Source organism: Nuphar pumila, chromosome 1, assembly GCF_984573655.1.
Source record: "Nuphar pumila chromosome 1, dmNupPumi1.hap1.1, whole genome shotgun sequence".
Lineage (NCBI taxonomy): Eukaryota > Viridiplantae > Streptophyta > Magnoliopsida > Nymphaeales > Nymphaeaceae > Nuphar > Nuphar pumila.
In genome coordinates, this window is record NC_143249.1 from 14,383,605 (window position 1) to 14,455,693 (window position 72,089).

The following is a 72,089-nucleotide window of genomic DNA, read 5'->3' on the forward strand; positions in this document are numbered from 1 at the left end:
GTAAGCTGTTTGCAATTAAAAGTTTTTGTAACTCAAATGCTGCTGAGAAATGCTTGAATAATATAAATAGTACAAAACATGCAAATTTTCCAAAATTGACCAAAGATTTTTGTGCGACAAATCTCTCTCTCTCTCTCTCTCTCTCTCTCTCTCTCTCTAAATATATATATATATATATATATATATATATGATGAGCCAAGCTCATTTTAGGCCATTGATTTTTCAAGGCTCATAACAATCATGCCTACAGATCATAATCAGACAATTCCTATTAATCAAATTATGCAGAACAAATCTGTAAGGTTAATTTCATGAAAAAAAATGAAAGAGAAACTCATTTGGAGTTCACAGCGGCCTGACCAGATATTAACCCTATATATAGAAAAGCTCATATAACTAGAAAGGGGCTTGCTTTAATTTGCATCCAATTGTTGATGAAAACGTGATTGGTACTAAATGGACCATGACTAAACCTATCTGTATTGTTCATTCCGCTTGACAAATACATGAAATGGTGAGATCCCACCGGTTGATAATATCAAATTTACCGCACTGTCTAACAGAAAAAACCACAGGTGAAAATCTCATCTACTCAATCTGATCTCATAAACATGTTGATCATGATTCATGCATTAAGAAACAAGATCATAACAACAAGCTTCATTTGATCAGTTTACTGTATAGAAGCCTTCATTATGGTTCTTTATTAGGAAATATATTGTTGATCAAGTTGTTTTTAGCATATTTTTTCTTTATTGAGAAACTGTGCATGGTACATCGTGGATGTTGAATTTTAAAGTTCTTTGCCTACACATCACACTCATGCAATCCACAATATGCCATTCACTAAATAAACTATGTATATTATATCCATATGGCTTTATAAACAGAACATAAATAATTAAAAAACATAATTAAAAAATCAGTGGGGACTACTAAATAATACAATGTTAACAATAATAGCCAACTTTTCACAAATATGCACACGAAGAAAGATGTGCATATAAGGCAATAGTCAACTGGTTCATTCATTATAAAAAAATTCAAGTAGGATGTCGCCATTTTCGTGCCAAACTAGAGACATGATTTTGCAAGAATATCTGGGGACACTTGCGTAATAGTTTCCACCAAAATGCACAGTTTGTAAGCCGAATTGGTAGAAAGATAAGAAAGACCAACGCAATAGACAGCAATGTCACTTCTTGCTCAACTTTTTCTTCCAAGAGAAATTAGGAACTTCTTATCATGCATCTCCTGAACCTTGATGCACCATGTCATTTGGCATGACTTGGGGTCCCACTTAAACAATTCTCTCTCTCTCTCTCTCTCTCTCTCTCTCTCTATATATATATATATATATATATATAGAGAGAGAGAGAGTGCTCCCGGAACACGCACTTCCACCTAACAGAAGCTTTAGATTTTCAAATTCCTTGAACATTTTTTGTTGATCGGACCCTATATAAATATGATCTACAAGCATTATTTAGTAGAAAACAAGTTTTGGATTATGTGATTATAGCATGCACGTAGGTTTTTAAATGCCATTAAAAATCAACGGCTTACAATGTATCAAAATTTTATGACTTAAAAAATCCTATTTTTATGTCCAAAAACATGATCTGAAGCATGATTCCTATCAAATAAACTATATTGAATACATCTATTTCTGATTGAGAAGATGAAACCTACAACTATGATTTCTAGTATGTGGGCGTAGGTGCATAAACTATACTGAAGACAACTACAAGGTCTGATTGAGAAGATGCAACCTACAACTATGATTTATAGTATGTGGAAGCAGGTGCTCTCCGAGCACCATAACATTACTCATATATATATATATATATATATATTACACGCACCCTTTCTTTAATAATAGTAGCTTACAAAATCTGCCTAACTTATTAGCTATTTATGAAAATGCGATGTAACAATTTTCTTATATATGATTTATCTGCTCGTTTTTATAACTTATGTTTCAAAGATGTGCTAGGTCATACAATTATTGAATTGGTCTTTTTTTAGTCAAATAAAATTATTAAGATGCCCTTATTATTGGTTTTGTTTATCAAAAACAAATTAATCATAAGATGAGTTGCTTTACATGAAAAGGACAAAAGTATCATATTGTGTACTTCAAAGGGGTATTTGAAATGCATCCAGATAAAATAGGTGGTTGAATGTAATAATCTAAATGTTGGGTAGCTTTTCTTAAATAGCTGATAAATTAGAAGTTATGTGGCTTTTTGTAAATTACTCTTTTTTAATAAACAAGCTGGGTGGGTGATGCATTAAACATTAGGGTTAGGAGATAAGCAACATAGAGAAGTTTTGGTGCCATTTTCGTTATTTTTGTGGATGTTGTTAAAACCCCGTACACCAAATGAATCGGTTTTGTAGAAGTGATAAAATTAATATGAATCGAGTTGAGTCAGCTTGTTCTTCAATGACGCCATTCCAAATATTGTTTTTTCTTTAGTTTTTTGTAAACATTTTATATTAATTGATTCTATCTTTATAAATCTATTTGAGACAAATGTAGGTGGAACGATTCAGAGCAGAATCGGTCCAATTTGAACTGACTGTTGATTCGACCGATTTTTTAGAATGACCGAATCGGCCCTTGTTTTGTTTCATTAGGCGACCGATTCAATCTGAATCGACTGGACTCGGATCGATTTGGATAACATTGGTGTTCATAGTTGAAGTACACCTCCAATTGAAGTATATTTTAAGATGTAAGTCACTTCACTTGACGAGGGCAGCAAATATTTATTATGAGGGCTGTGTGCCCGTTTCATATATTATTATTATTATTATTATTATTATTATTATTATTATTATTATTATTATTATTATTATTATTGCATTTGAGTTGGAGTCTTGGGAATAGGGGTATGTCAACCGGTCGGTTTTATCGCAACCCGACCTGGACCAAACCCTGTAGGGTCGGGGTATGGTGACAAATAAGAAGACCCGATTAAGACTTGGGTTCAGAGCCGAGGGTCCGATCAATACATGGACCCGAGTATAGTTTGTGAAATTTTATACCAGACCCGAGTTTCGATTTAAATCCATAAATTTTCATTGTAAAAATGACAAAAAATATTATTTTATCGGGTATGATCAAGTCTGATTCATGTAGTTCTTATTGGGTCTGGTATGTTTTTTCTTATAATAGACCCGATTTGACTTTGGTCCGGATCCGATACCATAACCAAAAATCTGCTCCAAGTCTGGTTTCACCTGGGTCCGGAGCTAACCCTACAGGTTGACACCCCTACTTGGGGAGCAAAGGATGAGATTCTTCTTCAATGGGAGTGCATGAAGTGACGTGTGAATTGCGTGGGCAAAATTAGCTGAAAGAGATGGATGTTAGGGTGGGGCCCACAGAAGAAGGCCACGCTGTACCATGGTCTGGCTCGTCATCTCATCCACAAAGTCATACAAGGAAAGAACAGGTGCAATGCAATGTGGTTACACATTTTTGGTGTGCTGCTGTACCTGATCACCCACCTTCTTCTGTTGGGCCCACCATCTTCTGTTGGGGGTGGGCCCCAGAGCTGACAGGTCGTATTAGCGAAGATGGTGGGTGATCAGGTGCAGCAGCACACTAAAAGGGTGCAATCACATTTCAGTATTTTTCATATAAAAATAGTCACATAAAAAACTGTTTTTTTTTTCATATAAAAATCTGTTTACAGTTGGTATAACCGTATAAGCGCAACAAGTATCATGATATCCACTTAAAGTATTGCAAAAATTATCACATGATATTTTGTTATTGGCTCTGTCAGTAAAAAAAGAAAAGTTTGGTGATGTATGGAAAGTATTGTGATATTTTCATTTTAAAGAGAGTACCGTGATTTTATTTTGATATTCATGTTTTCGTTGACCATATCTTGAGGAAAATTATTTTTTCCATTTTTTTATGTACTTATTTTTCATTTGTTAGTTCGTTTTTACACACATATATAGAAAGAGAGAGTCTACGTTCTAATGAATAATGTTCTTTTGATGATGAGTAAGCCTCGCCAAGAACCGGGTCATGTATTTAATGGGCCTGCCCCTGTGAAGTAAAACCCGGGTTGGGTCAGGGTTGACCCGGACCATAACTGGGTTCAGGTTTTTGTCAGGTCACGAAATTAGAATCTCAAACCCGGAACCGCATAATTTTAAAAAACTATTTTTATTAATATATATATATATATATAATACTCGGGTCAGGTCAGTTGGGTATCCAGCAAAAATCATGACCCAAACCCAGGCTGCATATTGCTCGGTCAGGTTCGGGTTGGCACTTTCCATGCCCATACCCGGGAATTGAATTGGGTTCGAGTCATGCTGGGTACCGGATACAAACTGGACCGGTTGACAGCCTTAGATTTAGCTATATAGACGTGTTTAGCATGGCCTATCCACTATGTTAATTAACAAGTTCAATCATTGCCACTATATCATAAAATCCAAAATTTTAAAATGGTAAAGATTATCTGATTTCATGCAAATAGGTATGTTTTAAAAATGGTGTAGAAGAGCATGTAAGAATCAACTTTGTCTCTTGAAAATAGTAAACAGCACATGCCAAACCTCCTCAACGAGAATTTGGGTTTGGAGATCAAATCACCATCATAAGTAACCCTTTGGCTTCCATGGAAGCAAATCTTTCATTAAGTAGCTAGATTATGGGTAATATGTGTGTGTATTGTATGTTTGTACTCCATCACTGATCCTGCACACATTGGTAAGCTTCTGCTCCATGGAGTACACCCAGCTTCAATCTTGTGTACTGTCCTCATGTGTTTCAAACCATGGTTTATGTCATTTTTAGCATTTTGGGTGTCATAATCAAGTCATACTCTGGTTAGTTCTTAATATCATTGAAATTTGATGACAGTTCAAATCCCAATGAGTGTTAATGCTCTCAACTTAATTAGCTATAAAAAAATACAAAGAAAGCCAAAAATAGTTTAATGATCCATATGTCATTAAACTTAATTGGCCTAACATTTAATGTACGCATATCTCATCTGCCATGTGCAGCTTGATAGATCAGCTAGTCTATATATTCCCCCACCTTAATTTGCCTGTGGCAAGCCAAGTTGGTTGATTTTTTAAAAATCAGTAAAAAAAAGGAGTTTGAGTGGGATGTTAGTTATATGGTTTTATTTCTTTAGTTAAAGCATGAAAGTTACACATCTTTACCGACGGGGGTTCCACTTGTCTGGTAGGAACAGCTAGTACAAGTCACCTTGTGTTGGGACGTTGCAGGTTCAAAACCCAATGGTATAGTTTGTATAACTGGTAGGGTCTGCCTAACCCCAGCTTGCCTTTCAAAAGAAAAAAAAAAGTTAGACATCTTTATATACCTAAACTTTTAAATGTTAACGCATTTCTTTGCTTGTTTTTGGAGACTCCTTTTGCCTTTTCTGCATATTGGCATTATTAACGCATATAATAATATTGCGATGTGTTTGTTGTTGGTTTGATTAGTGGGGATGATGGCATTGGTCAGTAGTTGATAAGTTCATCATTATCTCATGCTAAAACATATTATTGATGTTGTGCCAGGATAATTTGATTACACGAGAGAGAAAGCCGAAAGAAGATCAACATTACCACTCATGTAGATCAACAAAATGTTGAACCCAGCTAGCAACATACAACAAAGCCAAGCTCAACCAGGATCCGCTGGATTAGAAGAAACCACTGACGAGTGAACGTTGTTCAGAGAGAGAGAGAGAGAGAGAGAGAGAGAGAGAGAGTTTTCAGCAAATCCTTTTTCTCTCTTGAGTGCCCATGGTGAGAAGCAACTTTTCTTGTGGATTATGATGTTTTGGCAACCTAACCATGTAGATGTGACTGAAAATCTGAGAGAAATTTTCTGAAAATAAAAAAGGGCAACTAGTGGCTGTGGTTGCTCAAAATGTTGAAGCCTACCTCAACCGGTTGTTAGAACTACCAAACAAACCCAACGTACAAGTACAACTAGTGCATTGAGAAAATTATGACGAGGGGTTTCCTGTCAGAAAGCTCAAGTTGGCAGCAAACTTTACGTCTGGATATCATTTGCCAAGTGACCAAGTTCTTGAACTCCAAGAAGCGTTATTTCTGCATACAAGTATGTGTTTGATTCTCATATAAAAATGACGAAGTTTTGCTGCACTGGTATACTTGGTCATGTTGGTTGCAGAATCACTAGAGTTTACAACGGTGGGTTCACGTATAATTGGCATCCATGGGGTATGACTTTGCTTTAAATGGTGACAAGAAATCAAAGAGATCGGATTCAGCTTGGCATCCATGCCAATTCCGTGTTAGAAACTAGGAATAGATCAAAGAAATAAACACGGAAAAAAGCTAAAGGAGAAACCTCCACACTAGAAAAACAAAGATTTTATGTGGTTCGATCGACAAGAATTGCCTACGATCGCACTGAGCTTTCTTCTTTATTTATTAATTGAGATGCCATACAAGAGCAAGATTGCCTGTAGTATACTAGTGTTGCTGAATATAACAAGTTTAGGATAAAATTACAAAACTACTCTAAAAAAATCAGAAAATTTAAAGACTTATATTGAAGCAGAAAACAGGATCCACACTCCTCCAGCAATTCGACCCATTCAAATGCTTACTCTCGGATCACCACCGTTGTGGTTACCCATGTGGTCAGCGGGGTCCTGTGTCAAGCTAAAGGTCCACGATCAAATCCCGCTGATGCATGGGTCGTGTCCTCAACCCAGAGAGTTACCTCGCATGGAGGCAGGCCTATTAAGTGACCGTGTTTTCAGTGAGGGTTTTCCTCCGTCAACAAAAAAAAAGAAAAAGCTTAATATCAGGCCATCATTTTAGCAGGCAGTGCAAACCTCGGCGTAGAAATCTACCAAACTACTATGATCTAAAATTAGCTAAATTATCTATGTAAGTAATAAATAACTGGAAAAATAGAAAACAACTGAACATCTTTTAATAACACTAATGATTGGAGGAGAAGGATTCATGTGGAAGACCCAGAATGATTTTCTTTTTTGGTTCATATCGCCGACCCCAATTGTTTAAAATTATAATGACCAATCTTTAACTTGACCCTCTAACTCCCAAGAAGGGACTCCAATCCTAATGAGCTTGAACTTTCTACTTGGATAAACCCTACTTAAGATAGTTTTCTGATTCCATTTAACTTTTAATTAAATATGGATCAATCGTTAGGATCTACTATCCAAATACAATCTAAGAAATCCAAAACAAAATGTAAAATTGGATCCAGATGGATCTTATAGATCCGGATAACATGAATCTCAAATCCTCACAGGAATTCAAAAACATTGTAAACAAATGATCAACATAAAGATGAGTGTGTTAGTGGGCATCACGCATACATGCTTCCGCACGGGAACCAAAGTAAAAGAACTTCGATGGAAACCCAACTTGAACTGTGTAAAGCTTTGGCATGTAAAAGTCTTAAGGTCATCATGTGCGCATGTATGGTAGGACCATAGCCTTTTACTCATGGGCTGAAATGCTACGAAACTGTACCAAATTAAGCATTTGTCAATGTGGTTGTCAACCAGCCAGAGCTGGCATCCAATCAAAGTGGGCCCGGTTCCAAGCTGGTACTTCGCTCGTACCAGATCCCGGATTTTGCCACCTATCCGATCCAAATCCTCCTTAGCATGACCAAAACCTAACCTAATTAATGAAGCAAATATCAGAATCTTTTGTTTTTAAAGTTTAAGTGTAAATGAAGAAATATGGATCAGTTTTAGAGACACCAAGCTTGTTTTAACCATACTAAGTAGGCTTTGGATCCTAACAAACCTGACCCGGTAAGCTTATTGAATCCATTTAGGGTTGGCAGTACTGGTTGGATAGATATAAGTACTAAATAGGAATGGTGGTGACCATCTAGTAGGTTGTCATCCACAACTTCGGATAAAATGAGCCGAAAGAAGCAAAACATGAAAGATGTGGCTGCAATTGACCCTTTTATGAGGAGGGCAGGGATTGATTGCTCCTTTAGACTTTGTTGGTTCGGTCTGCTTTTTTTCTCTAGTGATTGGAACACCAACTTCTCACTTTGTTTTTTGTTCCTTTGTGCCCCACTATTTTTTTGGTCTTTAGCCTAACCTCTCTCACTTTAGGGGTTAATCAGTGGATTAGGAAAGGTAATGAGATGTTATATTATATGTTTAAGACACATTATTGAAGCTTTTCAAGTACAAATCTTTGATAATCTGAAAGGATGCTCAAAGTGAGATTGGTGAATGGTGACGGTTCAGCACAAACATCCTAAAAAATGTTTTTGTTTTTATCAGCTGCATTCATTGTTAGGAGCATAAGGGAAGGGGGGCACTTTTCTACCTCTCCCCCCACACATGCGTAAGCACCACTTGTTTCCCTCCCCTCTCTTTTTGTGGAATAGGACCTTCAACCGCTTCCCACACACATGCCTAATCTCTCTCTCTCTCAACATTGTTGTGAGCTATGTCACAAATATCGCCTATATAATACCCAAAATTTTGTGATACTATCTATTTGCTTATTTTGAAAATGTCTCATCTTTTATCATGACTCGTGGAACTGCCAGCCAGCTTGTAGGTTGGGCATATCTTATATTTATTTTTACCAAATTAAAATCAACATACATTTACATTTATGCTATAATATCTCAAAATAGAAATAATATAAAAAAACTAAGGGGATACTTGAATGCCGAGGACTTGCTGCTCGAGTATGGATTTGGCTTGGGTCCTGCACCAAGTCCAACCCTTGAGCAAATGGGGGACCTCAGATTGGAGGATCTGAGATTTCCAAACTAATCACACCCTAAAACCAAGGATCTCAAGAACATAACCTAAAAAATATAACATTTAAAATTTTGGAAAAGAAAGGAGGTTTCAGGGGGGGAGTACCTGGATGGTCAGGTCGCACTATCATAACCAAAGGGTCTTGAGTTCAAATCCTATGGGGCCAGGTTGCTTATCAAAACGAGTGAGAGGCAGTCTGCCTATGGCTCTGCAGCCTTGCATTGGGGTGGAAACATTGTTTATATGTATTGTCAAAATATGATTTTTTAACCAATCTGGGCTCTGCTTGTCTGGTAGGAACAGCTAGTGCACGTCACCTTGTGTTGGGACGTTGCAGGTTCAAAACCCAATGGTATAGTTGTTTGTTTAACTGGGAGGGGTCTGCGTAACCGGTACCCCAGCTTGCCCTTCAAAAAAAAAATGATTTTCTAAAAAAAGTAGTGCTGCTAAAATACAGTGTTGCCAAAATGTGCTAGTGGGGATAGAGCTGCCACAATTATCCTCCTGTCAATGGCAGTGAAAAATGGTGTTGGAATTGCCAACTTCATTCCAATGTAGTATTTTGGCACCGCCATTGTTCCCAAACAATAAAGGGCATTGGGAAACTGCAATGCACTGCTTCCAAACAATAGAGGTGTTGAAAAAACTCTGCTTCAATTCAAAGCTCTCAAACTGAGCCTTAATGTAATGATGTTTTGCATGAGTTTTTAGGCTATGTTTGAGAGCCTTGCAATGGGATGGAAACATGGTTTCCGTGTATTGCTAAAATATTGTTTTGCCGATATGCGATGTTGAGAGATGGAGTTGCCAAAAACATCCTCTCGTGAAGGTGTTGAAATGTGGTGTTGGGGGCTGCCAACACCAGTCCCAACACATTGTTTCAGCAACGCTAGCTACTACTCCCAAACAGCAAGAAGAGTATGGGAACATTGCGTAAACCACAACACAATGGCCGTCACTAAAACGGCGCATCTTTAGAGAGAGAGAGAGAGAGAGAGCTGAAAAGGGTGTGTTAGTTTTCTCGGTAACCTTTACATATGGGCGCATAAGCAAACGTCATTTTTAATACAACAATATGTTGGGGCAAAGAGAGATTTATAATTCTATTAGGTATTCTCAAAATTCTTTTCATTTTTTTATAAAACTTACAAAGAGAAGAAGTTGGTCATAAACACCTCCGCGTCTTATTTTATATGGATGCAGGATATTCTGTGAAAAAAGACAGTTCTTCTGGTACTTTTTATATTATGTATATTTTCATTCACGTTTCTGCATATCTTACTATATATTTTTATATTTTATATATGCACATATTTTTTCTATATTTTCTTAAAAAACCAAAAGTTTCAAAATATTTTGACATTTTCCCTCCATTGAGATTTTCCCAAGAATGAGATTTGTAACATTGATTATGCACAAACGTCTCTCTCTCTCTCTCTCTCTCTCTCTCTCTCTCTCTCTCTCTCTCTCTCTCTCTCTCTCTCTTCCTTCTGATCTAATCTTGACCCCAACCTCGTCAAGTTGGGTCAAGATTAGAGTCGGTCCAACTGAAATGGTGGTACAACCTCTACTTCCAAAAGTTTGTGTATAAGAACCTGTCTTTACCAATCCTGGCAGGAATTAACTGGGCTGAACCATGTTGGGTCCAAACTTAGCTGCAGACAAAACACTGTATGGAAATGCGTTATACACAAATAATCGGATCTATACTTTTTCAGCTTCCAAATTCGACATGCACACTAGGGCTGGGCATCAGGCCGGGCCGGTTGCCAGCCACCAGACTTAACTTTATTTATAGACAATCACATCTTACAATAGAAATGTAGGGTGCCGTTTATCAGCATGCTGCAAAACAGTTATGGACAAAGCCACTCATCTCTACATCAGGCTTGAAAACCCGCAGGCAGACCTGCATGATCACCAGTAGAACCAGAAACATCGCCTCATAACATCACGGCGTTGAATTTGGAGATCGGAAGACCCACATCATGGCACATGCAAGAGGCCTGAAGTGGCTTGAACTTAGTTTTTATCTTGCATTGAGCTCCTAACTCACAACGATCGAACTCCAAAAACTGGCAGTGAGCTTAGTTTTTATCTTGCATCAAAATCTTCAAACCCAAAAAACAGTTATTGGATAGTGTAAACGTATTGTTAGGTCGTTGACAGAGTAAAATGGAATAGCAAAGGTCAACAAGCACCAGTCACTAGGATACATGAGCCATGCAAACCTTACATAAATCTTGATGAAAAAGTACTCAAAATGCAGAGATCAAGCCAAATTTAGTAGCAGCGGTTAGGATGGCAGGATGGCTTCCCAAGTAGGGTGGCAAGGTAGCTCAGACTGCAAAGAGATTTTCATTGGATTCAAATAAAAGCTCAGGGAATGCTGTATCAACTAAAATCACAGTTTTTTTTTAATAGGCAAGCTGGGGGATAAACCCATGGGATTCAAACCTGAGACCCTTTTTTTTTCAAGGCAAGCTGGGGTTAGGCAGACCCCTACTAATTCATTAATCAAAAAAATCTCTATTACAATGATCTTCCTGAAAGGAAGCTAATCCATAGAATAGAAGTCATAAAAGTGCAACCAAACCATCCCCCAGCCGAAGTCACAGTTAACTGCATTTTCAACAGCTCAACACCCGACTTCAGCAAAGAAATCTAATGGCTGCATGACACAGAAGGCAAAAGACTAAAGACATGCGAAGGCATTCAAGAATCTTTAATGGGTAAAGAATAGCCAGAACATGTGCTATTGATCAAAAGAACAAAACATACAGCCTAAGCAGAATTTCATAAAAACCTCACAACAATCTCATTTTTTCCTAAGGTCAATGCCAGCTTCCTTAGCCACAGCATCTAAGCCTTTCTTCTCAATGGTCTTCAATGCTTTGGTGGATAACCTCAACTTCAAATACCTCTTCCCTGCTTCCCACCAAACTTTCTTATACTGTAGATTTACAAACTGCAATTTCTTTGTCTTATGATTCGAGAAGGATACTTTATTGGCACGGTTTGCCTTTTTGCCTGTAAATGGACACACACGACCTGAAAGAAAGAAGTAAACAAGTTAATTAAACTTAGTTTTCAGACATTGCAAGGGATCAAAGTGATGAAATACATCACTGCCTCAACTGCTATGGAAATCAAAATGGCATTGTCCATACTTCACTTACTATAGTTAAATTATATTCAGTTCGAACCAATCTTGACCGTTCAGGTGAAATTGGCTTGAAAAAGGGTGAGGGATCAACGATCACATGTTTATGGCATTCAAGGAAAAAATCAGTCTTCTCCACACCTTTGACTTCTTAAATCAATGGAGATGCTTGGAATCTGTGTCACAAGGACATGGACACAATTTCTTTGAAAACTAAAACATGTGGATGCAGATTCTTTATTATTTAGTTGATTAAAAATATATTCTGATATTTGAATATACAATAATATATATATTATTGAAATTATTAAAAACTATAAACCAATATTTTGAACATGTCATAGCATGTTACATGACATGTCCACATGTCGTGTCAAGTCCCCTAGACATAAGACTCTAGATGGTGTGTCCATGTGACATAGCTTGTAACCATGAAGAATTTTCAGTGAAACTGTTTTGAACATAAGCTTCCATCAAATAATGCAAATCCAATCTTGTGGTGCACATAATCATGACATGAGCCAAAGTAAGCAATATCCAGAAATGGATAACTCAGCAATCTGACTTTGAACCATCACAAGCCAAGCAAATTAGCAATTTAAGGCAGATAAGTAATTAGTCTCTCTTTGTTGGTAGCCTTTCGAGAGGCTAAAACAGAAAGGGAGACAATTTCATCAAGTGCTTTGTTGCAACCTTATTCAACACTACCATAGGGAGCGGAGACAATGGCATCTGAAGTTATAAGAAACAACATCAACATGAAACATGCATACAGAAATAAAATGTAGCTTGATGTGGGAATCAATGATCTAAAAGTCTTCCAAAAACATTTTACGCATGCATGCAAGCATAGAAACATACTTAGGGCTCGTTTGTTTTATACAACTTACATGGGAAAGTGCTGAGCTGGCAATCCTTTTCTTTTCCTTTCCCACCATGAATGAAACAAACATCAAATCATCATTGTGGGAAAGTGCCATGCTAGCATAAGTGGACTCCAGTTTTTCCCACCACCTAGCACTTTTTATGTGTAAATCCTTTCATACCTTCCCCTATGAAAGCTTTCTGATGGGAAGGCTGAGCTGGCAGGATTTTTCAGAAATCTGTGCTCCTTCCCATCCAAGGCCTTGTCCTTTCATGGGAATGAAACAAATGGACACTTATATATCGTTATGCCTATATATAAAGCTCTGATTGAACAAGTAATGTCTCTTTGACAATATAGTCTACATGAGAAGATGTGAGTGTTTTGAACTTGAGATTTCTACTTAAATATAAGTTGACCAATTTAAAACTCAGGATCAGTAAGTAATACGAATAAACTTGTGCCAACAACAGAATATCAATCAAGAGTCACAGTGATCTTGGAATATGATTTTATTAATTAAAATAACGACCGAAAGGTGAAAACACTGCCATATACATGAAAAAAAAAACATGTCCAAAGAACCCGTAGACTTCTTTGGACATCACAAGAATATATAAAAACAGAAGTATGAGTAGCTATGATGCAATCTAGTTATACAACATAATATGAAGTGGTATAATTCACATCCCTTCATGCACATGATATGCAAATAGAAGCACAAATAAATGAGGAAAACAAGAAACAAATTTCAAGAATCTATAAAAAATCCAACACACTTCTCCAGAATGTAAATACATGAAAAGCAAGATAAATGCCCCTAAAGAATCCTAGTATACAAATGGAGATCCATTAATATGCTTGGTCATCTCATATTTTGCATCCTTGTTCTAGCTGCATCCATATTGTTCTCAACTCTTAAGAAAAACACTAGGGCATCTTCTTCAATCCCTCAACTTTCCACTCCATGTACAATGACTATAACAGTTAATTAACTTTTCAAAACCAACATTATTAGACAGGCTCATTCCAACTGTCATAAAGCCAAGACCTACCATGATATTGGAAGAACTACTCGATTTTTCATCACAAAAAAGATTGCATGAAATAAGCCAAAGCATAGTCCAAATCCAGCATATCTAAGAAAATCAAAGACTGCATCAATCTGGCCAATCAGATTGATTTATCTATAATTCTGGCCAATCAGACGCAGGCAATTGCATGTAACCAGGATCTAGAACCAGAAATGTAAGCCCATCTAGGAGATCTATAAATAAGGGTCATCCCCTTTGACAAGACCTCATCTACACTTTGGATATCTAGGCTATTGATGAATTTATTTAAAATCCATTCAGTATTATCAAGGACTAATTTAGGCTCTAGGACCAAACCCATTCTCATGACCAATAGACTTAAAGATCGTACATACCAATGAAATGGAAAAATTAAGCCTTTAGGAAAAAAAAAGTTTAAGCTTCCAACAAATCAAAAAATATGGGCTTCCTGTTCTAAGCAAAATATCAAAACATGCACTAGCTGTCTCAAAGATGACATTGCTTCATAAATGATGGATTCTATTAAATTTGACACAAGTTAAAAAAAAGTACAAAATAAGAAGAATAAATATTTGGAAGGAGATAATGATAGGGAAAATGTAATATGGGATGGAATGCACATAGATGTACCTCACTTAAACAAGATGTTATCAAAATAACGGGTGATCTTTGTTAGTTTGATCAGAGTTGTTAGTCGAGGAAGTGTGAGCGGGAAGCGATACGGGAAGGGGAAGCGGGAAGCGAGGCACTTTCAAAATTTTAGGAAGCGAGAAGTGTGGGACAACTCAGAAGCAAACCAGAAATCATCTCGGAAGTGACCTAGGAAGCGAGGGAGAAGCGAAAAAAGAGAAAAATAAATAAAAATACAAAAAAAAAATGAGGGAAGCGAGCTTCCCCAAAATGGGAAGCGTGTTTCCCAATTTTTTTTGCGCTTCCCAGCACTTTTCAGAAGCACGAAGTTTTGCACTTCTGAAATGCGCTTTGGGGAAGCGCACTTCCCCGCTCCATATGACGGTTCCGGTAACTCTGAGTTTGATACAAGTTAAAAAGGGTAGAAGTAGCACAAAGACTTAGATGGAGGCAATGAGAGATGATATGAATGGATGTAGTATGAGATTTTAACCTTAGCCTTACATGGAAATGACCAAAGAAATAATTCCCACAAGGCCAACATTACATCGGAAGAGGATTGATTGATAATGGTGGTAATAAATATTATATCCTTGACAATTTCTTTGAATGTTAAAACTTGTATTCCTAGACCCTACTAATTATATCCTTCATTACGTTGAACCACACCACAAGTTCAATATCAACACATTTTGAAGGTTTGGCCATAATTGCTGTTAAAATGATTTTTGGGAAATTTTCAAATACACAAGAGATCTAAAATTAAGACTCTATGTTGTGTAGCTACACTTTCTCCTGGTATAACCTTACAATCGATGCAACAACCCCTATCTCTCTTTCTAAGTAGAAAAAAATCTATCTGACTCGTATTAACCCCACTTTTAAATGTTACTAGGTGAGACTCCCTCTTCCTAAACCAAGTGTTTGCTAAGATCATATCATAGGACAAACCAAAATCTAAAATCCTTTCTCCACTTTCGTTTTTTTCTCCTATACCATAGCCTCCATGGATACTCTCAAATCCATCCCTACTAATGCCTACATGCCCATTAAAGTCACCGCCGATGAAAAGCCTTTCTCCATAAGATATCCCTTGTACTACTCCATCTAAATCTTCCCAAAATTGACGCTTAATGGAATCATCTAAACCTACTTGAGGTGCATAAACACTAATAATATTAATAATATTCGTACCTAATACTAATTTAATAAGTAAAATCCTATCACCCTTCCTACGGACCTCAACTACATTATCTATAAACTCACTATACCAAATCTTATATCCCCAAGGTTCTATCACTTTTGCTTTCTCACCTACCCATTTGGTCTCTTGTAGACATAAAATATCAATCTTTCTCCTACACATAACATCTACTAACTCTACCAACTTACCAGTTAAAGATCCTATGTTCCAAGTGGCTAACCTAATTTTATGGTCTTGGACTAACTTCTTTACCCCCACCCGTCCAACAAAGTGAGGGAACCCTTGCCTATTTGACACCACATCCGGGCGCCGGTGTGACGCGTCGCTTCCGAGCGACGACCTAGCAACCCTTGCCCATTTATCACTGCCTCCGGGCCTATAGAGTACAACGCGTCGCTCAGTAGGGAACGCCCCAACGAAATTCTCATATTGGTTCATATTCATAGGGTATGACAAAGTTTTTATGCTGGCTGTCACAGGCCTACCGCAACCCTCTTCCTTTATCCGGGCTTGGGACCGGCAGTGTATAACTAAACAGTTATACAAAGGGATAGACATATGATAGATCCTAGAATTAAGTGGTGGGCACTGAAAGAAGCTAAACAAGGAATGTTTGTAGAGCGAGTAGTTAAGGAAGTTGATTGGTGTCTTGAGGAAGATTCAGAATCTATGTGGAATAAGATAGCGGGTGGCATGAGAAAGGTGGCTAAGGAGGTATTGGGTGAGTCTAAAGACGGTACACCGCTAGGTAAGGATACATCGTGGTGGAACGAGGATGTCAAATTAGCTATTAAGGTTAAAAGAGAGTGTTATAGAAATCTAAGTAAAAATCGTGATAATGAGTATTTGGAGAAGTATATGATAGCAAAGAAGGAAGCTAAAAAAGTAGTTCGGAACGCGAGGGATAAGGTATATAAGGAGGTTTATGACAAGTTGGATACCAAAGAGGGTGAGAAGGATATTTATAGGCTTGCAAAGATGAGAGATAAGAAATTGAGGGATCCGGGTATGGTTAGATGTATCAAAGATGAAACGCAAAGGGTTTTAGTCAAAGATGAGGAGATTAAGGAGAGATGGAAAGATTATTTTGATAAGCTATTTAATGAAAGTCATGCTCAGGATTTTGGAGACTTTTCAATTCCTTTTCATGAGATGAATCATGACTTCATGCGCAAGATTCAAAAGAAAGAAATTGCAGAGGCTTTGAAGAAAATGAAATCAAGAAGGGCAGTTGGCCCAGATGGTATACCTATCGAGGCTTGGAAATGCTTGGGAGAGAAAGGTTTAGAATGGTTGACAAATCTTTTTAACAAGATTTGGCGGTCAAATAAGATGCCTAATGAGTGGAGGAAGAGTACTTTGGTGCCTCTATATAAGAATAAGGGTGATATACAAGATTGCACAAACTATCGTGGTATAAAACTCATGAGTCATACTATGAAACTTTGGGAGAGGGTGATTGAGTCTAGGTTGAGGAAGTTTGTCATGATATCGGAGAATCAATTTGGTTTTATGCCTGGAAGATCAACTATGGAAGCTATACATCTTCTTAGACAACTTATTGAGAGAAATAGAGAGAGGAACAAAGATTTGCATATGGTTTTTATTGATTTGGAGAAGGCATACGATAGAGTACCGAGGGACGTTCTCTGGTGGACAATGATGAAGAAATGTGTTTCTCTCAAGTACATTAGTATAATTAAGGATATGTACGAAGGAGTAGTAACCAATGTCCGCACTTGTAAAGAGGTGACAACCAATTTTCCTATAACGGTTGGGTTACATCAAGGATCTGCTTTAAGCCATTTCCTATTTGCTATAGTGATGGATGAGCTTACGAGATCAATTCAAGAAAATGTGTCGTGGTGTATGTTGTTTGCTGATGATATTGTTTTGATTGATGAGTCTAGAGCTGGGGTTAATGCTAAGTTAGAATTATGGAGACAGACATTGGAAGCAAGAGGTTTTAAGTTGAGTAAGAGTAAGACAGAATACATGGAATGTCGATTTAGTAAGCAACGAAGTAGTGATGGGAGTGTAGAGAAGCTTGGTGAGCACGAAATACCGGTGGATGATTCTTTCAAATATTTGGGATCTATCATTCAAAAGTATGGAGAAATTGATGGAGATGTAAATCATAGGATAAAGGTTGGGTGGATGAAATGGAAGAGTGCAACTGGAGTGTTGTGCGATCGTAGAATGCCATTGCGGTTGAAGGGAAAGTTTTATAGGACGACTATTAGGCCCGCTTTACTATATAGTACGGAATGTTGGGCTGCCAAGAGACATCATATTAAAAAAATGAGTGTAGCTGAGATGTGTATGCTGAGATGGATGTGTGAAAATACAATAAAAGATAAGATTCGGAACGAGGAGATACGTAAGAAGGTAGGCGTTGCACCCATTGAAAATAAGATGAGAGAGAATCGTTTACGGTGGTTTGGACATATTCGACGAAGGCCTAATGATGCTCCAGTTAGAAGGATGGAGAAATGAGAAAATATATTAGTTAAAAGAGGTCGGGGTAGGCCTAGGAAGACATGGATGGAGGTGATAAGAAAGGATATGAATGCTTTGAACCTCACCGAGGACATGGCATTGGATAGAAATGAATGGAGGAGAAGGATTCATGTGGAAGACCCATAATGATTTTCTTTGTTGGTTCATATCGCCGACCCCAATTGTTTTGGGATGAAGGCGAAGTTGTTGTTTTAAATACACAAGAGACCTTTTGGTCTAATTCATATGCATACCAAACTTTTGGAGCTTTTCATTTTGACACCAAAGGTTTATTATTGTTATGCAAATGACCCCCACACATTAACTGCTGTCATTTTGTCCTTGGGTTAGTAATAACACATATTCTAAATTTACGATTACACCCTTGTAGCAATGCAACCCTACATGGAGTTGTTTTTCTAAATGCTTAGCTTAACTTACTTTTTTACCCTTAATATTAGGATTCAAGGACATCAAATGTATTCAAAGTCAGATTGACCATGGATGCACTAATTCTTAGTTTTTTGTTGCATCCATAAGTCATGTAGACCATGGTTTTGATAGATGGATCTATCACCACTCACCATGCTGACATTCAGATGCTGGTAGATTCCTTCAATTCCTGAGGGTAGGATTGCAAATGGGTCAGATATTTAGTTGATTCCAGCCAGAGTTACTGGAAGCTTCATAGATTGGTGAGAAGCGTGGTTCTCGAAAACTCGCTTCAGAAGGGCAATACTCCTCGCTTCTTGCTTCTAAAACTTGATGGGAATCTACTCTCCCACGCTTCTTCTATGCTTCCCAAATTCTTCTTCAATAGTTGGCAAATCCAGCAATCCGACTCTAGAATCGTCTGAGTCGGATTGGATCGCCCAATAGTTGGGCCACCGATCCAGCCCAAACCTGTTTTAGCCAGGTTCAGGTGTGAATCGGCTAGGAATTGCCTGACTCAACTTACTCGGGCTGAGTCAGTCCTGAATCCTCCAATTCAGGACTGAGACACGACTCGATAAATCAGTATCGATTCATCGAGTCATCGCAAATTTTGAACCTGTTCGTTTCAATACGAATTGGTTCATCGCTTTAAAAGTAAGTTTTTTCGAGTGTTCTCTCGCACCTCTTCTCGTTCTCTCTTGCCCCCTACAACTCCAACCCTAGGGCAACCACCGACAGCCACCGTCCGTCGCACTGTCGCGACTTTGGCAGCTAGGTGCTCTCTCTCTCTCTCTGAGAGGCGGGCAACGAGCCTCTCAGAGCCTCGCCTCTGACAGACGAGCATCGAGCCTCTCAGAGGCTCACCTTTGAGAGGTGAGTCAATGCTCTCTCTCTTTCTCTCTCTCTCTCTCTCTCTCTCTCTCTCTGAGAGGAGAGCGGATGCCAACCCGTCTGTATTATTTAAAAAAACAATAAAAAAATTAGGTACTAACCCATCTGAGTTACCGAGTCGGCCCACTGACCCACAAGTCGAGGGTCAGGTGATCCGAGCCCGAGTCACGGGTTTGCCAACTATGGTTTCTTTTCTGCTTCGCTACATGTTTCCTATGGGCTTCTCTCACGCTTCTTTTCATGTTTCCCATGTGCTTCCTTTCACGCTTCTCACTCACTTCCCATGTACTTCCTCTAAATTGGTAACCATCATTTTTAAATTTTGAAAAGAATTCAATTCTTACACTACAAAATAATGAAATTTAAGGATAAACATTTTTATTTTAGTTTTTATTTTCTTTCCGTTCGATTATTATTCACTTCTCATTTGATCCCATATCACTTCCTTTTTTTATTCCTACACTTTTAAATTGATTTCTTGCTTCCCGTTTTTTCTTCCTAATCTAGTAACCTTGATTCCAACACAACCAAAGAGAATTTGGGTAGATATGGACTAAAAAAAAGGTTTCAGTCTATAAATGGATCAGACTTGGAATGTGCTTTCACAATCAGTTGAATCCATATCAGAATCGGATAACAAATAGGGTTAGAACTGGATTGCATCCAATTCCAACGCAACACATTTTGTATATATTTGTATGAAAACCTATATAGTTGACCCATTTTTGTGAATTCAACGTCACAGTCGATAAGATCACATTCAGATTTTGAACTTTTCCATGTGGCCTATACTCCATATATGACCTAATGGGGGTTGGATTTGAATCTAAACCAAGGTTACCAAAAGCGTATATAGGAGTGGGGAAGCGCACTTCCCAAAAACATGCTTCAGAAGCGCGAAACGTGGCACTTCCGAAATGCGTGGGGAAACACCGATTTTAATTGGGAAGTGTGCTTCCCTGTTAACAGGAAACACACTTCGTAATAAAGGAAAACTTGCTTCCCAAAATAAGGAAGCAAGTTTCCTTTTTTTAAGGGTTTGGACAGTTTTACCCCCTTATTAAACTTTTTTTACCCAAAAAGGAAGAAATTGTGTTTCTTAAGAGGGAAAAATGGTCATTTTCAAAAAAATTGTGAAAAAATCCCAAATCGCATAGGATTTGTGTTTCATTCGCAAATCACATCTCTCTCTCTCTCTCGACAATCTCCACCAACTTCTGGGCCTCCGACAATGGCTGTCCTCAGGTACTCTCTCTCTCTCTCTCTCTCTCTCTCTCTCTCTCTCTCTCTCTCTCTCTCTCTCTCTCTCTCTCTCTGCCTCTCACTCTCTCTCCATCTCTCACCCTCCCTGTCTAACAAACTCTCGGTCTCTCACTTTGATAGCATTTTTTTATTTTGATAGCATCTAAGTCATTATGTGCTTCCCGCTTCCTAAAATTTTAGAAGTACCTCGCTTCCCACTCCCGCTTCCTCGACTGGAAACTCTGATCTAAACCCATTTGGAGGTTTCTAAGCTCAACTATTTATGGTTTAAAGATCTTCCATGCGAACTGCAGCACAATCTAAGTGAATATCAGCCAATGGAGAATGTTGCACAAAGTTGTTTTGAGAAAGTCAAGGAAGACGCAGGTTGGAGGGGAATTTTTATTTGAAAAGATTTATCTTAAAATTACATGGAATGATTTTTCATTTTAACAGATAAGCAACAAGAGTTTTTGACCGTAACCCATCTGGGGGTCATTTGCTTAACCTAAGAAAAAACCTTGGTGGGGAATTGAAAACTCTCAAAAGTTTGGTATGCATATGACTTAGACTTAAAGGTTTGGTGGGTATTTGAAAAATTCCCATGATTTTTCCTTTAGACCCAAAAGCAGATTGCCAATATTACAAAGTGATTCTTTACAAGAAATCTAACTTCTTGGTACTGAAACCATGGACAGAGGCCTACATTTATGCTATTGCTTTCAAGAATCTCTGACCTGGAACAATGTTATTGGGATGCAATGTTTTCGGAAAATGTTCCTATTGAAAATGCAGTAATGTTCTATACATCTTTTCTTGTGTTTCTAATAACACTTCATTTCAAACTGTCTACCAACATCAATTAACATTGCCATAGTATTTTAACTGTCATGGATTTGACATGTTTTGATATCAACTAACACCCACTTTTTAAAACAACAAAACTATGTTAATTTCCATACAAAAGATGGACTTAAAAAATGACGGAAATAGTTATCCAGTGATTTTTCCATCTCATGTGGAAATGCAAGCACGTTCTAATCACTATATTAGCTATTCCATTGGTCAATGTTATTTACTGGTCATGTATTGTCACTCTTAACTAGTTTAATAAGCAACAAGCACCATAATTCTTCCCTTTGTGTCAAAACAATCACTCACTGCAACTCATTTTCTATGTGAAACTTCCAATTTGCCAAAACACCAATATCTATAGACACTCTGACACCAAGACAAAGAATCATGTAGACTTCCTGGGACTTCTAAGGTTATCTTTATCCCTTGGGAGACAATAAAGGAAAAAGAACCTCATAAGACACTTCATCTTGACCATATAACCTAACATACTATAATAAAAAAGGCATGAAGACCCCAGGAAATGCAATAGATGTAAAATCAATTTAATTCCAAAATACTACAAACCATCTTAAGATATATGAAAGGTCAGAAGGATTCCTAAATACTCCAGTCCCAACAAGGTTTTGGATGCATGCCTTGGGATGCTAGCTACTAGAAAAGTTTAACCAAAATATAAAAGTACCACATGTAAAATCTTGGAGCCACCTTATCCCAAGAAATGGAAATCACAATTCACATGGAAATCATACTGCCAGCGAATCATGATTCTTGTCAAGCAGAAGGTAGAGGATCATGATCACCTAAGTAATCAAGTTACAAGGATCCAAAAAGGAAAAATCCTCATTTTTAAATTGTTGAAAAGAAAGTAAAATGCCATTTTAGAATAGCTACATTTTCACAGGTAATTAACTTAAGAAACACCTCCATGTTTTCTTCTCATTGTGTGATGCATATACCATCATATATTCACATGGATGAAATTATATCTTTTCTACAAAAAGTTCATTTAGAAATATTATTACTATTAGTTATCATATATCATGGTGACAATGGAGCAGAAAAAAGTACTTGCATATTCCGAAAAGGAGAGTAATTATTTATATTATTGCATATGCTTTGTATTAGGTAATTAAGATTTTGGCCAGCTAATATTGGAAATAATGGTTTTGTTAGAAATAAGAGAGTCTTTTTGTTACCTTTTGAATTCTTAAATACTGTTAGTTGCTAACCAAAAGATCCTTGAAAGCTTTCAGAAGCAGTTCATAATCATTACCCCAAAAAGGATAATGGTAACCCCCATCTACCCTATAGTAAAAGGAATGTATCTTCTACCAAGATCGAATGTGTAACTTGCTATCCTGTTGGCTAACAGGCCCCAACTCACCCTCTGGAAAGATTAGTTAATTTTCATCGATATGAGGGTGGAATCCTTGTTGTATATTGGGAGCACGTTGGCCTCCTTGCTCCCTCATGTTGCAATCGTCTTCCTGCTGAGCTCCACTTTCTTCTCTGCTCACAAACAAAATGCAGGACTAGTGCCAATGGTTTATCATGATCTATGGAAGAAAGGACTCATCAAGCCAGGATCACTGAACAGTCTATTCCACAGTTATCGGAAGCGCGCTTCCGAAGCAGGAAGCGCGCTTCCGAAGCAGGAAGCGCCAAAAGGGGTAAGCGTGGAGGAAACTCGCTTCCCATTTGTGGGAAATGCACCTTCCACTCGCTTCTCACTAGCACGCTTCCACAATCGCTTCCAAAACGAATCCTGCTTCCTGCTTTACACTACTTTTTAACACTCACTTGCCTGCTTCCGCTTCACCCATCGCTTCCCGTATCCATTTCGCTACCTGGTAACTATGGTCTATTCTTTATAGTTTCCCGGGTTCCGTTGGTATTGTGGGCCTAACACTATCAACCTGATCATATTGTTTCTAATATTGTCTTTCAGTTCCGCTCCAATTCTTTAGCAACTCAAACATAGCTCGACAATATCAGGGAAGTAACTGTTGGATCAACTTTCATGTCACACAGTTTCACAATCGTCATCATGATATAAAACACGAAATAAATCAAGAAATATAACAGTGTAAATAACATGATTAACAAACGACCGAAACAGTAACAGGGAGCAAGCATGGCATTTTCCGCATCAGACCAAAATCCAGACGACAGCATAAGATTAAACAGATGCATAGAACATAAAGAAAACAACAGGAACATGTTTAGTTTATGTAATAGGCTAAGGCGTACGAAAGTACTCCCCTTAGAGAAGATTCGCCCCCACATACTGTGCAAATCAGGGTCCGGCGTTCTTCCCCCAGGATACAATAGCCACGACGAACCGAACGGTGCACTCCGGCGGATCGTCCTTCGAAAACAGCCTCTTCGAACCAAAGTTGCAGAACCACTCTTTCGGAAAAACTCACAGGAAAGAGAGAGAGAGTAACAGGGGAGATGAGAAATCGCAGAACTCTCCTTCAGAAAATCGCCTGTCTCAGCCTCTCCGTAACCCCACCCCTGACCACGCTTTTATAACCCACGAACGGTTATGAAACGTGGAAGGAGCCCGTTACGGAATCCGAGGGGACGTGATCCGTTATCCATTCTCATAACCCGTTACCGAATCCAAAGAAACTTTGGGTAAAAAGATACTTGTCTTGATTGGATATGGCCCTAAAGGGCCGACCCGACCCGACCCGGCTCGGCACGGCACGGCGGGCGGGCGCGCGCGTGTGTGTGGTGGTCATCCCACTCCCTTGTTCTCAGGAACAAGTGTATGAGTTCACTAATTGCTTATAAAGCTCTCAGAAAACTCATGCAAAAGCAATATGGGACTATTCCACCTCATCAAGACCTCTATCTTAAACACCTCATTCCTTCTTTGAATTTCTCTCCATCCTTTCTTACACCTAACAGTAACTTGGTCATGGTTCTTTAATGCCGAAGTGTAACCAAAGCATGCTTCTGACATCTTAATACAAATGCAACTTCTCTTTTTCCCTTTCTCTTGCCTTCAATGTAACAATGATAACATTGACATGGTAATGTTGGCTAACAGTATTTATTTAAATAGCAACTAATAGCAAGGTGATATTCACCATGAATCGAGCCAGTTTCCATTTGATGGTATGATAACAGAAGAAACAGAATTTAATTGAGCACCTGTTTGATAATCCAGACGTAAGAGAAAAACTACGGAAAAGGTGGCCTATCCTGAAAATTCTCGCTAGAAGAGAATAAGAGAGAATGAATAAATCTACAGTACCGTGGAAGCATACATACCTTGAACTCCAACTTCAATCACTCAAGTGCAAGGACTAAATTACGGATTTTTTTAAAAAGGCACCTAAAATTTGGGCATTAATAGAAAAAACGCACCTAAAGGACCCTTAAAATCGAAAACAATCAACCACAAATCGAACTAAAAATAATGAGATTCAGCGGTAGAAACCAGCAATCCTCTAAAAGCTAAAGGGATGCTTGAAAACTCTCTCTCTCTCTCCCTCATCTATTCAGCAAAATGGGACTAGTTGGAAAATTGCATTATACCCCATAACATAATATCCCAACATATCCTCCGTCACACCCAACAAATAAAGAACTGAACAAGACAATCGCAACAGAACCATACGATTCACAAAGAGCACAAACCGAATAATAACTGGAAAATTTCTGCTCCCAAGCCTCCAACCATCTCATAAGCTTCATCGAATTAACCCACTAGTTGTTATTTGGACTTTGTATGCACCCTAAATAATCCAAATAACCGATCTAAGTTGGGAAAATTCGTCCCATTTTCTGGATAGATGGCCGAATCCGAACACCCTAACAAATCCAAAACCAATTGCAAAATCTCCGAACAAAACCAAAGAGCGACATTATAAAAAAAAGGACGGAACGGACAAACAGAATTCCACAGTAGTTTAAAGAAAATAATAGCCATGAGAGAGAGAGAGACGAACAACATACGGGCAATGATTGGCAGGCGAGGAGGAGCGGCGGAGAGAGCGGAATTGGCGGAACCATGATGAGTGGGTGCAGCAGAAATCTTGATGCCTCTGAACTGGGAGCTCAGAGATGCCAAATCCGAGCGTTTTGTGGTTGCCGAAAGAGAGACAGAGCATAAGAATGAAGAGGAAGAGGAAGGCCTGGAGTTGGTGGTGGGGAAGAAGAGGGAGGAAGGTGAGAACAATGCGGACGCTGCAGCCATGGCTTAAAGGATAGCGTTTTTGGCGCTTCAGTTGCCCCGCTTTTACCGTTCCATTTTATTCTTAAGATGTTGCGTCCTTATCTCAGCCGTTGATCTTTTCCAATCAATGGTACATTTTCGATGATTGGTTCTCTTTTCACCTGAGGATGTTGAATCTGGGCCGTCCGCTTTTTTCGTTCCATGGTTCTGGTGGAAATTGTTCTCCCCACACACACACACACACACCTCTTTCTTTTGGATAATTGTTCACCGAATTGATTGCTAAAAACTCTAGGCCCCCTTGTTCAGAGGATCAGAACCTTGGATGCCGTTCATCATCAAAATGAACGACATCCATGAATCCATCAAATAAAAGTTGTTCCAAACAAATGATAACCGTCCAATTTCCAGCATGATGCCGCCGTTCACAAAGGTGGGACTAACCCCAGCTTGCCTTTCAAAAATTCCCATCCAAGGAACCTTGGACATGATCCTTTCTCATCCACTAGTGATCCTCATAGTTACCATGATATAAGTCTTTGGTATGGATGCACATACAAGCGGGCATGCATACCTATCAATGAATTGAAACGATACTTTTAAGCGAATCTAATCTTACAGATATGATCCACAGGGTCTCTGTTTGGTAGGGATTGACTTTTGAATCACCAGAATATATAATATATGCAAGGCTGCCAAGAAATGAAGGGAAAGCCAGAGAGAAACGATCGATCGAAGAAGCAAAATAAATAAATAATAGATTTAATCAATGTTTAAAAACTCGGTGAGTCAACTTGGTGACTCGGTTTGACTCAGCCATTTTCCTGGTCAAAGTTTTGAATGACCAGGTTTTCCACAATACTCAGCCGTGTCAGCTGAGTTTTCACGTGTTGGCTCAAAGCTGAGTTATGCATATGCACATTATTTATGTAATTACATATGTATCTATTTAATTCAATACATTTAAAAGTTAACATGACACGAGTCAGGCGGCACTGCCGAGTCAAGTCTCGAGTCACTGGATTTTTAAAACATTGTATTTAAATATGAAGAATATAAAAAGCAAGAGAGAAGCTAGTGAAAAGCTATAAGAATCAAGTGAGAAGCCATTTGGTTAGCTTACACATTTCAAATAATTTAGGAAGCATGCTTTCCACACACATGACACACCTCCCCCTTGGCCCTTCTTCCCACGATGCTTCCTGTTTAAGCAGGCATCCTCGAAGGGCACTTGCCCCTTAAGAGGGCGCTGTCAATAACTATGGTGAATACACTCAACTTTGGCCTCACATTAAATCTCCCGAGATTTTTCCGTTTTTTAAACTTTTGTCACTATGGTTGCACCAACCAAATGAAAAGAAATTTTCAATTATATAATTCATGTTTAGAAACAATTTTAACATCGATATACACCTTATCTTTCCTTGGATATAGGTGCCAATTTTAGTCAAATACTCATCCAACCAAAAAAGAAAATACATTTAACTTTGAAATAATTTAGTATGGAGCTTTCAATATCAAATCCATAAAGATTTTGAAATCGACACACTGGAAATTGCTTTATTTTTTTGTGGTCTGGAAATGTAAACGGGTCATCCATCCAACCTCTGTGGGGTATAAAACCGTAATGACCAAGATATGCTCGGGTGTAAATACCCATGGAGTGCTACAGTATTGGATATGATCCATTTAGATTGGATCCATGAAGGAGAACAGCTCTTACCATATCCAAATCTGTAGCTCTATAGAATAATTCCTTTTGTTTACACGTATCAATGGCGACATTTGCCACATTTCAAATGTATAAAGTGCGTGTACAGGTGGAGATGAAGGTGCTAATAGCATGTCTTTAATACCCATAAATCTATTGTATTTTAGTTTTGGTGAAAATAAGCTAAAGTTTAAAAATACAATTATAAGGGGATTAAAATGTTGTAAAAGAAAGGAAATAGTTGCCACCAAGGAGAACCTTTGCTACGTTGAACTGCCATCTATGCAATGCTAAGACTACGAGTAAAAGGGAGGTGATTTAAGAGAAGATAACCACCCAATGAACTATGTGAACTTTGCACCATCCGTATCCATCTCAATTTGTGTTTAGCACGCAAATTCCTTATCCAAGCTTGGAGGGGCAACTCAATAATCCTCTCTTTTGCAGTGTATGTCAATGAGACAGATTACATCCACACCCAAAATCTATTGCAATAGATACCGAACGACAAACAGCTGTCCCACCATGCCAGGATGAAGAAAATGGAGGACTAAAATTAGCAAAACTTTATTGCAAAAATACAAAAACTCCACATGATTAATATGCTGTTCTGCTAGTTACAAAGAATTTCAAGCTCTAAAGGTCAGAATTCATCATGTAGAACATGCAGAACATGTAGTACATGTAAATACAACACAGTTTTAGAATGCTCTTTAATGCTTGACAGAACAAAGAAACAAAAATTTCACATCTTCCTGAGAATTGTATCTAAAAAAAGTCCACCATCAAATTTTCTGGGTGGATACCTGGTAAGGAAATCTCAAATGAATCCTATCAACGATTTCGCGTCCTCCATTGCTCATAGTCAGGGTCATCTGTTGGCAATTGATATCTGCACACCGGACAAGTATTTCGAATACTTAGCCATGGTAAAATGCAATCACTATGATAACAATGAGAGCAGGGGAGTCGCTTCACCAACTCCTCCTTCGAAATATCATCCTTACAAACAGCACAAAGATTTCCTGAACCATCTAAATCTTCCCCTGTTAAAAGGACAGAGGGCAAACTGTCCACGAAAGATTTCGAGGCCGGCAGAATTAGCCTTGGTAAATCATCATTGTTGGCGAACTGCCCAAGCAAAATTTCATATTCTGCAGTGTCCACAAAATCCTCATTATCAACAGTATGAAGCTCTGCTTCATGTTCTGCATTATCAGAATTTCTTGCTTCCAAATCATTTACAGGAAGAAGAACGGCCCAGAGATTCTCCATGTTCTCCTCAGCATCATCGACATGTTCTGCACCGATTTCCGAGTGAACTTCAATATTTACAACCTCAACACCATTGGATTCAGGCAACTCCCATACGTCAGGCACGATCCTGCTTACTGCAATATCATCAACCATACTTTCTTCATATATGGAATTAGCCTGGCTAGAAACCTCCCTCAAATCAATGTCGCTATCGACTTCTTCCCATTCTAAGTCTTCTTCGTTCGAGTCCCCTTGATCTCCCAAATGGAGACAATCCCAACACAGAGGAACACCCAAATCATTAATCGAGGCATCTGATTCAGCATCTAAATCAGAATCCGAACCAAGAACTCGAGAACCATTCTCTTGAGGATCTACAAACTCCTCTTCGTCCGAGTCAGTTTCCAATCCCACGCCCCCAAGACATTCAATTCCCACATGAAAAGTGTCATTCCCGCAGGAATAACCATCAACAACAACCAAATCCGGAGTATCAGCGCCAAAAATAGACACCGAGGCTCCAACCGAACCTGATACAACGCTGAGCATCACGGAAGAATCCCCAGATTCAACCACAGAACAGCTGGAAACAGGACTCTGCGTCGATGCCGCCAATACGACTGGACTATGAACACCCAATTCTTCTTCCACCACGGACTCGCCGTCAATAGAAGGATCAAGATGACGATCAGGATCACCAAGAACATCTCTCCCATCATCTTTTTGATAATCACGTTCCGGGAAGCGACTCCATTCCTCGCCACCATCAAGCCCTAATCTCATTCCCAATCTAAACCCTAACCCCAGCCCAAGATAATCGGTACCCAATTCGTCTTCTCCCTCACAAACCCCAAAATCGACGCCTGATCGGCTTTGGACGGAAGAATTCGTCGGAGAATCAAATTGGGTACTCAAGAAATGATCGAAGAGATCCAGAACGAGATCTACCTGGTTGACATACCGCTGGATCGAGCCCTCCTCCGGCCGCTTCGGGTCCTCCGAGCGATCTAGGGTTAGGGTTTTCTCGAGTCCGCCGAGGAGGACATGGCGGAAAACGGAAGAATCCGGCTCCCCAACTTCGGAGGAATGGATCTCGAGATCGTATCCGTTGAATGATAAAGGAAGGGAGATATCTACGGAAACTTCTTCATCCTCTTCGTCGTCTAAAAGATGGTGGAGGTAAAGGAGCTCTGCAAAATCCGCCATGGCGGACGGATGAGAGAGAGAGAGAGAGAGAGAGAGAGAGAGAGAGAGAGAGAGAGATTTAAAAACCCGATGGGGGAGAGGTTGTTTATCTATAAAGAAAAATTTTAACAAACACGCTTAACTTTTATTTTATTTACTAACACACGCCTAAATTTTAAATTATTACAAATACGTGTTTAACATTTGAAAATTGCTATGTTAACTAATCTTGTATTTGTAAGGTGTAACATTTCAAAAGTTAAGCAGTGTTTGTAAATAATTCAAAAGCTAGGCATGTTTTTATAATTTTTATTCTGTGGCGCTGCATGCCTAGGCAGGTGGCTACATTCACAATGTGAACACTAAAAAGTTAGAGGTAATTTTCCAATACCTACACCAAATTATTTGCCAAAAGTAAATATGTTCGTCTAGGGGTGTCAACGGGTCGGGTTTGGTTACGACCCAGGTTATCAAAAGTAAATATGTTCGTCTAGAGGTGTCAACGGGTCGGGTTTGGTTCGGACCCAGGTAAAACCAGACTTGGATCAAATTTTTGAGTATGATATCCAGTCTGGAACTGGGTCTAATCAGGTCTACTATAAGAGAAACCATACTCGAACCCGATAAGAACTACATGAACCAGACCCGGACCATACCCAGTAAAATAATAATTTTTATCATTTTTACATTGAAAATTTGTGGGTCTTAAATGGAACTCCTGTCGATCCAGGGTCTGGTAAAAAAGTCACAAACTATATTCAGGTCCATGTATTAATCGGACCTTCAAGTTTGTCTTCTTATTTGTCACCCTACCCGGACCTTATAGGATTTGGTCCAGGTAGGGTATGGGTAAACCCAACCCGTTGACACCTCTACGTTCGTCATAGTTTTTAGCGCTTTTGACTTTGCCCTCAAACTTTTGTTAAAACAACTGAAACTTATAAACATTTGTTAAAATAAAAAACACTAATAAAAGGAAAAAAATGCTCACAATACTTTTAATTTGTAAACTGTACAAAAGTTTAATGTAGAAAGATGTTTATGAGCATTGCAATGTATAAAAATGCGTATTAAAGAGCTATATAAACCATGATTTTGATATAAAAAGGCAAAAAAAGTTGAAAAAAAAAAGAAATTAATGGAAGAATCAGAGAAAATGAGAAAGAAACAAAGACGTTTAAGGCAATACCAGTCAGAAATGGATAAAGAGGGAGGAGAAAATGAAAGAAATAGAAGAATACAGAATAATGTTTAAACAAAGAAATAAGCAAAAGAGAGAGAGAGAGAGAAATTTTTTTAAATTTAAGCATTAGATAAGAGAGAGTTTACCAAATATCACTACGTGAAGATAAGCAACCATGATGGGAGGCCCATGAGAAAGTGAAATTAGGATATCTTTTAGTTATCAAAACTATTATAGTCATATTGAAAGGTACTTAAAGTAAACTCTAAATTTTGGTAAATTTTATTTTTTTTGATAGGCCAGCAGGGGTGGGGTTAGGCAGACCCCACCAGTTGTAGTACAATCACACTATTGGGATTTGAACTTGCAACGTCCCAACACAAGGTGGCGTGCACAAACTGCTACTGCCAACAAGCGGAGGTTGGTGGTGTAATTGTTTTAATTACATGAAAAATAGCCATTTTTTTCTTAATTTTGAGGTAACCAAACCAGTTAAAAGACTATGAAAAGATACCAATTATTTAGTTTTATTATAAAGTCTGTCCAAGACATGCAACATACTAATTAAGATTTCATATTTTCGAATTTCTAAAATTTGAAACACGTATTGCCCTCATTCTTTAATATTTAATTTATGCCGTTTTTTTGGAGGGCGGTTTGGCTAGTATATATTAAAACTATAAAATTTGTATGTGTTCTCACATCTAGGGCGCGTAAACCAGCAGAACAAACCAAACACGACATGTTTGGGCTTGGTTCGTTTGCCGGTTGACTAAGCTCGTGACTCGGCTCATGATTGTGTTTAAGCCGGCTCAAGCTAGCTTGTGTAAAATAATCCATGATAATTATTACATAATATATATATATATATATATATATATATATATATATATATATATATATATATATATATATATATATATATATATATATATATATACAACAACAACTACGCCTTCATCCCAAAACAATTGGGGTCAGCGATATGAACCAAAAAAGAAATTCATTTTGGGTCTTCCACATGAATCCTTTTCCTCCAACAACAACGACCTCTTTTAACTAATATATTTTCTCATTTCTTCAACCTTCTAACTGGAGCATCATTAGACCTTCGCCGAATATGTCCAAACCATCGTAAACGATTCTCTCGCATCTTATTTTCAATGGGTGCAACACCTACCTTCTTACGTATCTCCTCGTTCCAAATCTTATCTTTTATTATATTTCCACACATTCATCTAAGCATTCGCATCTCAGCTACACTCATTTTTTGAATATGATGTCTCTTGGCAGCCCAACATTCCGTACCATATAGTAAAGCGGGTCTAATAGTCGTCCTATAAAATTTTTCGTTCAACCGCAATGGCATTCTACGATCGCACAACACTCCAGTTGCACTTTTCCATTTCATCCACCTAACTTTTATCCTATGATTTACATCTCCATCAATTTCTTCATACTTTTGAACGATGGATCCCAAATATTTGAAATAATCATTCATCGGTATTTCTTGCTCACCAAGCTTCACTACACTCCCATCACTACTTCGTTGCTTACTAAACCGACTTAAAAGCTCTAGCTTCCAATGTTTGTCTCCATAATTCTAACTTAGCATTAACCCCAGCTCTAGACTCATCAATCAAAACAATATCATCAGCAAACAACATACCCTACGGTACATTTTTTACATACACCACCATAACGCACAGTTTATATATATATATATATATATATATATATATATATATATATATATATATATATATATATATTATGCATTCTTCTTTTTATTTATTATATTAAAAATATAAATTACGCATTTTATCTATATGAGCTCACCTGAGCCTCGACTGGATTAAGCTGGACAAGCTGCTCGTGGCTTGACTCACCAGTTATACCAACCAATCACGAACAAGTTCGTGTGAGAAGCTGTAGCGAGCCGAGTCACGAGCTGCTCAGTTCGTTCATCATCCCTACTCTTATCATACAAATTACTTATTTTCATCTTCGCTCGTGTTTGTGTCTGTATTCATGAGCTAATAAGTCTGCATGTAAATTACCCAATGTTGTCGCTATCGATATCAATTGGCCTGAATCGATCGTATAAAAAAGCCTTAACTTTGGCATACCAAAAATAAATTTTTAGAATTAATTAATTTTTGGTTATTACAATGCTGAAGTCCTGACTTCGGCCATACTAAAAATCAAGTCACTTTTCATGCGAGAAGCTCATTTTCTCCTATATAAAATCGTAATTCTCATTGATAGGGGTATATTTTCAACTAAAGGTGAGAGTAGATCAAGTGATCTGCCAAATTACTTTGGAAAAGTGATTTGATATCTTCACTGTGCGTTATGGTGATCATCAACTTTTTGGTGGTCCCTCAGCCTGAACAAGTACCGTATGATTGAAGCAATGAACGATGAGGATGTCAGATCACTTTCTTAAAGTGATTTGACAGATCATTTGATCTATCTCACTAAAGGCTTAAAGATACATTTAAATATAGACACAAGTTTTATTCATCTTTTTCTTTTATCACTTTTTTAATTGCTTCTTCGTATCCACGCTTCACGCATTAAGCGTTCTTTGAAGGTTTGTTTTTCGCTTCATGCTCCATGCATAGTTTTGATTTCTCACTTCTTACTTTGGCAATTATGGTTTCCTCACAACGTGTGTAGGGATGCACAACAAACCAAGCTTGTTCGGGCTCTACCTGTTTAAGCTCGGCTTGAGCTCATTAGCTAAATAAAATGAGCTGAACTTGAAGAAAAGTTTAGGCTCGGTACGCATAAACAAGCTGAGCTTAATTAACAGGTAATCCAGTTTGGTTAGGCTCGATAAACCCGATTAGGCTCAGTTCACATAATTATATAAAAATAAATAAATTTTATATATGTATATTAATTTTTTATACTTGAATAGAAAAAAAAGGTGTTACTTTAGTGGGTGAGTCTTTGATTTCTTTAGAATGTGTCTTGGGTTCAAATACCACTACTTAAGTTTCTTTCAAAAAAACATTTGACACATTTAAAAAAAAACTTAAATTTTTTATAAATGTGTTCGGCAAAAGCATAGCTTTGCTTGAGCTCAGGCATAGGCTGAAGCCGGGCCAGGCTCAGCTCAAACCCGGCTAATGTGCATCCCTAAACATGTGTTATACAAAAAGCAAATCACTGGATAAAGAGAAGCAGAAATGAGAGAAGATATACGATTTATGTGCTTCAGCACTCAAGTCTATGTTCACGAACAAAGGAATAGCAAACAAATCCACTAGCGAATGAATATGATGGCGAGATATGAAACTCTCTAACTAGGGGTGGCAAAATCTGATCCGACCCGCTAACCGGCTTCATAGCCGGGTTAGGGTTTGGCTTAAACGGGTTTGTGTCGTAAACGGGTCGACCCGCCTAACCCATTTATTAAACGGGTTGTGTTCATGTTAGGGGTATGCTAACCCGCCAACCCATTTGACCCGTTTAATAAACGAGTTAGGCGGGCGGGTTAACCCGTTTACACGAACCCGTCTACCACCCATTTACATGAACCCGCAACCCGTTTGACAGGCGGGCGGGTCAACCAATTTTTTTTTGTGTTTCTAATTGTGTTATTCGGGTTAGACAGGTTATTCAGGTTACTCGGGTCGGTTATCGTGTCTATGTTATCGGGTCGACCCGTTTAATAAACGGGTTACCGTGTCATGTAATCATGTCATGTTGACCCGACCCATTTATTAAACAATTTAACCGTGTTGTGTCGGGTTACCCGTTTAATAAATGGGTCGTGTTCGTGTTTGTCACATCTGACCCGTTTAATAAATGGGTAGTGTCCGTGTTGAGGTATTCTGACTCGCCAACCCGACCCAAACCCGCCGACCTGACCCGAAAACTCTCATGCCCAACAAAGGAGTCAGTTATCTACATGAAGAAAGGCATAAAAACCCTAGCGGGTAAAAAAAAAAAAAAGGAAAAATTATAAAACTATACAAGTTCATACCGTCGGGCTCCGCTCCCACACCCGGAAGAGGTCTGTGGGGATGAGGGATCCAGTTGAAAAATCTCATTACACGGTCACCAAATATTTTTGAATTGGGTCATGAATCGAGCGACTAGATCTAAAAGAGGGTTGTTTTGGGTCATTCACTAGGGTTTTAGATCAAAAGATATTGACAATCACCATCAAGTTTTGTACCGGGTGCCAAATCCCCCAAAATTATTTTGAATATAGGATTTGGCATCATGAGCAGTGGATATTGAACATGTTACGAGAACCGGCAAGCGAGGCTGATAGCTATTTCCGTAGAGGGGATAAGCATCGGTTCTCGCTCTGACTGCTCGATCTGTGTCTTTGGATGCATAGGACGCACGTTCGAATAACAATGGCACCCCAACCGGGTCATGCTCCAACCTAGGCATGGGCCAGAGAGGGAGAGCGAGAGAGATTTGGATATGCGCCATTTGGCCACACGCTTGCCCACCAGCATGTTGCTGGCTTGAGCTGCAGGGGCAAGTGGACCAGGTGGTCCCTCAGCAAGAGAGAGGCTACTCTGCCCCCTTTGCTATCCACCATGCATATTGCCGTTGTTTTTTCAAGTGGTTTGGGTGAGCTTTGCCTAACTTGAGCAAAACAAAGAGCTGGGATTCTTGCTGGTGGATGTGAGCCGGTGAAAATGGCAGCGCCTTCCCAGCTTCATCAACTCCCCACAAACTACCATCACAACTGGAGAAGGTTGGTCAGAAGTTTGAAGACGCCAAACACCATCCACTACGGTATTCACTCACCTCCTCCTGTTTCTCAAAGAGATTTTTGGCACCAAAACGTTTAAGCTCTCTGTGCATATTTTCTCACTGCTTTGATAGCAGAAATTTATTGTTTTTTTTTTTTAATTGTGGGTAGCATTTCCGTGAACTCAAAAAGGGTAATGCAATGTTAAGAATGACCCTCCAACAACAGAGCAAATAAGATTTAGTCTTCTTCCCCAACAACTGGGCAAATGCCCCCTGGTGGCTAAAATCGATATAGATGTGCTTGACATCCTTCAGAGAAATTTTACGTGTTTGGACTTGGTACAGTATATCATGAACGTGCCTGTAAAGGGAAAGCTCTAGAGCTATATGACCAATTAGTCATTAAGAGCTCTGATTATTACTTTTGCTTCCTTCTAGCGGAGATCATTGGCAATAGTGTCTTTGGTACTCCACACAAAATTATTACTTGATTATGAGATATGATGATGCCTTGGAATGTATTATTATTAGGTTCGATACAAAACTATATTCTGGTATTGTGGTATACTCACGTCACCCGGAGATCCTGATACAGGTACCCTGCTGTATGTTTTTTTTCGACGAAAGACGCTGGGGGAAGGCCCCCTACCTTTATTTCTGAATATTCACAAGATTAGACAAGAGGGATTATACAGGGGATACAATAAAAAATGAGAAAACGAAAGGAATTTACATACGCACTTTACACTCAGCCCATGTATCCCACTGTCCCACTGGTTTGTCTCTCCAAAATTTCTCATCATTCTTTACAGACGCTGCTGTATGTTTTGTACTGAATTCACCAATGGCAGTGCTCGTGTACACTTAACATAGCTTCCGTAACAGGAATCACATTTTCTTGACATCTTCTGCATTTGATCAAGGTGGTTACTCTAGCAAAATTGCCTGCTCGTTGGGATCGAATGAGATAGCTGGATGGATAGGTTGCACTCTCATAACTGAGGGTCTTGGGTTCGAATGCCATGGGGGTTACCCCTTAGCTTGCCTGTCAAAAACGAAGAAAGAGTCTGCTCGTTTATCAGAGTTCCAATGAATGATTCTAATGAAGCTAAAAAGGCATTGGCAGTTTTAACTTGCCAACTATGTTCAACATATTGTCTTTCTTGTTGGTGAGAAGGAAGATCCAAATCTTTTGCGTTGAATAAGTCCTCGATCATGTGGACTTATTGGATGAATAATTCCACAAAGCTGAAAAAGCATTGGTAGCAGGCTAGCATCAAAACACCAACAATATCTTCATCAAGCTGTGGAAAACAATGCTATGCTTCTCTATTGGCCCAAAAGGAGGGCGATTTCTGTCATCCCAGAGCATTTTTAACGAATTCACTGATTCACATTTTCACATTTCATTTTTCTGTGAATTGTGTTGATCTCAAATGTTTAAGTTTGACTTGTTCAGGGATCGCTTCTGAAGTTTCTATTCAGTACACAGGTGATCTCTTTAGGACACCTGTCATGTGCAGAGGAGCTTTGAGAAAAGGTTCTCGTTTGCAGTTTCTTGCAACGGTGAAGTCTGTGGATGCTGGAGAGGACTCTGAAGCATATGATAGATGCACAAGTAGAAATGAAACAGTTGAATCAGATATTGAGCTGGTGTGTGTGGGTACTATACAATGTTTCTTTCTGTTTAGAAGCAGATATTATTTTGAGAGTGATCTCCTTTGAAATGCATTATGAGAAGCTTTCGATTAATTTGGTTGCTGATTGATGCCCAATTTTGTCAACCCTAAGCATGGACTTTCACAGTCTAAACTCTGTTTATAGCTAAGAAAATGTCTGTCAAGAATTGCCAAATGTTGGTGCATTGTACAAGTTGATATGCTCATTTTGGCAACATTCTGGTGATTTTGTTGATTCTAGTTATTGATGGCATGCACTGCTAGAGAGTTGGTTTATGATTGATACAAGAATCAGTCTCATGGTATGAATCCCATTTACTCCTATAAGTGGAATGGGTGATGGGTGAATTCACATGAGAGAAAGAGGCCTGGAACTTTAAGAGAACTGGACAGTCTTTTAATGCATGAACTCCTCCCTGTGCGGTAACAGATGCTAGAGTTTGCACCTCTTCCAAGGGAAGACGAGCCACTCCTGAGCTTACAAGAAATCATCTAACATGCTGCCTATTGCAAAGTTTTCCACATGAGAGGACTAACCCTGAGTTGGTCCCAGGTCCGGTTTGGAACCCTGCTCAACTGAAGGGTCATAGATCCAGGCCTAGCCAAAGGCCATAAAGGCCTAAAAAAGAGCTGTCTACCGCACCCATGAACTTTAAAGTTCAAGCATGGCCATGGCCTAACTTGTGCACATTTTCATGCTCTAGAGTCACTTTTTGTGATGTATATATCTTTTTTTTCCTTTTGTGCATTAAGCTTAGTTCGAAGTCATCATCATATCTTGTCATGTGGGGGGGGGGGGCGAGGGGGGTCATAACTTTGATATTTTAGTTCATCTCTTTCTATTTATTTTCTTTCTTATAGTATGGTTTAAGATATGTTCAGTTCATGAGCTCACCAAATAATTGATTTTAGTTTAATAGATGTTGGAAAATATCTAGTATTTCACTTATTACTTCCAGCTGGAGGCTGCCAAATATGACTGCGAAGGCACCACTTACAAATAATTCAGCTGATGTTTCTTGTCTTCTGATCTTATTTCATGGACCCTTGAAGCCAAACTAGTATTTAAATAATTGAAACATAAAAATCAAACAGCAAAATGTTGCTCATATTGTAACTTTTCTACCTAAAATGGTTACCCTCTTCAGATGCTTTCAGTATTGGCTTCCTCTCACCTTGATTTTGTTTGTCTGAATCACAAACATAAAACTATAATTCTGGAGACCTCTATTGAATCTAGATTTCTCAATTCTTTTGTACTAATGGTTAACTTGCCAAACACATATTTTTAGAAAATAAAAATAGGTGTGTGCTAAGAGCCACTTCATAATGTTTTTTAATATTTCTAAATTCTATCATGCTTTTGTAATTATTTTTATTTTTTTATATTTTGTCTTTTCTATATGTTATCTATTTTATAATTCTGTTGTCAATACAGTAATGGAGATTTCTTTTGAGCAATAAAATCTTGCATTCATGTGTCCCTGTTAAAGTCATTAGTCACTGTTATAACCTCATCCATGTGAACAGTTACGAGAAATGCAGATTTCTTAGTTTCACATATGGTGACTTTATTTGTAATCCTGATATCCTTTTAAGTTCTCTTTTTGGTAAACGGTGTTAAAAGATGATAATTTCCTTATATATATATATTTTATATAAAACAGAGAAAAGCATGAGCTTTTCTGTCAATTCAGTTTCTGTATTGTAAGGTACTTTTATTGGGAACTCAATTCATGGATGTCTGTGAGAAATGCATAGATTTCTATTTATTGTTCAATTGAATTATTTTTCTAAAAAGTTTCTTCAATAAATATTTTTATTTCATCTATGTTTTATTTCCAAGTTGGCTGTATCAAAGTAACCATATAAAACTTCTTTCCACTGAAGCATTCTAGTCTGCGGCTTGTAGGTTTTCATGACTGAGCTTACATGTTGCCATTCTCAGGCTTTCAAGCAGAGTTCTCAGGCCAATTCTGCAAGTCCTGAAGGAAATCATCCACCAGTTAAGGGAATTAATTCTAACGGGATTCTGAACCCTGATCCACAGTAAGCAATTCATGTGTCATATCCTTTTTGCGTGTGATGAGTGGATGTTTCCATTGTCACAAATGATATCTTGAACTTGTCGCCATAAGTTCATCAAATGATAATTTATGAATAACGTGATATATTCTATATACTGCCAAAATTTAATCTTTTCCCAGCATACAGGACTTCCACTCCTATCCAAATGTCGTGCCATATTGTCCTGATTTTGTCAGGATATCTACATATGGCAACATATTTCAACATTTTTATAGTTTTGTATTTCTATTTTTCTTACATTCTTACATATTTATACACTGACATTTTGCCAATAGTTTACCAAGTCAAACCCATTTTAAAATTTCCTAAGACTTCCCCTTTGTTAAGAAACACCCGAGAACGAGATTTGTGAGATCAGTCGTTGCCTAACGAATGATTCTGCATGGTTCACATATGATGTGTCCTGTGAAGCTTATTGCCTTGTTCATCTAATATTGCAGTTATAACCCAGATATGAGGGGAGATGGTTCTGATCTGTTATCGGCTACAGGAGCACCAAAAATAACACTTTTGCATGATACAGGAGTTTCCAGGTATGGAGTAGCATCTCATGATCTTGAATCCTCCTTTGCTTCCCAAATTGGAAATAGGAAGAGAATCACAGGAAAAAATTATCTTCTAAAGCAGTCAGCTTCACATGGACCTTGTGATAGAGATGATAGATGATCCAGGGAATCACAAAGGAGTACACCCATGCGAGAGCAAGATTTCAGTCAACATGGCCTGCTGGACGCTGGAACCATGGCAGCTGTCAGATCTAAGAGGCTTCTTGAAAGAAAATATAAGAATGAGAGAAGAAAAGTGAATTCCAATAAACCTTATGAAGTTTCTAGTTCTGTCCAAGAAGAAAAGTCCATGTGGCTAGTCAATGAAAGTAAGCCTAAGTTGCAAGTAAAAGCTGGACGGCTGTCTGCAACTGAAGAGGCAGAACTTTCCTCTTCAGTTAAGGTATGTGTTTGTTCTGATGATCAGTTGCTTACTTGAAATATTGTTATGGAAAAATTTATACCAAAGTGAATCTAGGAAGTGCCAGAGGAGATAGGATAGTATTAATTGATCTGTTTCCTAGTAATGTATATCCATTGTGTTCTATACGTTTTAGAGATTCTCTATCATCTTTGCTCTTTCCTTTCCTGTCGAGATCATATAATTATGGTTGTAAAAAGTGCAGAATTACATATTGGGCTGAGAGGAAGGAGGAGGCGTTTGTTATAACAAACACTTCCCAAAATGCACCAAGGGTTTAACTTCGTATGGGTACGCCCCATTAAGTAACCTGCATCCCCACGAAGGTTTCCATGCCATCAAAAAAAAAAATGTTTGTTTCCTTTGGAGACTTCAAACAGTTTTGTTGCCATCGACAAAGTGTTCTACTTGCTAGTTAAAAGGGTAGCCTTTTATGATAGGCGTATATTTACTAGCGATGAAACATTACTGTTTTCATATACATTTCATGGTTGCAGGACATGATTAGAATAGAGGAAGCAAGAGATGCCATGAGAAAAGTGTTTGGACGAGATCCAACAATGGGCGAGTTATCTGAGGCTGTAGGATCTGATTTTAGGACTGTGCAATCATGGTTAAAGAGAGGACGGTATAGTAGAAATGCACTGCTAAGCACTTCCATGGGACTTGTCAAATCTATTGCATCGGAACAGCAAGGTAGAGGTATTGCCATCGAGGATCTTATTCAGGTTTGCCATTTCGCACTAGTCTGATACTCACTATGCCTATTCTTTAAAAATTTTCCAGTGCTATTGCTCTGTGGAAAATGCATCCTTGCCAGTTAACGCTTTTTAAGCAATAATGTTTCAATTTTATTGTGCACTTTGGAAAGTGGCTAGGTAACTGGTTGTTCTACAATATCCTTTTTCCATATAAAAAACTTGACCAAATGTCTTTTTCAATATTAGGCTGGTGTTGTTTCTCTGTTGCGGGGAATTAAAAAGTTTGACCATTCACGAGGATATAGATTCTCAACATATTCATATTGGTGGATTAGGGATGGCGTAACTAAAGCAATTGTCAGATACTCGAGGCTGATTCGTCTGCCTGTATGAGATTCTTTTTACTTTTAAACATACATTTTTTATTGTTTCTTCTTTACTTTGGGAATAGAAACAGTGCAAGAGGGCTTTCTCAAAGGTAGGTTTGAATTTGAGCAACTATTAAACTGATCTCTGTTATGTTTTACAGAGGCATGTATATAGCCTGATTGGTCGGGTCCAAAAAGCAAGAAAGCTATTATCTGAAAATACTGGAAGGTCCCCGAAACCTGATGAAGTTGCTGGATCAGTGGGACTGACTGTTGAGAAACTGCCAATGGTTCTACAGGCTTCTAATGACCCTACTTCACTAGATCAGCCATTTCGCCGTGGTTCCTACACCACATACATGGTTTGATAACATGAACCTTTCTTTCACTGATAAATGAATAATCTTCTGCTCTTTTAATGCCTTTATAATCACCCTAACTTCTTCTGTGCTATTCAATACGGAAGCAAAATAATAGATTTATGTTGATGTCAATGGCTTAACTGTGTACTTGTTTTTTGGGTATGCAGCATTTGATCGTTGATCAAGAAGCTGAAAGTGCCACGGAAGTTATCATGAGGGAGCTCCTACGTGAGGAGATAACTAAACTGATACAAACTGTTAGTCCTAGAGAGGCTGAGGTGTTGAGGTACAGATATGGGTTTGAAAACGGCAGAACAATGACATTGGATGAGATTGGGAATATCTTTAAAGTCTCCAAACAGAGGATTGGACAGATTGAATCTAGGGCTCTTGGTAAACTTAGGCAGCATGACAGACTTGACAATTTGAAACATTTTCTTTGAGGACCATGTTTGAAATGAAAACTTTATAGTATGTGAAGTCACCTATTTGTTAAGGTTGGCTCTTTGAATTTGCTAGCTGGTTTCAATATTTTTGTGGGAGTTCTAATGATGTTATGGCTAAATCTTGGAAATGACAGGGAACCACTGATCGGAGTGTCACCTTTCATGGTGATTACCTTCTTTAGAAGTGGGAAGTGGAGACATGTTCCCTTAAAAGTTGCTACTGTTGCAGATATCAGTTCATATGAAACTCATTAGACCAAAAGAAGAGCAAATAATGGGCTAAAGAGGTAACTTGCCCAAAATCACTCAAAGGTGGTATGGGGGCTCATTGGGTTCCTTCCGATGGTGGGAGTGAGGGGCGGAGAGGTTTCAAAAAGTTTAGAAATTAGATATAGGGAAAATTCTATTTAGGTGCCAATCTTTTGCCTGTAATTCCAAAAAGAGTCCTCATTATTCTGAATTTCCTGATATGGGGACACAGTTTTCTTGAAAACTGCCAAAGTGAGACCTCAGTTTAGTTAACCTCCTATTACAATTCTTTGTGTTTTCTATATTGCCCTTCAGGGTTGAAAAATGCTTATTTGCCCTCACAAAAAAAGAGAGTTAGGTAATTTATTCATTTTAAGGCATTAATATTCACTTAATTTAACCGGGATTTAACCTGTATTAGTGGTCAACGTCCAGCGTAGGTCTCTGCTTGAAGTCTACAGAAAAACAAAAACCCATATTAGGAAAATCCAGGAATCTGAGGCACTTTGACTAGATTTTATGGTTTTCTTGTTTGGCACAAGCCTTATCCTTGCCTTTCCATCTCGTTCTAGGAGAGCAGATTTAGTAACTTGAGCATGAAATTTTAGTCAGGCATGAGGCTTTTGAAATATGTAATTGGATCCATTACAGTCAGATTCAGCCATGTTCTGTTCGTGTTCGTGTATTTGGAACTCATTCTTGGTGGGTGTTTTGGGCCCATGAGTTCCACTCGAGTCTTGCAAATATTCAATGAGTTCATCTGTTTTTTTTTCCTCCCATTAAAGCTTAATAAGGCCACCTCATTGTATATTACTTGGTTAATGATTTTACAATAAATTCTTCAAAAACAATCCGGTAGAAGGCTTAGCTTTCCAGCATATGTGCACGACAAGATCAGTTTTGACAAAAAAAAAGACAACCATATGAGGTCTACATTACTGTTTTGTAGGTGTCTTCAATTTTGAACCTGCTCTGATCCATGCCCAATCCAAAAATATTTTGGTGACTGTACAATGGGAGTTTTCAATGGGGGGTTTGTGGTGGTAGCAAAGGGATTGAGCTGCCAGGCCCTAGACTAGAGGGGGCGAAGCACCTGAACCTATCTAGCTTTGTAATTTTTTGCTTTGTACCAGCTAATGTTTTATGTCCACCATATATATGACCGTCTCCTTTTGAGAGCTAGATATGAGAGTTTCGAGTGTATTGATGATTAGCGTTTAGAGGGCTCTTCTGTATTTCCTCATATCTTGTCATTGGATTTTGCTCCTCCTTTCGCCCATGAGCATAGGCACAGAGTGCTGAACCACGTAAATCTCTTGCCTTCTCTTGTTTTCTTTCTTCTCTCTTTTTTGTGCTTTGCTTTGTATTTGGTTATGGTTTGCATAATTACATGACCTAGCTTGCTTTAAATTTTTCTTTAGTTCAAACCATGATTGCTAGGAAGTGAAATGAAAACAAGACTTTTAAAGATCATGAGAAATGGGAAATGTGTGTGTGTGTGTGTTTTGACTTGGATATCAAAATTAAATTTTGGCCATTGGATTGAATCTAATCCAATTGTTTGGCTTGGGCCACAGAGATAGCATTGACCTCTGTTTGATAATGATCTTTGCGTGCCTCCTTTGGCACATAAGCACAGCCAACAATCCCCCCTCCCCCCTAATTTAGGGTCCTCCACATATGTGGAGGTTGGTCTTTACTACAGGTCCATCTTTTCAACTTCCTCGCCCTCTTAAACAGATTAAGCCATGCATGTGTAAGTATGAACCCATTCATCTCCTAAGGTTGCTGAGAGTAAATACAAGTTAATTCTTATTGATGATTAAATTTGTACATGGGAGGATGAAACTTATTTGGATTCTTTTTTAAAATGTAAGAACACCGTTATAAGTTTCAACCATGCTTCACCTTGCAGAAAGGTAAAGACGAAACAAGTTTTCTCAATCCTCGTAGGTTGAATCACTCCGTCGTGGATTGCAATATGCAAAACAAATATAAAAATTGTGTATAAGTACCTAATCAAAAATTAAATAAGATTGAAATAACTGCATTAGGGATACGGGGAAAATACTTTTTTTAAACGTGGGGGTTTGTTTGATCGTTTAAGCTTGTATTATGTCTGCAACACCTTCGTAGATAGGAACGTTCGTCAATGGCTTCTGGACAACATGTTGGCAGCATTGAATAGACGTATTTATGCAGAGCCAACACGTAGGTGTAAAATTTTCAGTTGCCTTAGGGTATAGGGGTAGGTCCCTATTTATAGATTTGAATGCACTCAAGTAAAAGAGTTCTTCCCGTGATAAGATTCGTCCAAGAATAGTTCTCCCAGAAATGTACTAGTATGGTTGGAAGGAGATAAGAATAAACTTGGACTTATCCGCATATATTTGGTACATTGGACGATGATTTGGTTGTGTCGTCCCTCTATCAAATGATACTCATGTTCTGTCACCCATAGCGGACAACCAAATTGTTTTGTCGTCCATCAGTGGCCGACTAAATTGGCTAAGTCGTTCAGTGGTGAGGTGTTCTATTTTTATACTTGCACACTTGAGAAAAACATTAGAAATTAGGCATCATAGAAAATTTGGTGTCTACAATTTTTAATAAAATTAATTACAAATTAATTTATTTCAACATTCCCTCTTGATTTATAATTCCTAAAATATCTTTGAATTTTTCAATTTTGTCAATTGATAGAGGTTTTGTGAACATGTCGGCAACTTGCTTTTTGTTGGGGATAAACTTCACTGAGATTACTCCCTTTTCAAACTCTCTGATATGATGTCTCTCGATATGCTTTGATAGATAGTGAAACACATGATTCTTGGTCATGGCAATTGCAGACTTATTATCGCAATGAATAATGGTTAGACCTTCTTGTATCTGCTGCAAATCTGATAAAATCTTTCTATTTAATTATATTTGGTAAGCCAAAACATATCTGATTATGATTGGATATTTGACCCAATTGATTCTATTTAATTATATTTGGTAAGCCAAAACATATCTGATTATGATTGGATGTTGTTATGATTTTGATTTTTTGCTACCGAATTTAACAAATATCCAAATTTTACAAATACCCGAATCCATCTTACATGTAAAAAAGTGGATATGGTATGAGGTTTGCACCATTCGAATACCAATATGTTTAGACAGCGTCTGACTAGCCGAATATGGTATTGACCACATTGGATCTTAATTAGAACCATTTACATTCCTAGTTTGGCTAGTGGTTTACCAAGTCCACAACAATCCCAAAAACTATTTCCAAACCCTTTGCATATGCCTTATAAAGTTTGAGAAATCCCGAAGGTGCACTTGGTTTATGTTTTAAATTAGACCATGTCTAATGGAGTGCAAAGAATCGCCTCTCTGCTTCTAAGTCTTTCACAATCTCAAGTATGCGTTTTATCTAAAATACAACAATTCAATTCATGCAACTCATGTATTAAATTATTTATGGCATAAAAGCAAATTTACATGCATTCACTCTATAGTCACAAGAAAGGTGCATTTCTAATATGCAATTGCAAACTCACTAGAATACAATTGTAATATCAAGAAAACATGAATTTATGTAGTCTATTTCGTAAATACCTCAACATACAATGTATTATTAATTAAAATGCTTATAATTTTTTTTAGGCCTTGAATGCAAACGATGAACTCTAGTCTATAATCGAGTCTTTTCTAGCTATAATAGTTGGATCTGATCATCATACAAATATGTTCATATTAATAAACAAACATTCTTTATACTTAATCAAAATATCCCTCTTGAGGTGGTATGTCAGACTTTAATTTTTGTATCCCTGGTTTGGTCAGAACTATAAGATAGGCAAATTCTTGTCTGTGATATGAATCCAACGCACCAAACCTTACTCAATTCTGAGTCCGATGCGAAGTTATGCTCGTTTTACTAATTTGATATCATGCCATATATAAGGGTAATTTGGTTATTTCAAATCATTACAATCTAACCTTACTTAAGCCAAGTCGGACTGGGCTCGGTTCGAGTTTAGTACATTGGGTTTACTGAACCTAATCTGAACCCAATTGGGTTTGGGTTCAAACCCAACTGAACTCTCTAAGACCAATATCAGATCCGCTCACTAAGTGATGCAGATCTATACCCAGTTTGGTGTAACTGGACTAAACTTAATATGTTCCAACTAAGAACAAACTAAGCTGGTTTAGTTTAGTCTCAGTTAGAGACATATTGGACTAGTTCAGTTCAGTCTCAATTAGGAATAGACTGGACTGGATCCAGTTCAATTTCAATCAAGAATAGATAGAATTGGATTCCAATTCAGTTTCAGTCACGAACAAACTAAACTGGATCCGGTTCAGTTTCAGTTAGGAATAGAATAGATTGAATCTATTTCAGTTTTGATCTGGATTTAGAATTGATCCGCCTAATCACGGACTAGATTCAGACCCAGTTCAGTTTAGGTCTAGTCCAACCTCTACCAGTCCAGACCAACTGGACCGAACTAGACCCAGACCCAGTCTAGTCCAGCTTAATCCTGACCCATTACAAGGAAACCAAGAGAGGGTCCAACCCGACCCATCTCGGTTCTCTTTTTTTTAATACTTTGACCAGGCTCAGTTTGGCTGAACCCAGACTGAATCGATCCTCAGTCAGGCATGACTCGGTCTGGGTTCACACCCTGATTGGTTTGGTCAAATCGACTTGGTCCAGTTCAGTCCAAACTGAGTCGATGGACTACCAACCAAGATTGCCTTCGATTTTTTTCTTTTGGTCTGGTTTGGTCCGGGTCTTATCCAGACCGACCCATTTGGGTCTCGATCAGACCTGACTCAGTCTGAGTTGTACCCAGAATGAGTTGGTCTTCTGACTCAGTCTGCAGTCGAGACTCGATTGCATCGGTCTGCAGTCGATTGTCGAGGCGGAGGGGCGCGACCCTTCCCCCGACCACCTCCCCTCTAGAGGTTATCATCTCTCTCTGTAACGATACTAGCATCCAGTGGCCGCCAACCTCTTCTCTACAATTACGTTGACAACCGTGGTTGCTGGCCTCCTCACAGTGGGCACGCCGGCAACCACGACTGCCAGCCTGATCTCTCACAAAACAAAAAAGAAACATGGGGAAGGGGGGAGTCATTACCTGTCGATGACAGCTCCTTTCTTTCATAGGTATTTCAGCATTTCTCTTCCCTCTCTCACTCGTTCTCAACCTTTTCAATCCCTCTTTCTCTTTTTCTGATCGAGTGGGGGGCTAAGTGGTGCATTGTGAGGAGAGTGGGTGAGGATAACCCTCACCCTCCCGATAATGTGCAGGGAGGGGTTTATCCTTGACCTCTTAAACTAGAGGGGGGGAGGTGGTTCCTCGTTTAGAGGAATCGTCTTTCCCACTCTTCAAAAATTCAATTTTTGTTTAAGCTTATCTTCCCAGCCTGGCCTGGGTTTGAGCCCACCCGGCTCAATCGGGCTGGGTCTTACAATTTTGGTCATGCAGTTTTGTCCAAAAGCTCCACCAGTTATGCTAGCGGGATCTTGAACTCATTGCCGACAAGGTTCATCGGTTTGGGTACAAGTGTACCTTTAGGGTATGTTTGATGGCTTGTCTAGGGTTGGACGAAATGAACAAAAAGAACGGAACAGAATATTGGTTTTGTTCGTTCTGTAACAACTATTCCAAGTCCAACGTTTGTTGGGACCATACTCAAATGCTATGTTCCAAATGTCCGTTGTTTGATGATGATGTGTGGACAACTTGAACAATCATGGATAATGGGTCAAATTACTTTGTTTTGGATCATATGACCCGATCCGTCAACCATTTTATATGTTTTAACAAGTTTGTTATGGTTTTTTGCCTGGATATGAATCCAATTACGAAATTATATCTAAAATCATGATTTTTTGCCCTGAATATGAATTTGAAATTTGATTTTTGCCCCAAATATAGATCTCAAATTGAATTTTCATATTCTTAAATTCTCATAAAGCAAACAAAATTCACACCAAACTGCCAAGATTTCAATTTTTACCGTTATCATATTTTGTGGCATCAAGTTGATGACATTTTGATGAGCAATGAAATAAACAAATGAGCTCCATAAAGAAAGAATGAAAGGGTTATTGTTAATACCTTAAAACCTCAACTTCCAAGGCCAAAAATCAACTTGTTTACTCTTAATACCAGCTTTTGTCCTACGTTTGAGTTGACAGGACAAATTGTCTTGGACAAATACAACTTGTTCTGGACAATAAATTTTTGCCAAAAAATACCAACACATTTCTGAAAAAATTTAATTTCTTAAACAAGTTTTAATTCCTCGAAAAAAAAATCAATAATATATTCTGAATAAAAAATCATCTCTTGAGATTTTTCATAAGCCAATATTTTCCCAATATTTGTGACTATGGTGCAAACCTGTTTGGGAAACCAGAATTATCATCTTCTCGAAAATGTAGAACTCCACTTAAGAAAATGATTTCTCAAAATTTATCTTTCTGAATTTTTTTTTTTTAAGAGAACTGAAATATAGATGCTCAAGAAGCAATTTCCCAAATCCAAGCATACTTGTGCAATCTTCACTTCCAAACTACTTGGACTATTCAAGAGATGCATGAAATGAGCATGCATGTTTAGGACATCAAAATTTTCAATTCTATCCCTATAAAGGCAAAGAAAATAGCAATATTAGATGTCCCCGAGTATCTTCTGGTTAACTATTAGTCATGTTGTAGGCAACTAGCTGGTGCTAAAGCAGATTATGGACTTCACAAATATTCATATTTTTGTTTTGTTTGCTTCTTCCAAGAAAGTACTCAATTGATGATAGCCTTGCACCACACCTTACTCTTGAGGCCCCTCCACACTAGAGAGGGTATATGCATGGTAATTGAAAAAGGAAGTCCTTGCAATTAAAGACATACATAAAAATACAATAAGATTCTTTTCTTCAACATGATTGACTAAAGTTCCTTCTTCATATAGAACAATCCATTAGATAGCATAATGAAAGGATCAGAATGTTAAATGATATGCTATGCTAAATGTGGTTATGAGAAGTTTGAAGTAGACAAGTGTGAATTTATGAAACAGATGCTAGGCAAGAGGTTAAGCAAGTCAAAGATAGAGCTCATAATTTTCGAAAGAGTACTACTTAGGAACAACAGATTCACAGGAGTGCCCAATATTTATCCTTTTCTGTGAAACAAACTTGCTTTGCATCGATCATCTTTAGACCCACTAAGAATCAAGAACTTTTGGACAGGATGGGATCACTAATAAAATTAATGGGACATTATTTCTTTGAAAAAGGTGCTCCTGAGTGTATTCAATAAGTTGATCCACATACCTATTTACTGAATGGATTTCTGGACAAAAATTTAAGCAGAGTAAAAATACGTCATAAAAGATCATTATGTGACTTATAGAAACAAGGATAAGCTTGCCTTGGATGTTATTGAACCAATTCAATGGACTTGAGTATTTCAACTCATTCAAAACATTAGGCATGTGTTTTGCAATGCTTAGGTTATACATATAGGTTATGTCTGGTTGCATCTCATGTGATTTGGAATCACATGAGATGGAATCAAATGTGATTTGAAGTCATATGATTTCAAATCACAAATTTCATGTGATTTAGAATCATGTGAGATTCACATCAAATGTGATTTCAAACCACATTCCATTTCTCATTTACATGAGATTCCAAATCACATGTTTGGTTAGCTGTGAAAATGAGATTCATTCTCTCACTTGCATGATATTCCAAATCACATTTGTATCCAACCAGACATACCCATAGATTCGAGAAAATTCCTTACGCCTTTCCAACAGTTAAATTGCAGATAACTAACTAAAAATGAAATAGCAATCAAACAATCCAAGTTTCAATGAGTATAATGATAATGACAACCATTTTTACAAGTACATAACATGTGGCAGTTGAAAATTCTCCAAAAAATGAGCATTTGCATGAAAATGAGACATTTACCATGGTTGTGATTTCTCATTCTTCCCTTTTGTTTTCTGGGAAATTATCATTCTAAATCGAATAATCATGCAAAGAGCATACTATCGAGATGAATAAACATTTAGCATGTCCTAGAAAATCCAAAGATGTTTATGACTGAGGTCAATTTCATTAGTACCCTTCACTCTTTCAGTAAGTGTGTGATAAGGTACACTAGACAATATACATGTGAGACAATCATACCTACATCTTATACAAGAACATTTTTTCTCTAAAATAGGTTTTACATGAATGAGAGAAAAGACTAAGCTAGACACGTAATGATCATTTCACAAAAATGATTCCATTTTCTTTTATAATATCTAGCATTTCAAATAGAATTAAAGTTTCATTTGTTGAGGTGTTCTAAATGGAGTTCTGCTATGGCCATTACATGGGTTACCTGTTGGCGAAACCCTGTAAAAACAACATGACAGGGAGCGTACCTGAATTCGCCATAGTCCATGTAGGTAGTTCGGCGTTCTCCTCAGTCGGTCGACGCCCACAATGAGCCCAGGCCTTAAGTCGACGGTGAGCAGGACCCTTTCCGCAACGTCTGAATGTGGAACAATATTTTGGCAGGGAAATGCTACGAACACTCATAATCTTCGTAGCCTCCTAACCCTTTATATAATGGGGTAATAAGGCAGTTACGTGAATGTGGTCTCTCCACATTCACGTAACTCCCACCCACTAACCCCATTATTTGGCCACTAATGTGACCCACTAATGGCTGTCAAACCGGTTCACACTGTGGGTTGGACCCATAAACCCAAAATGTCCAATATTCTCCCACTTGACCCATTGACACCAAAAGTGTACTAAATCGAGTTATATACCGTTATCTCGATTTAATTCTTCATGTGGGTTCACATGCCACCCCTTATCACAAGGATGAATCGTATGAGTCAAGGATATGAGCACCCTTTTATGAAATGTCATATTTTCTTGTACTACGCTACAATTCACCTTCAGTGCTTAGGCATGTAAAGAAATTACCTTTATGAATAGGTTGGTCTCACACCTATTCTATTGGTCCTTTAATATTGTTATTCTGCTATTCTCTCTAACCCATATGAGAGATTCTTTATGCAAAATCAATAATAACACAAAACCTTAGAGAATCAAAACATAAACACAAATGTGATCACATAATGTATTGTCATACATCAGAAGGAATAAAAAAGACCCATCCCCTTTACATGTTGGGAATACAATCCCGGTGCTAGCCCTTTAGTAAGGGGATCCACAATCATTTTCTTCGTCCCAATTATATCAATACATACCAGATGATTCTCAGTCCTTTCTTTAACAACAAAATATTTTAACTTTATGTGTCGACACGATGTTGAGCTCTTGTTGTTATTTGAAAAAGATACGGCTGCTTCATTGTCACAAAAGATCTTTAGTGGTCTCTTAATAGAGTCCACTATCCCAAGACCCATAATGAAGTTCCTTATCCAAATGGCCTGTGACGAAGTCTCGTATAGAGCAATAAATTCCGCCTCCATGGTATGAGCAACAGTGGTAGACTGCTTTCCACTTCTCTATGAGACAACACCGCCTGCTAGAAGGAAAATGTATCCAGTAGTGGATTTTCTACTGTCAATACACCCTCTCAAGTCCGCATCAGAGTATCCAATGACCTCTAGGTGGTCAGCTTTCCTGTAAGTCAACATATAGTCTTTCGTTCCTTGTAAATAGCGCATGACCTTCTTCGCTGCCTTCCAGTGCACAATGCCTAGATTTGACTGATATCTACCAAGCATTCACACAGCAAATGCTATATCAGGTCGAGTGCAGGTCTGCGCGTACTGTAAACTCCCAACTACTGAAGCATATGGGACAACATCCATCTGAGCCTTCACAATATCATCCTGAGGACAATCCTTTAAGCTCAATTTATCCCCTTTCACTATAGGTGCTGAACTAGGAGAACAATTCTCCATCCCATATCTTTTAAGAACCTTAAGGATATAGGATTTCTGAGATAGGCCAAGGACACTCTTAGTTCTGTTACGACGGATCTCGATTCCAAGGACATAAGTGGCCTCACCCATGTCTTTCATATCGAAATGAGAGGAAAGAAAGTCTTTTGTTTCATGTAAAAGACTCAAATCATTAGTTGCAAGAAGAATATCGTCAACATATAAAACCAAAATTATGAACTCTCTCACTAGTCTTAATGTAAATACACTGATCAACAATGTTTTCAGTGAATCCAAAGTTCATTATTACCTGATTGAACTTCTTATACCACTGGCGGGAGGCCTGTTTAAGTCCATAAATTGACTTACTCAATTTGCAAACTAAGTTATTTGAGTCATCTATACTGAAACCAGGAGGTTGTTGCATGTATACCTTCTCATCCAGATCCCCATTCAGGAAGGAAGTTTTCACATCTATCTGATGCAGCTCTAAATCAAAATGAGCTACGAGGGCCATGATTATCCTCAATGATTCCTTAGTTGAGACAGGAGAAAAAGTCTCATTATAATCAATGCCCTCTATCTGTGTGAAACCTTTTGCAACAAGCCTAGCCTTGTACCTCTCCACATGACCTTTAGAGTCTGTTTTGGTTTTATAAACCCATTTACAACCAACAGGTCTAACTCTATCAGGTCGAGGTACAAGATCCCACACTTGGTTCTTTGCCATAGAGTTAAGCTCTTCTTTCATGGCATTGATCCAATGTGTTGATCTTTCACTTTCAATGACTTCTGCAAATGTGAAGGGATCTTCATCAATGTCTATGAAATCATTTGACTCTTGTAAATACACCACATAGTCCGGATGGATAGCAGATTTTCTAATTCTGGTGGACCTCCATACAGGTGCTACAGATGGTTCAAAATGAGCCTCTGTATCCTGTTGTTGTTGTATATCCTCATCAACAACTGGATCTAGTTGGGATTGATGTTCATTGACTGGACTTTCTCTTACATTACTCGAAGGAATAATGATAGAGAAAGTCGAGTCTTTATTCTTAGCAGGTGAGAAACCTGAATCCTGCATTTCCTTAAAATCAATATTTTGAGACGCATCTATCCCAACAGAACCATTTTCAAGAAATCTTGCTTTATCTGTTTCCACTATTTGTGGTGTATGAGATGGACAATAAAACCTAAAGCCTTTCGATCTTTCTGAATAACCAATGAAGAAACCACTAGTTGTCCTAGGATCAAAAGATTTTATATGTGGGTTATACAATTTAGCTTTTGCTGGACATCCCCATATGTGCATATATGATAAAGAAGTTTTTCTACCTGTCCATAACTCGTAAGGAGTCTTTTGAACAAACTTCGTAGGAACCTTATTCAGAATATGCACTGCAATCCTAAGAGCTTCACCCCACAAGGTCAAAGAGAGGTTTGAGTGATTCAACATCGCTCAAACCATTTCTTTAAGCGTACGGTTTCTCTTTTCAGCTACACCATTCTGGTAATCACTACCAGGCATGGTATACTGAGGTACAATACCTTCCACTTTTAGAAACCGATTTAATGGACCTTCCTTTTGTCCCATCTCTATGAAACGATCATAATATTCGCCACCTTTATCTAACCTGACAACCTTAATAACTTCACCGGTTTGTTTCTCTACTTCTTTCTTGAAGTCCTTAAAAACCTGAAAGATTTCTGATTTTTCAGATAATAAGTAGAGATACATATATCGTGAGCAATCGTTTATAAAGGTGACAAAATATTTTTCACCCGTATAACACGGTAAAAAAGGGCCGCAGACATCCGTATGCACTATTTCTAACTTTCCATTGCTGCGTTTGACATCTTTCTTATATGTGTTAGACTGCTTAGCCTTTATGCAGTCAACACATGGCTCTACATTTGTAAAATCAAGGGATCCAAGGATTCCCTCTTTCACGAGTCTTTGGACTCTCTCTTTCGAGATATGTCCTAACCTCCGATGCCAAAGCAAATATGATTGATCATCCTTTAGGCCACGTTTATTGCCAATCATTGTATTCTCAATGGAGTGAGATTCTCGAATTTGGAATTTGGTTCTTAATCGATACAAACCATCACACATATATGCAGAACCTATATTCATTGAACTTTTCATAATAATAAGTTTAGATTTTTCAAATTTAAATACAAAGTCAAACTTATCAAGTTTTGAAATTGAAATTAGGTTCCGACTATAAGATGGAACATAAAAATTATCGACCAAATCCAATATAAATCTCAACTCCAACACAATTCTGCAGGTCCCAACGTTCTTGACATGCGAACGCATCTTATTTCCTGAGAAGATGCTTTTTTCATGCTCCGTTGGTTCCCTTTTGTTCAGAAATGCCTGCAAAAAGTTGGCAATGTGCACTGTGACACCAGAATCAATCCACCAACTATGCAATGGAACATGAATTAGATTGCACTCATGATAAACGAATGACTTATTACTTTTATTTTTGAGCCACTTCTTGAACTTCAAACAGTCCACCTTCTTATGCTCCTTCTTTTTGCAGAAGAAACACTTTATAGAAGGGCCTCCTAACTGGGATTTAGCTTTCGCCTAAGAGTATGAACTCTCCCCAGTGGCTTTCTTCTAATTCTTTCTTTTGAAGGAGCTTTTCTTTAGCCTCGACCTCTGTTTATCCTTATGAGAGGCCATATGTGCACTTGGCACCCTCTCACCCTTCAATCTCTCCTCTTCCTCAACACACTTGGCCAAGAGGTCATTAAAAGACCACCACTCATCATTATGTGTGTTGTAGGAGATTTAAAGGGTCCATACTCAGTAGGTAACGAGGTTAAGATCAGATTGACTAAAAAGGAGTCAGAGATGGCGAACTTCATGTCATTCAGTTGAGTTACAATATTCCTCATTTCCAAAATGTGCTGTCGGATGTGACTGTCACCAGCATATTTCATAGACACTAATTTGGACATGAGTGTACTGGCCCTTGCCTTATCAGAAGTGACGAACTGAGCATCAATGGCTCACAGAAATTCCTTCATAGTCCTACAATGAGGAATGACGCCTCGGATATTCTTAGCCACCCGAGATTGCAAAAGCAACAGGCTAAGTCTGTTCGAGCGCTCTCACTTCTCAAAGGCAGCCTTCTGATCGGCTGTGCTCTGCTTTGTAAGAGCGGGAGGTTCATCAATTCTAAGGGCTAGATCTAAATCCATATAGCTCAAAGTGAATAATACAATCTCTTTCCAATCAGAAAAATTTGATTCGTCTAAGATAAAGATACTACTTGAACCGTCGATATGGAAGGAACCTGATAAATCAAGAAACGAAAACGAAAATACATTACTATTATTGCTCAGACGAGACTCGTGTTGAAAAGGAAAACGTGAGACCCTTTATTTTCACCTTTTCTGAGACAAGCGTAGTTGAGCCATTATCGTTTCACTTTGATGAAAACGATAATACTCATAATTGCTCCGTCTCTTCAATTCTCAAGGAATTGACTTCAGTTGGTAAAACTAGTAGATCATGAATTCATAGGCAATTCAGTATTGTACCTTTGGGTACGAACATACTTCATGGGCTGGAATACACATCTATTATCACACCCTATGTAAATTTGGAACACAACGACCTTTGGGTAGAATCGATGTTTCATAAATTCACACACAATCATAATTACGAATCTTAATACGGTCCAAAGAATCCTTAATTAACACGACTCAGATCACTTTAGTGATTACATGAATCGGTCAATCAAAATCTTTTACCGAAAAACCTATTCGTATTATGGAACACGCCCATGCACACATTTTAATGCATGTATATTCGTGACATAATATAAGTTCATACTTCAACAAATATACATAAACTAATTGTCATGAATTTAGTTACAATTCATGCTTAAAATTATCATGCACAACTTAACTAACGCAAAATACATGAATTAACATGCATAAGTCATGCATTATCAAAATAAATACTTTTAAAAGCATAAAAAATAACAAAAGCATGCTCATATGGGTAAAACTCAAGGTCCTCAAGTAGGAACCGGTCTAAAAACACTCTGAACCGGTCTGAAACCGCCCCGAACCGGTCATCTAAGGGTCCGAACCGGTTCTGAACCTTATAAACTGATACTTAATATGAACAAAAGTTCATAAAACCCTATAACCGTATGCCAAAATCCCTGTATTTCTTTATATGTATGAAAACAGGGTCTCAGCATCTCGGAACCAGTGAAAAACTGGAAAGAATCGGTCAAAAACGGCTCCGAACCGGTTTTGGAAGGGGTTGGATCAGGTTCTTGATCCGATTCAGTCTTAATAGTGTTTGGTTCCTGCTTTCATGGATCCGAACCGATTCAAATGGGATCCGGGTCTGACCCGACCCATACTTAATACGGGTCAGACCCGGCCTGAACAGAACCCGGGTTATACCCTGTCCGAAACGGACCCGGGTTAGACCCGGTCCGAAACAGACCCCGGGTACGACCCGGTCCATAACAGAACCGGGTTCGACCCGGTCCTAAATGGACCCGGGTTCGACCCGGTCCAAAACCGGACCCCGGGTACGACCCGGTCCAAACCGGATCCCAGGTATGACCTGGTCCATAACAGAACCGGGTTAGACCCTGTCCTAAATGGACCCGGGTTCGACCCGGTCCAAAGCGGACCCCGGGTACGACCCGACTCTTAATGGGTTCGGATCGGACCCGGCCCAAAAGCAGAACCGGGTTAGACCCGAACCTAAATGGACCTGGGTCAAAACCCGATCCGAGAGAAAGATCCAATTCTTTCCGGATCAGACCCAAACCCGGTACCATTATGGGTCTGGGTCAGATCCAAAAAGTGAATAGCAGACCCGATCCACCCAAAGGGGTTTGGATCGGGTCTTCTCGCCGGACCCGATCCGGTCCCTTTATAAAAAAAGAAACAGAAACCCGATGGGTTTCTGGTTAATTTTTAGGGAAACCGAAAAGGGGTTTCCACCCTTTTCGGTTCCACGGCGACCCACGTCGTCATCACGGCGACTGTGCCCGGTGGTCGGCGACCTGCGTCACCCCACGGTGACGCCGATCTGGCGACAGCCTCCCCGTCAGAAGACGTCACCCCACGGCGATGCTTCACAGCTTCGTCGTCCAATGGCAGAAGTCCGACAGAGTCTGCCAGTCCGGCGGCAGCCCCGGCGAAGTCAGCAAGGCTGCTGCTGATGGCTGCCCTTGCCGGCAAAACGCCCCACAGCAAACCTTCTTCCCCCGGCGACCTTCCCCTCCGGCGATAGGTAAAGGTTAAACAATTTTTTTTTTATTGTCGCCGGTTTGCAGGTCACTCCGGCGATGAGGTGGGGTAACCTGGGCACCGGCAAGACCGCCGCTGTCACCTCTGCAGTTTTCGGCAAAAGTCCCTTGCCCAACGGCTGAAATGGAAAACAGAGAAGAAAAGGGGTTTTTTCAGGCGACGGCTCACCGACAGAGGGTAAACCCCTCTGCATCCCAATGGCTACAGGTATAAAACGATCATTTTTTTTATGAGGTTTGCCTGAACTGGGAAAAAGATGTCGCCCTATTCGGTGACAGTAGTCGGTTAAGACTGTCGCCCCACGGCGACAATCTGCAGCTTACCGGTGGTTGTCGCCCCACGGCGACTCCACCGACGCCAAATCGTTGAAACGGCCTACACAGCCACGCGCAGCGGAAATGTGTGGCACTCGTGGGCCCATAACCCAATGTTGCCGAAACCCTGTGAAAACAACATGACAGGGAGCGTACCTGAATTCGCCATAGTCTGTGTAGGTAGTTCGACGTTCTCCTCAGTCGGTCGACGCCCACAATGAGCCCAGGCCTTAAGTCGACGGTGAGCAGGACCCTTTCCGCAGCGTCCGAATGCGGAACAATATTTTGGCAGGGAAATGCTACGAACACTCATCATCTTCGTAGCTTCCTAACCCGTTATATAATGGGGGAATAAGGCAGTTACGTGAATGTGGTCTCTCCACATTCACGTAACTCCCACCCACTAACCCCATTATTTGGCCACTAATGTGACCCACTAATGGCTGTCAAACCGGGTCACACTGTGAGTTGGACCTAGAAACCCAAAATGTCCAACATTACCATCTCTTGCAGACATTACAACAAACGATTGAAGTGCAACTTCACATTGACAAAAAACTGTGACCTCAATTTTAACTTATTGATCAACAATGGCAGCACAAAATATAACATCTCACAGAACCATTACATCAAACACATGGCACGCATCGTTCAAACATCTTTTTCATACAGATCAGTGCTCTGTTGGTGGAGCAAACGGAGATGGTGGGTGAAGCGATGGACGGTGAGTTTTTGTCAGAATTGTGGATTTATGTTGGTGGAGCAGGGGCCCTTCGACTGCATCCACAAGATCTACAACTATAAATGGCGGAACCAGCTGTGCAAATTCACCACGAGGAACCTTGGCGCCCGCGTGATCGACCCGCCGGAGGCCATCAAGCGGCTCCACAACAGGATCTCCATGCTGCAGGCGGTCTCTGAGCTTCGAATCCCACAGGAGAGCGAGATCTTCGGCATCCCCAATCAGATTGTCATCTACGACGTCGACGCTCGCGTGTCGTTGCCGAATGTCTTCGCTGATAAGCTCATCAACTCCGTCGGATCCCTCTCGTTCTCGCAGGTCTCCAATATGATGGAGAACCACGACGGAGGGGCATACTACAAGTTGATGGGCCTCCGGGAGAGCGTGATGCCTCCTGAGCTTCATGGAGGAGATAACGAGGGGGTTGCGGAGGGCATGGGGCTCAAAGAGGTGCGCTCGTCGAGACGAAATGAACGTTCCCTTCGTCCCTGTTACTTTTGTAACATGGGGGGGGGTGGAACGAAAAGTTCATGTGTATACGAACACGGTGGACGCATGGAACGCCGTCCGCCGCGTCCAACGTTTGTTAAAAATTGTTGTTCCCTGCGAGATTTTTGTCCGAATCACGCTGGGAATGGCGCATCAAACATACCCTTACATGGCGCTGCTGGCTTCTTATCACCTGGAGATGGATCTCGTCGTAACGTAACAATCGTATTTTTCCCTCCATCATTTCTACATTGAAGAAGGCCATTTACACCATCACACACGAATTAAGGGGCAGGATCAAGCTCAAATGGCCCGAATCAAAGATACCTCCTAGATTGACTCCATTATATCATAATCAACTCCCCAGAAAACCCAGAGGCAGCGTGTATTTTGGCACACCCCATCAAGTTTTTTTTTTGCGAAAACGGTGGTTTTCGCTGTTTGTGTCGTCACTGTCGGCCCTGCAGAAACACACTCCCGTCGATGCGTTTCTACGGAAAACACCCATTTTCCATGACCCACAAACGTACCCTAAAGGTTGCTGCTGTCGGACTCTGTTATTTGAACTCATGTTTTCTGTTTGCTGAGCAGGATCACACGCCCCCGGCAAACGGTGATTGCTCATCATCTGCTTATGTACAAACTTTTTCTACGAAATGGGATCGTTTTTATTCTTTCAAAAGAGAAGAAGAAGAAGAAGACGATGAAGACATACGTCCATCATCCGTTGGCTTTGCCAGATTGGGTTCGATCTCTCTCTCTCTCACTACGAAATGGGATCGATCTCTCTCTCTCAGTTTTGCCAGATTGGGTTCATACGTCCATCATCCGTTGGCTTTTTTGGTGCACGGCCCTAGCCACGGTGGTTGAGACGCCAAGTTTTCTCCTGCTTTTCAACCTTTTTTTTTTTAAGGCTGGATAGAGTTTTGATTTCGGGATTTTTTTGTTCAATTAGCCTATTCTATGATGTTTGTAGGAATTAGGATTTTGATTTTAAATTTTTAGAATAACATATATGTCTAGTTGTGGCTTTAGGTTTTTTTTTTAATCACCATTACGCATGAATTCATAAATATTGCTTAATTTGATTTTGGTTATAATATTTGGAAAAGAAAAGCCCGTCATGCCACACTAGCCTATTGAAGAAATAGGCCCGTGACACTTTAAATGCCATGCTTTAAGGTTTTTTTTTTTTATGTTGTGGACAAACAATTGATTTTTAGGGTCACTAAGGCTGTGTTTGAGAGCCAACGTGGATTGGAGATGAAAAATGAGAGATGAGGTTGGAATTCTCAACAAAGTGTTGAAAATAGCCCATCTTTGCACTCAACACAAGCCTCTTCTCGCTCCCAAATTCCCATGGAGTAGGTGGTATCAATCACACCTTCATTAAATTTAAATACCATCTCTGGCTCGCAAAGAGACCCTAATGTGCCCTATTAAGATGCCCTTTATTGTTGTAAGAATCCTTGTGATTTATGAATATGATAGAATTGACAGAATCATATGGAATCGGCTCAAAATCATTTTTACAAAGGCCAATTGGCATTTATATTTTTAATTTAATATTTTTAAAGAATTTTAAATGTTTTTATTGTTTTTTATTTTTAATGACATGTGTCATCTTCCGTTAAAAATAAGTAGCTTCTGAATAGCAAGATTTTCTAAATCATTTTCAAAATCAATTATGTAACTATACCAGTTCTGACAACATTGATGCCCTCCGTATAAAACTGTAGAGGTACTTCCCCTTGCCCACAAGAAAAAAAAAAAAAGAATGAGCTTTAGCTTTTTTATTTCATCATGCACACTGAATGCACCTCCTATTTTTAATCCAAAATGACATTTCATCCCAAGACAAACTATCGCTGTTGTTGACATGCACTGTAAAATCACAACCTATTTATTTTAAAATAAGCCTATTGTCTCCCTCTCTGATTGCAAGGATGCGTATCTGGCCGCTATTGCCCTATTCTCGCCACTATAGTTCTATAACTGCGAGAATTTTTTTTGATAAGTCGCCAAAAAAAATAGCCTTTGTTGAGTAATAATGAATATTTATAGCTCATCGTTAAAGGGTAAACCAACACCAACGATGAAGCTCATCAAAACTGAGAACACCAATAGCGGCGTGGCATTCTTTAACAACGAAGATGTTTTAATCGATGACATAGGATATAACAATAAGATCCCTGACTCGCAGCTATAATGACGAGATCTCTATCTCATCATTATAAGCTATAGCAGGAAGAATTTACTCACTGTTATAGGCTGTAACGGCAAGACAGGCAGCTCACTGTTATAAGTTATATATAAACCTGGAAAAAAAATAATGGATATCACCTTATTTGTTCTAGGCCCATTTGCATACTTTCTGCCTCGAGGGTAATAAAAATATCACTCACGATGATCTCTGCTGTGAAGACAAGATTTTCCGGCACCATTAGCAATGTCCAGCTTATCTAAAGAAAGAGAAGATATATCAGGTGTCTAAGCACATTGAACTGCAACCATTTCAGATCTTGAAACTTTTATTTTTGCAACTTCATATAGACAACACCAATAGATTCATCCTTGATCTCAGTTCGATGTACATATAGAGAATGCAAAGAAATTCACACCAAAAGAATTACATCAAGTATCACAAAAATAGAGATTTTTCCCACTATGAAATTTTTTTAAAGGTACGACACGAAGATAAAAGGTAAGTAAATAGACTATAGATGTGTAGTTCTAGTAAGGGAACCACCTTAGAACCTCTCAAATCTTCTCTAGTTAATTCATTGGCCTGGAAAAATAAGAATAAGATCGATAATGGGATAAGCTTCAGAATCCACTGAAACATTTTCCAAAAAATTCTATGGCTAGATATCCTAAATATTATATCATTAATGTCTAAAATTTGTTATAGAACTTTTTCAAAATTCAGATTCTTTGGAAAGTAAGTAGTACCTAATAATATTCTCCACAATGGCTTCACTTGGCAAAACAACTTTAAATTCAATTATCTGACTCCACTAATAATCAACTCAACCAGATTGGTCTAGCAAAACTTACCTGATAATAACACCTGTTTTCTCGATTCTCCTTGCCATTTCTACATAAACCTTGGATGATTTCTGAAGTTGGATCTTACATGTCACAAGGATGTTCAACTTCCTTTTTAGTGTAGTTAATGTCTGTAGAAAAAATAAAAATGAAACACATCAAGTTCCCAAATGCAAAAGCAAATAATATAATTATCAATGCACATTCTAATGCCAAAACCCAAGCAGCACACAATAAGTACATCATGAATAAGTTTTGGTTTAGTCAGGAGCGCAGCACCCTTGCCCCCACTCATAGAAAAGGATTTAAGGCAACCCATGTTGACATCAATTGCTGCAATATCTTAGCACCTGAAAGATGAAAAATCATCTAAACAAGATAGGAGAAAATTTTAAATTCACTAACTAGCAACCTAGTGCACAACGATTTGGGAGTGTTTGGATGCACCCACTATCCAAAAAAAAGTAGGACAAGATCAGAATTTGGATTATTCTCCAAAAAGCAATTTGGTCTTTGATGGGCTCGTGTGTGCATGGAGACTCGACAGAAACGGTGCTCAAATGAGCAGTAATTGAGGATCGTGAGACCTCAAGTAGGTCTCATGAGTCCTCAAGATTCCGCAACACTATTCGGCAAAGCATAAGAGCGAGAGAGATTTACCAACACAGAACTGTTGATAGCTGGGAGAGTGATGTTTATAGGCTCCTCCCTTTGATGGCACAGAAACACCAGTTTCAACACACACTATTAGAGTAGGGATGTACAATGAACCGAGGAGCAGCACTTAGGGTGATGCGAGAGCCATCGATGGCTCGATGCATCGACCGTCGATGGTGGATGGCGCAACCATCTAGTTTGGGTGTTCCTCCTTGCACTAGTCCATCGGTGGTGGATGCGAGAGTCATCAGTCGTTGGTGGCAGAGCTCAGCCAGGAGCGGGGCTGCCGAAGGGGAGGGGAAGACCGAAAGGCGAAAGTAGTGGTGGTGGTGGGTCGGGGGGGAACGAAAATGAAACCTTATTTTCACTCACCCTATTCGAAATACTAATGCTGGGTGGGGCGGGTCCTAATACCAAGTCCAGCTTGAGCTGAGCTTTATCGAGCTCGGCTGGTCATTCAGTCTCGGCTTGTTAGCTCATCTGAGCTTTAGACCAATGTATATGCTTGGCTCATTTACGAAATGAACAAGCTAGAGTTGAGCCCAAGCCATCTCGGTTCGTTGTGCATCCCTAATGATAAAGACTAGATCTCACCGTTATTGATCTATAACAGTCAGATCTTTTGGCTGTTAAATATAGTTGTTAAAGTGTTTTAACGACATCTAACAGCCAGAGAATCTCGCCGTTATCCATATGTCTTTAACAACAAGATATGTGCAGGAGAAAGGCATTACAAAGGATATCCAGCTCGTCGTTATTGATGAAGCTAGATTCATGGTCGTAATAGAGTAGTAGCGGTGAGATTCATGGTTCGCCATTATTGATGAAGCTAATAGAGGAGACAAAAAACTCAAAGTTATTTCTTTGTCAATAACAACAACTACGCCTTCATCCCAAAACAATTGGGGTCAGCGATATGAACCAAAAAAGAAATTCATTTTGGGTCTTCCACATGAATCCTTTTCCTCCAATCATTTCTATCCAACGCCATGTCCTCGGTGAGGTTCAAAGCATTCATATCCTTTCCTATCATCTCCATCCAAGTCTTCCTAGGCCTACCCCGACCTCTTTTAACTAATATATTTTCCCATTTCTCCAACCTTCTAACTGGAGCATCATTAGGCCTTCGCCGAATATGTCCAAACCACCGTAAACGATTCTCTCGCATCTTATTTTCAATGGGTGCAACACCTACCTTCTTACGTATCTCTTCGTTCCGAATCTTATCTTTTATTGTATTTCCACACATCCATCTAAGCATCCGCATCTCAGCTACACTCATTTTTTGAATATGATGTCTCTTGGCAGCCCAACATTCCGTACCATATAGTAAAGCGGGTCTAATAGTGGCAAAAAAATTTATCGCTGGAAAAGAGTCATCGCTATTGACCCTCATCCTTGTGTCTCTCTTTGACCTACTATGATATGTTCTTATCGAGATTCTGAAGGTTTTTTTTTTTAAATATAACCATAAAGATGTGTTCTACATGCTTGATTTTATAGGAATTAACTCTTGGATGTTCCAATTCGAACACATGAGTAGGTTTTTATAAAGTTTAAAAATCAATGGTATATATTTTTTATAATTTTTTAAGTTGAAAACTTCATAAAACAAAATTCAAGTGTCATTTTCTAACAAATCGATCATGTTGAATGTATATGTGTGTTCAGATTTGTGAAAGAACCCCAAAAGACCTTGTTCTCTTGTGGTAAGTTCCTACCTTTGGTAGGCACTTACTTCCCAACTATATAAATAGAGAGAGTGATGCAAACATACTAAATGGGTTTTTCAGCTTTTCAATGTTCTCTTCCTGATTCTAGCCCCATAAATGTGTTTGGCATGCTGAATTTATTAAGATAGCTACCGGATTATGTGTTGAATGAAAAAATATATATTTACAGCCACAAAAATTTACAAAGATTTTGAAACGTTGATTTTTCAAACCTAAGAAAAACATCACCTGTCTATTAGAGTCCAATGCTCTAAGTGTTGATCCCTATAAAATTAAATATGTAAATCACATTTCTACAGTCAGAACTTAAAAATAAAACAAAAAGCATTTAACGTGTTTAATTTAGCATGTTTGCATCAAAATATATATATATATATATATATATATATATATATATATATAGAGAGAGAGAGAGAGAGAGAGAGAGGCTAGTAACAATGGACATGCAAATCGTCTACTGTTATTGGACAAAGGTGTGCCGCTGATTGTGCACTGAGATTAACGTGCGACGTGCATAGCATTTTACTCATTCAATGTTACCTGTTTTCTTATATATATATATATATATATATATATATATATATATATATATATAGAGAGAGAGAGAGAGAGAGAGAGAGAGAGAGCAATGCGTTCTTTAGGCCTCCCTTTTTCATTAGGTGTCGTTGGGCCCCTTAAAAAATTATAGTTTCAAGTATTTTTCTCACGCCTAACACCGTAGATGCGATCTATAGGTTTTGTTTAGTGGGAACCAGATTTTGGATTGCCCGAATCTGACTTGTATATAGGTTTTTCCCGTGATCCAAAATCCATGGCTGTGAAGGTACTAGTTTTTTGCTGGCTCATAAAAATATGTTTTTTCATTCAAAAAAATTGATCTAAGAGTCTATTCCCACTAAACCGGACATGCTAAATACATGTAACGGTTGAACACTTAAAACCTATGGGGCAGAACTATAAATGGGGCCTAGTATGTTCAGTTCTTTTATATATATATATATATATATATATATATATATATATATATATATATATATATATATATATATATATATATATATATAATGTGTGTGACGTTCCTATTCGGAATCAACCACAAATCTTGCAAATGTTGATTCACACCATAACAAGCGACCTTGAATACCAAATCAACCTACATCTCCCAATTTTTAAATGGTAAAAAAAAAACTGCTGCTTTAAGAATCTCTCAGAATCTTATTGTATTTTAATATTGATCTGATACATGGTTCTAGTCCTCGTCAATGAATGCAGTTCAAAGTTCGAGTTACGAATACCATACTTATAATATTAAACAGACTGAATCTCGAATCCCCATCACCCCATCCTTGTTAGCTCTCGATAGTGGCAGTTGCTTAGTTTTGCATTCCCATGAGTATAGTCATGACAACCTAGCTTTCGTATTTATATCAGTGCCAAACCCCAAATTTCATTGACTATCGACTTTGCTTAGCCAATAATAAACAATAAACAAAATAAAATGGAAAATAAAAAGGGAGATAAATTTAAGGTAGTGCATTTCCCTCAAAATTTAAGCTAGTGGGCATGCATTACTTAATGGTCATGATCCCACATTTTAACAGCTGGATCTAACCATTTGAAAACTGCTTTATATACATATATATATATATATAGAGAGAGAGAGAGAGAGAGAGAGAGAGAGAGAGAGTGGTAGAATTCTAAAAAACAAAGCTTTTCACAAGTTTGAGATATTTTTATGTCGATCAATGCCCTCTGCAATGTAATTGTGGTATGAGTGCAAGTTTCTTAAGAGCTTCAAATATCAACAACCAAAAATGTCCCCGGATTTCATAATTTTTTATTCCAAAACGAAAAAGATTTCATGAAAAATCCTGTTTTTAGGTGCGATTCCTAGCAAAGAGCTAGAGATGTCTTCACGAGGCAAAGCCGTGTACTTGAGTCCAAGTGTAAAGAATCCATTCTTTGAAGCACTGCCCATGCATAAAAAGAAAGAAAAGAAAAAAGGTGATAGAGGAATCTAGCACTGCTTTTCTTTGGAGAGATTAGGTTGTGCTCATTGTCTCCTCCTCTGGAGTCTGGGCTTTACTTACAAGCAGCTTTTGCTTAATGTAAGGTGATATAATAATACAGTACATTCAGAGGGGTGATGAAAGTTTTGAAATGGTTTAGTAGACACAACCTAATCAAGGATAATCATTTTTTCTCACGGATTAATGTTATATATTTATTGCGGTGCTCGGGCAAGGCGTATTTTTTCTGCTTTTTAAGAAAAGCGTGCAACTTTCTATGCTTTCAATACTCTCTCTCTCTCTCTCTCTCTCTCTATATATATATATATATATATATATATATATATATAGAGAGAGAGAGAGAGAGAGAGAGAGAGAGAGAGAGAAAGAGAGAGTCACTATTCTTTTCTCTTGAATTTAACCGTATGGATGTGATATACAGGTTTGGTTTTATAAGAAACTGCTCTTCAGTCATCCGATTTTGATGCATAATTAAACGAGATTTTTTTTAAGGCTTTAAAATCAATGACTCATAGTCTTCACAAGTATTCAAGCATTCAAAAATCACATTTTTCATAAAAAATACATGATTCAATGGTTGATTCCTAGCAAATTTAGCCTGCTAAGCACATCCACGCGGTTGGATTTGCAGAAGTGTTGGAAATGCTCATATAGTTCTTATATTTTTGTGAATATATATATATATATATAGATAGATAGAGAGAGAGAGAGAGAGAGAGCTAAAATGGCATTTAAAGATCATCGATTATTAGATCTGATGGTCAATATTTTAGGGCCATCTAAACCACATGAGAGTGGGCTTATGTCATAATGCACAAATTTCGTGGACACAATGAAGCTGATATATGCACGCACACAAGATCATTTTTTATATGTGATCAGAATAATTAACTGAAAAAGATAAAAGGAAAAGAAAGGTCAAAACAAGCAACCTCTTGGTCTTGGTTAATAGGGAAGGCCAAACGCCGACTATAATTGGTGTCACCTCATGCTTGTCGGAGGCAAAAGGCGTCGACCGTACATCATCTCTTCTTTCTTTTTTTGTTTATTATTCCTTCTTGTTAGCCATTTTGGGTTTGGTATTCAAGGTGAAAAGATCAGGTGCAATATGATTGCATAAATATTTGTGCATTAAGCACCTGATCACCTTCCATCTTGGGGACAGGCCTGTAGCCCAAGGCCAGATGGAGGGCGATCAGGTGCTTAGTGCACAAATATTTGTGCCATGTGATTGCACCGGATCCGAACTCTTAAACAAGGATGCGAACGGAGTACTGGGCTACTAGATACCAAGATAGAATCAAAAGGAATGGTGTGATTTAGCAAGGATTAGGGTAACATTTGGTAATGGCAACATGAGGTACAAACAGGTTTTTTTTTTTTATTGTTTTTCATCAAACTAACTTTACTTGCATATGATCTGCATGCTTTACTTAGTGAGAATCGACTCTTGAATAGTCTGATTAAGACAAGTAGATAGGTTTTTATGAGGGTTTTAAAAATTAACCGCCTACAATGTACGATATTTTTGTCATAAAATCATGTTTTTTCGTCCAAAAATTGTGATCCTAAAGCCACGCTATACTATTTTTAATATGCTGAATCCATCCATCAGATCGGATTGGATCAAAATAACTTGTGCATGGAGATCCATAGATGTTTGTACATAATGGCACCATTATTAAATGTTTTCCCACTAAGGACGCTATGCTAATTTTCTCAACCAAAAGATGAGATGGATAAGAAGGGTATGATTGTAAGGACAACTTCATGGTGTTGTCACATTGATTAGTTGAGTGCTTGACTGAATACCCTAAAAATATGAAGTTGTCTTTGTGATTTATGTGTACACATTAGAGGTGTGACTGGGTTTGTGTATACCCGACCTAACCCGATATCCCAAACCGAACCCATATTGGTGAAACCGTGGGTTGGAGTCAGTCCAAAATATAGAGCTGAAGTACAAATGGGTCGGTCTTGGGTGCTGTAAATGAAGACCTGAATGTACCCGACAGATTATTTACCCAAACCCAAATGGTTCTTCATATTTTAAAAATGACCCATTTATGTACCTGAACCCGCTTTGTACCTGAACCTAACCCAATTATATACCTGAACCGACTTGTATCTGAACCCGCATCATACCTGATCCATTTGAAACTTTTTAGTTAGTTAATATTATATATTAAATTAGACATTTAAAGACGTTGATACATTTTGATTAATGATATAAACTTTAATTCATTTTTGCATATACTTTCTATTGCCCTTTAGTCGTGGAAATTGTAGGTTGAAGTGAATCTACAACTCATTGAATTTGATACATTTTGAATATTATGATATATCATTGTTTTTTTTTTCAAATTAAAATATTTGATTGGAGTGGATATATTTATTTTATATTCAAATTTTGACATTATTTAGAATAGTTATTAAGCTTGCATTGTATTAGCATATAATCTTCTTAATAAACAGTTGATTTGCCCCAAGGGGGGGTCGGCGTAGTGGGGTAGAGCTTTGGATGATAGATTGGCAGTCAAGGTTCGATTCCCATGAGTGTTGCGCCTCTGTGCAAGCCAACACATAGCATAAGTCCCAAGGACAGGGGTCGTAGCTTCAAAGTTTTATGTTGCCGGCACAATGGCCATAGGTGTGTCAAGTTGAGCCAGCACAACCAGGTCTTCATGCCAGGTGCAGTTTCTTCAGGTTATAAATAAAAAAAACAGTTGATTTATAAAATTGTTATTGATGCGGAATTAGGTCTATAATACCAATTATATTAAGACCCAAGCTGAAACCCGAACTTGTTAACCTATATGGGTTTACTTTTTTTAGTCATACCCAGACCCGAACCCTTACCCGGTTATACGCAACCTTCTATATACCTGAACTCATTAACCGATATGGGTTCACAGTTTCTAGTTGTACCCTAACCCAAATTAGATTGGGTTGTGTTTGGGTCTCTCTCTCTCTCTCTCTACAAAATTGACCAAACTGATTTGTTGGATATATTCAGGTAGTAAAAAAATTGAGACATGATGTGCCTTAATAGTTTTAAACATGACGAATATTTAAGTCGCAATCGACAGCATGAATCGTGCTGAATAATTGCTCTTTTACTAAATGGCAATCATGTAGAGCTAACTTCTTAAAATATTACCAACGGGGCTCCGTTTGTCCGCTAGTGTACGTCCCCTTGTGTTGGGACCTTGCAAGTTCAAATCCCAATGTATCGTTGTTATAACTGGTAGGGGCGGGTCTGCCTAACCCTAACTTGCTTTAAAAAAAAAATACTTTTTAAAATATTGTTTTTATGGATTTTTCCTGTTGAAAATTGTTAATGTTAGGGATTTTTGCAAATTAGTCCCTATCATATGATGGATTCACAAAATAGTCCCTTACTTATGCAATTTTTACAAATGCGTCACTCTCTTTTTGCTTAACCCTTTCAAAGTTGTTCCCGAGGTTAAGAACTTAAGAGCCGTCCCACATCCTGTTTAATGCCTTAAAGTGACCATTTTGCCCTTTCTGAAGGGCCTTTTTACGAGAACAGAGTATTAAAAGTAATAAAATTTTCAAATTTTAGAATATTAATGATTGAATAAAAATCAATAATTCAAGAAAAGCTAGCAATCCTCAAAATATGATAATTTCAAACTTTTTTAAAAATAAGTACTATAAATATACAGAAAATTAAAATACTCAAAGAACCAAACGTTTAAAATGTTAAAATGATGAAAAAAATAAAAAATACAACAATTTTAAAATTCTAAACATTGACGCTCATGCTCTGTGCAGCGATCATTCCACTTACGTATCATTGTTTGATTTTTTAAGGGATAACACCCTCCGATTTTAATGTGAGACCCTTCAATGAAAATACCCATGTAAAGATGTCCAGAAAAGAAATGAATCATCAAGAAGTTGGTGAAGAGGACAGAGGGCAGGAGAAAGCTTTGGCAGGGAAAGGGGCATTTTTGGTCATTCATATGACCACTTAACCATGGTTAAACTAACTGCCATTTAACATCCCATAAGGACCATTTTGCAAAAAAACCTTAATATTAACATGTACAATTGCATCGTGAACCGAGATAATAACACTGGTACAAGCATCTTATGGTAGATTATTTAAAGGTATAGCCAACTTTGGTGAACTTGGGTAACGCTCCGGTTTGGTTGGGATCTAGATGGGACCAGTGATTTTCGGGTATGGTATCAAGTCCAAGCCTAGGTCTAATCAGACCCATCATAAGAGAAATCATACCTGAACCTGATAAGAGCTACATAAACCAGATCCGAGCTATACCCGATAAAATAATATTTTTTATCATTTTTACATTAAAAAAATGCTGGTCTTAATCAAAACTTGGATCAAGCATGGGTCTGGTATAAAATTTCACAAACTATACCTAGTTTCTTGTATTAATTGGACCTTCGAATCTAGACCTGAGTCTTAGTCGAGTCTTCTTATTTATCACCATAACCGGACCCTATAGGGTTTTGATAAGCCCGACCTACCCGTTGACACCGAACCTGGATGCTGCAATGTAAAAAATAGACAGGGGTTCAGGTTGTATATAGGATAAAGAGTACGGATAATTTTGAAACTGGCCTTTACTAAAAATAAAAAAGTTTAAAAAAAAAGGTTTCCACTTCGGTAATCATTCACTTGTTGTCCACACTTAAAAATCATTTTCCTAGACAAGAGTCCACTTTGGTTCACGTTTGAAGGCATGAAAAAGAATGAGGAAAAATCTTCATAATGTGGGAAAAACTGGATCCTTCGTGCCCTTTCAAACTAGAGAATTCATACTTTTGTCCAATTTCTTTAAGACATTTAGTCATTTGGTTAAGGCTCCTACCTTCTTTACTGTCCTTGGCTTCTCCGCCAGCTTGATGTAAATAATATTTTTCTTTATGGCCACCTTCATAAGTTAGTTTATATGGTGCAATCACCTGGCTTTCAAGATCCTTATTGACTACATAAGGCCCTCCATGGGCTTCGAGAGGCACCTTGTGCGTGGTTCCATAAGCTCAACCAGGCATTGGAAGAGCATGAGTTTCACAGT

General features: G+C 38.5%; 2 protein-coding genes and 1 long non-coding RNA gene across 7 annotated transcripts; 1 reads left to right on the forward strand and 2 right to left on the reverse strand.

The window, feature by feature from the left end:
* Positions 1–11,343: 11,343 nt before the first annotated feature.
* Positions 11,344–25,893, reverse strand: LOC149848057 (uncharacterized). Its single transcript, XR_016434164.1, has 2 exons — positions 25,623–25,893; positions 11,344–11,862 (listed from the first exon to the last, which is right to left on the reverse strand). It is a non-coding gene; the product is annotated as an uncharacterized LOC149848057 (long non-coding RNA).
* A 1,927-nt stretch (positions 25,894–27,820) lies between these two features.
* LOC149848058 (uncharacterized) lies at positions 27,821–30,016 on the reverse strand. The gene is made up of 2 exons (XM_090003120.1): positions 28,360–30,016; positions 27,821–28,068 (listed from the first exon to the last, which is right to left on the reverse strand). The coding sequence occupies exon 1, from the start codon at positions 30,014–30,016 to the stop codon at positions 28,388–28,390; it is 1,629 nt and encodes a 542-aa protein (XP_089859246.1). The 3' UTR covers positions 27,821–28,068; positions 28,360–28,387.
* A 5,735-nt stretch (positions 30,017–35,751) lies between these two features.
* LOC149848059 (uncharacterized) lies at positions 35,752–42,588 on the forward strand. Of its 5 annotated transcripts, none has more exons than XM_090017134.1 (9): positions 35,752–35,948; positions 36,792–37,559; positions 39,534–39,634; positions 40,114–40,206; positions 40,345–40,621; positions 41,137–41,367; positions 41,587–41,727; positions 41,870–42,070; positions 42,238–42,588. In XM_090017134.1, the coding sequence occupies exons 2-9, from the start codon at positions 37,422–37,424 to the stop codon at positions 42,511–42,513; spliced, it is 1,458 nt and encodes a 485-aa protein (XP_089873260.1). In that variant the 5' UTR covers positions 35,752–35,948; positions 36,792–37,421; the 3' UTR covers positions 42,514–42,588. The 5 variants fall into 5 exon arrangements, with proteins under 5 accessions (XP_089873260.1, XP_089873235.1, XP_089873127.1 ...); XM_090017109.1 differs by having other exon boundaries at positions 35,753–35,948; positions 39,498–39,634; XM_090017001.1 differs by having other exon boundaries at positions 35,774–35,948; positions 37,366–37,559; positions 39,498–39,634.
* The last annotated feature ends 29,501 nt before the right edge of the window (positions 42,589–72,089 follow it).

What these genes read in the sequence shown, in the direction of transcription:
- LOC149848058 (XM_090003120.1), bottom strand. Translation starts at nt 30,016, where the DNA reads ATGGCGGATTTTGCAGAGCTCCTTTACCTCCACCATCTTTTAGACGAC.
- LOC149848059 (XM_090017001.1), top strand. Translation starts at nt 35,849, where the DNA reads ATGGCAGCGCCTTCCCAGCTTCATCAACTCCCCACAAACTACCATCAC. An exon ending in GCCAAACACCATCCACTACG is followed by an intron (nt 35,949 to 37,365) that starts GTATTCACTCAC and finishes TGACTTGTTCAG; the next exon opens with GGATCGCTTCTGAAGTTTCT. An exon ending in CGAGGCTGATTCGTCTGCCT is followed by an intron (nt 41,728 to 41,869) that starts GTATGAGATTCT and finishes TATGTTTTACAG; the next exon opens with AGGCATGTATATAGCCTGAT.